This window comes from Rhamphochromis sp. 'chilingali', assembly GCF_963969265.1.
Source record: "Rhamphochromis sp. 'chilingali' genome assembly, chromosome: 1".
Lineage (NCBI taxonomy): Eukaryota > Metazoa > Chordata > Actinopteri > Cichliformes > Cichlidae > Rhamphochromis > Rhamphochromis sp. 'chilingali'.
The window spans coordinates 55,688,853-55,760,707 of record NC_137929.1 but is presented as its reverse complement, the minus strand read 5'-3'; the positions used below and the strand labels follow the sequence as shown (position 1 = coordinate 55,760,707).

At 42.4% G+C, this 71,855-nt stretch overlaps 3 protein-coding genes across 4 annotated transcripts; 2 read left to right on the top strand and 1 right to left on the bottom strand.

Moving 5' to 3' along the window:
- Positions 1-25,054: 25,054 nt before the first annotated feature.
- LOC308400303 (scavenger receptor cysteine-rich domain-containing protein DMBT1-like) lies at positions 25,055-39,615 on the top strand (the record flags this gene model as incomplete). Its single annotated transcript, XM_080887935.1, has 15 exons — positions 25,055-25,117; positions 25,317-25,692; positions 27,885-28,316; positions 29,689-29,945; positions 30,167-30,323; positions 30,448-30,535; positions 30,642-30,704; positions 33,074-33,273; positions 33,383-33,514; positions 33,608-33,795; positions 36,470-36,621; positions 36,707-36,952; positions 37,035-37,197; positions 38,263-38,349; positions 38,794-39,615. 14 exons carry the CDS (start codon positions 25,055-25,057, stop codon positions 38,347-38,349), a joined length of 2,604 nt encoding a protein of 867 aa, XP_080744061.1. The 3' UTR covers positions 38,794-39,615.
- A 2,841-nt stretch (positions 39,616-42,456) lies between these two features.
- On the bottom strand, positions 42,457-56,064 carry LOC308402501 (nephronectin-like). Its single transcript, XM_080891403.1, has 13 exons — positions 55,423-56,064; positions 54,423-54,523; positions 52,763-52,855; positions 50,912-51,031; positions 50,549-50,668; positions 50,332-50,466; positions 49,356-49,430; positions 46,845-47,360; positions 43,910-43,993; positions 43,647-43,745; positions 43,260-43,446; positions 43,103-43,187; positions 42,457-43,022 (listed from the first exon to the last, which is right to left on the bottom strand). Exons 1-13 carry the CDS (start codon positions 55,488-55,490, stop codon positions 42,936-42,938), a joined length of 1,770 nt encoding a protein of 589 aa, XP_080747529.1. The 5' UTR covers positions 55,491-56,064; the 3' UTR covers positions 42,457-42,935.
- LOC308402488 (atrial natriuretic peptide receptor 1) lies at positions 55,085-68,495 on the top strand. Of its 2 annotated transcripts, none has more exons than XR_013972767.1 (25): positions 55,085-55,266; positions 57,183-57,247; positions 57,805-57,991; positions 58,180-58,291; positions 58,472-58,604; positions 58,695-58,827; positions 59,360-59,464; positions 61,037-61,139; positions 61,389-61,534; positions 61,616-61,688; positions 61,976-62,120; positions 63,364-63,450; positions 63,537-63,680; positions 63,860-63,981; positions 64,305-64,443; positions 64,619-64,667; positions 64,760-64,861; positions 65,781-65,900; positions 66,069-66,162; positions 66,346-66,433; positions 66,601-66,718; positions 67,125-67,277; positions 67,359-67,457; positions 67,581-67,672; positions 67,759-67,804. XR_013972767.1 is itself a non-coding variant. In XM_080891389.1 (25 exons), the coding sequence occupies exons 1-25, from the start codon at positions 55,231-55,233 to the stop codon at positions 67,948-67,950; spliced, it is 2,859 nt and encodes a 952-aa protein (XP_080747515.1). In that variant the 5' UTR covers positions 55,096-55,230; the 3' UTR covers positions 67,951-68,495. The 2 variants fall into 2 exon arrangements, 1 of the variants encoding a protein (XP_080747515.1); XM_080891389.1 differs by having other exon boundaries at positions 55,096-55,266; positions 66,601-66,740; positions 67,759-68,495.
- The last annotated feature ends 3,360 nt before the right edge of the window (positions 68,496-71,855 follow it).

Sequence of the window (71,855 nt, the reverse complement as noted above, 5' to 3'; positions counted from 1 at the left end):
TTCAAATCTGCATATTCACTGTGAATCCACTGTTTGTTCATTTTATCTTGTGCTTTTATTTTATTGTTCTTCATTGTGTCATTGTTCTATTATGTGTTTTATCCTATTGTGCAGTGTCCTTTGGTGTCTTGAAAGGCACATTTTGAATAAAATGTATTATTGTTACTATTATTGTTATTATTATTATTATGAATACTTAACCTCTCTTTTTTTTAGGATTTATATTCAGTGCTCTTTATTGGCTCTTTATTGGCATAAAAACAATTACGTTTTCAATTCAGTTTGATTAATGCAGCACCAAATCACAACAAAGGTTGCCTTTAGGTGCTTTATATTGTAAGTACAATGAATGTTCTCTGTACAATAATACAGAGAAAAGAGAGAAAACCACAACAATCAGATAACCTCCTATGAGCAAGCAATTTGGCGACAGTGTTGCTGAGGTTAGTTCATAGACTGCAGACTGTTAGACTTGATGGATAGGATTAACAACCTGTTAGCTGCAAATAATCATGTGCAGTTCTGAAAGCAGTCTATGAACTAACCTCAGCAAACGGCAGCTAACAATGTTAGTGGGGTCGCGAGTAGCCTTCAGTAATACTAATAAATCACGCAGCAGTAGTACATTCATGTCGTTGTAAAAAGCATGACAGTATATTAAGTAATCCAAAGTCTTCAGAATGTGTTACTCTCATTGAGTAACTTAACCGAATACGTTACAAAATACATTTGGGAGCATGAATTCTGTAATCTGCAGTGGAATACATTTTAAAAGTAACCTTCCCAACACTGTACATATATATGTATATGCTATAGTTATGCTTATATTCATCTAATAAATAAAGTTTTGTTTTTTCAATAAAGAGGCACTCACAGTGTTTTTCCACTCATCAGTTAGATGGAAAGTCCGTGTGCTTATTGTGGTCTGGCTGTGGTTGACAGAGCGACACATCATCTTTGAGTTTGTTTTTTTGTTCTTTTGCTTCCTTTTACTGAACACTGCAGACTCAACACACTGAGCCCGTGAAGCCGAAGTCTGGGTTTACGCTTCAGATCTCCTTTACATGATGCCTCTGTCCTCCTAAATGGCAAAACCAAGACTGTGTATGCTCGTTCACAGTTGTGGAGAGTTTCAGGCTTTCAAAGTGCGGACATTGTGACTCCTCCTCAGAACATCTGCTGTGGTTTCTGTGGTTTTTGCTCCTCTGCAGGCTTTTCAGAAAAATGCTTTCTAAACTTGGCTGCAGGTTTAAAACTGCCCCCCTGCTGGGCTGGGAGTCCTGCAGCTACGTTGCTTTAAATAAGCACAATCATCCTCTGTAAAAACTCTTCGAAGTAGAGCCTGTGACTGTCCAGTGTGCTCGACAAAATAAGCCGCTATTTTCCACTGCCATGTTTTTTTAAAATTCCTTGGCTCTGCTGGAGTAACTTTGTATGACTCAGAACTGAAAATAATCCTTCTTTATTTTGTACTGGGCGTCCGTGCAGAACCTCAGTTCTGGAGTTCAACCTTGTGAACTCTCAGCTAGGAAGAAACAGTCACATTATTTACTTATGAGTGCTAAAACACTGCAAAATGCTCCAGTAATATCCACTCATCCCCAACCCATTGAGTCAGATGGCCGCCCCTCCCTGAACCTGGTTCTGCTGGAGGTTTCTTCCTGTTAAAAGGGAGTTTTTCCTTCCCATTGTTGCCAAAGCGCTTGCTCATAGGGGGACATATGGTTGTTGGAATTTTTCAGCTTTTCTTAGGTTTTTGTCTTCACATTTGGCAGATTAGGTTCTATTTATATTTTCAAGTAATCATTTCACCTTATTCTTTAGTCTCCATCTCAGTTTTCTCTTTGTGTGGTTTACTTTTGTGTTTGTGTTTAGCTATTGTTTCTCATTTCCTTATTTGTCGTCTCCTGTGTTTGAGATCTAGTTTCACTTCCTCATTTTCATGTGCACTCAGAAAAATTATGGTTCTTCAGATGTCTTCATGGTTCTTTAAAGAACCATCATACGTCAAAGAACCTTTTTATTTTGTGGATGGTTCTTCAGCTATTACAAATGGTTCTTTAAAGGTCAGCTGTGGTGAGTGTGAGCAACCAGGTACATGAGACAGAATGACTCTGGTGGGAAAAATGAATCGGGAGCCATGATGAGATGTTTGCAATGTACATACACTGCTTTGCCATTTTCATGTTGTTGCAAGTAACCTGGTAGCACACACAAACTTTCTACCCCAAATGCTGTCTTAACACAGGCAACAAAGGTAAATTGCAAACTGTTTTAGTTACTGGACTCTAATCAAATGAAATGTATTTAACTGGTATAATTCAGTTAATACCAGCAACATTGTCCTTAAAGATTAAGAATTTAAACAATTGAGAGTCACGTGGGACCGCCAAAGAAGATGGCCGCACACTAGAGGCGCTCCTAAAGCCTGTTGATTAATGTTCTGAATCTGGAAACATACACTCCAGCTGTAGTCGTAAGTTGGACACCCTTTGTGGACTTTGAAGCTTTTCAAGGATTACCGTCTTTGGAAAATGGCAGGTAACAACAAAGCAAACTTTTTTAAGGGAGCTACCACGAGGAAGAAGCAAGCTAGCATTAGCCTCGCTCCGGAACCACACGAAAGTGCATCTGCATCTGAGGCCGCCTCTCCAGTAGTTGAGGGCGGTATGGGGAGCGAGAGCAAAAAATACATTTTTGAAGAAATTAAGAAGATGAACGCTACTCTTCAGGTCGTAGCAAAAGATGTCACCACTATTAAAGAGGCCACTAAAGAATTGAAAGATTCGGTGGAAGATATAAAAGTGAGGTTAGGGGAGGCGGAACAACGTATATCAGACATGGAAGATGCCAGCATGCTTACCGAGGCAAAAGTGGACAAATTCCAGAAGAGGATGGACGCGTTGTGGTCGCGAGTGGAGGACCTTGAAAACCGTAGCAGGAGGAATAATGTACGGATCATTGGACTCAAAGAAGGTGTGGAGACACCCGGGAACGTGGACAAATATGTGATGGCGATACTGGCCAAAGCATTTGAGCTTTCTGGAAGTGAATTTGAAATTGAACGTGCCCACCGTTCCCCGGTACCAATGCCGGAACCTAACGAGCCTCCCAGGGTGATACATGTCCGCTTTCTACGTTCATCTGCTAGGGAGAAAGTGCTTCGGGTGGCCAGAGAGAGGCGTGGAGTCGATTGGCAAGGCTCCAAGCTTTCCTTTTTTGAAGATATTACAAAGGAGCTGGCGGAGAAGAGGAAGGCATTCAACCCGGTGAAGAGGCGTCTTCGGGAGCTACAAGTGAAGCATAGGCTGATGTATCCTGCAACGCTCGTTTTCACGTGGAACGGACAAAAGAAAGCATTCAAAGACGGAAAAGAGGCCGAGAAATTTCTGCAGGAGTCGACTTAGAGGAATGCGGGACATGATGTAACAGATCGGAGTAGTGTATGTGGATTTTAAAATAAGGTAACAAACAAACAATGGGCACAATGGGGCTGCGGCGGTGGTGCTGCTGTCGGATGATTAGCGTGTCTCACGGACCACAAGCAGTTTGGGGTTTCAAGCTAAAGTTAGTTAGGCTTGGGTAGGAGGGGAGGGAGGGGGCGCTTAGCAACGTTGTTCTGAGTTGCTATGCAAAGAAGGGTGTTGGTTTTGTTCAGGTTTGTTTGTTTTTTTGTTTTTGTTTTTTTAATGACGGCTAGTTTGATAAGACCAGATGGGTTTTGTAATATTGAGTGCCTATGCATATATTTGTGTTGTGTTGTAAAGCGCACAAGGTGTGCCTTACCCCATTTCTGTTAGAAAGCGATGAACAGGTATACTAAAATAATATCGTGGAACATAAACGGATGTGGGGACCCAATCAAGAGGAGGAAGGTTCTAACATACTTAAAATCTAAAAATGCAGATATAGCGTTTATTCAGGAATCCCACATTGCGGGGGAAGAAGAGGCGAAAAAGTTTAAACGAGACTGGGTGGGCTCCGTTTTTCATAGTTCATATTCGAGTAAACGAAATGGTGTATTGATCCTTGTTAATAAGAAATTAAGCTTCGTGTTGCTGAAGAAGTATAATGATGACGAAGGACGCATTATATGCTTGGAGGCCTTAATTAATGGGGTTCGAACAGTTTTGTGCAATATTTATGCACCTAATAAGGAAGAGCCAGTTTTTTTTCACAAAATTAATAAGATAATAGGGGATCATGTGGGGCAGGTGATATTGGCTGGGGATTTCAACCAGGTGATGGATGGGATAATTGATAAGAGTAATCCCAGGGGTACGTCTACACCCAGGGACAGAGAGGCTGTTCATTTACTGACAGAGGATCTTTGCTTAACGGACATTTGGAGGTTAGTTAATCCCAGTTCAAGGGAATACACGTTTTACTCCAACTGTCATAAAACATATTCGAGGATAGATTTCGCCTTAATATCAAAGTCTCTGGTCGATTCAGTCGTAGACTGTGAGATTGGTGCCATTGCTATTAGTGATCATGCCACAGTAGAGTTGTAAATTGACTTGAACACAGATAGAACGAAGAGGGGCCGCTGGAGGCTTTTATCGAAGTTTACCGGAAGCCCACACACACGGACCAGTACCTCCTGTTCGACTCCCATCACCCTCTGGAACACAAACTTGGAGTAATTAGGACCCTACACCACCGGGCAGAATATGTTCCCTCTAAGCCTGAAGGAAAAAAGAAGGAACACACACATGTAAAGGAAGCACTCAAAACGTGCGGCTATCCTAAATGGGCGTTCTTAAAGTCAGCAAAGAGGCACAGAAAAGAAGACCAGACACCAGCGAGGGAGGATAAGAAAGACAGACGCAACAACATTGTCATCCCCTATGTAGCCGGTGTATCAGAAAAACTCAGGAGAGTTTTCTCCAAGCACGACATCCCAGTGTATTTCAGACCCAGCTACACGCTCAGACAAAAACTGGTTCACCCGAAAGACAAAACGCCAAAACACAGACTTAACAATGTGGTGTATGCTGTACAGTGCAGCGAGGAATGCTCAGACCTCTACATTGGAGAGACCAAACAGCCACTTCACAAGCGCATGGCACAACACAGAAGAGCCACCTCCACAGGACAAGACTCAGCAGTCCATCTGCATCTTAAGGATAAAGGACACTCTTTCGAGGATGCCAATGTTCACATTTTGGACAGAGAGGACAGATTGTTTGAAAGAGGAGTGAAAGAAGCCATCTATGTCCACTGTGAGAGACCATCTTTGAACAGAGGCGGGGGTTTACGACACCAACTCTCTGCCATCTATAATCCAGTTTTGAGATCCCTTCCCAGACGCCTTAACGCCCACTCACATCCTGGGCCATCTGACCTCAGGAATTCGCATGATAAGGTGGGGCCAGGTTTCACAATGAACACACCTGAAACTCTGGCTGATTGGGACCCACGCCCAGTTTCACATCTTGGCTCAGGCGATTAGAGGAACATCAGGGGGTCCTTTTGTCCCTCTGTGGGGGGTCACTCCCACTAGGTTTATATCTGGGACTCTCCACCATTTGACCTTAGAACTGAAGAAGCTTCTCGGATGAGAGGTGAAACGTCTTCAAGCAACTTAAAGAAGTCCAGACGCTTTTCTTTGCAAGCTCCTTTGACTCTTTTTTTATTTTATTCCATCATATAAACTAGACCTGACCTGATTTACAGTCTTCAAGATGAAGCTTGAGAATGCCCTTGTTGTGCAGTTGCACCCAGTAGTAAAACTCATCTGACATTGCATGGACTCTACTATTATAGGGTACATTACAGTACTGCTCATGTTTGTTTGCATACTGTGTTCAGGAGGCTTGCCCCATCGTGATCATCACTAGAACATCAGTTTCTGAACAAAAAGTGATGAAACACTGGTTTTTAATCTCATCCTTTATGTATTTATTTCTGTCTGTTGGAAGAAACAATAAAGCAATGAGGGAGACAGAGCAGCTCATCAGCACAACTGTGACCAGCACTACTGTCTTCACAACACTCAAAGACAACTCTATAAAATTTACGAATAAATTCTTTACAAATCCTACCATGTGGATTCATGGATTTTTTTTTCACATTCTGTCTCTCACAGTTGAAGTGTACCTCTGGTGCAAATTACTGACCTCTGTCATCATTTTAGGTGGGGGAACTTGCACAATCGGTGGCTGACTAAATACTTTTTTGCCTCACTGTACGTATTTGAGCAGCTATTCCCCACCAAAAACCGCTCACGCCTCACAGACGACAGCTTACAGTCCTGTGTAAAGATAAAAGTGACTTCGTACAGCCCCGGTCTGCTGACGCTGTGTGTAGAGGTTCATGAGCAGAAGTCCCATTGGAAACATATCACGGCAGACCCGACGATGTTTAATAATGAAGAACATTAAAACATTACTGTTGGCCACATGTCGGCAAAGTTATGTGACATTAGTGATGTTTGTACTTTCAGCGTCAGCTTGGTTTTTAAAGCCTTTGCTTTAAAATATACGCCGTTAGATAGTCGACCTCAATCTTACAGAGAATATGATGATTTTATGGATAGTTAAAGTCAGTCATATATCCACAAACACAACAAGCTGAAAGTCAGTGATGCTGCTCGGTCTGCAGTCCTGAATATCACGGCACAAGCAGGATCCACTGCACTGTTAATGTTAGCTATGTTATATTGCTGCCTCTGTTCGGTGGTGTCGAGCCAAACGGACTTTAACGTGTGTTTGAACGAGCTGACAGTTCAAACTTAATACAGTATGCTCGGATATAAAGCCTGACGGATAGCAGATGGTCAAGATATTAGTGGCACATACGACACGTGAACATGGGTATGCTGATATACTTATTTCATACATATATATCTCATAAATTCTTTTTATGCATCTCCCACATTTATTTTGCTGAAGGTGGCATTTAGACTTTTAACAGTGGCTGCACTTTGTGTTTGTCTGTGTAGGACAAGTCCTTCGAGAAATGTCAAAGGGTATCATCACGTTGTTTCCATACTTGGCTGATCCTAGGAGCAGGTTTGGCTATGTAAGTACAAGCTTGGCTATGGGTTGAGTAATACTGAAGCTGGGTTTTTTTTCGCATGTCTTCCATCTGTGCTGCATTTTATATTAACTCTGATAGTGGAGCTATCAGGTAGCTCAACTGTAGATGCCGCCTCTGTATCCACCCCTCCTGGGTGTGGAGAGTGGAGCGGATGTACATAAAGAGAGACAGAGTGGTGTCCTCACAGAGACACCAACAGACAGATCTGTCCAAGTACTGCAGATCCACCAGATAGCCTCCTGAACATCAGCTTTCATCCTCCATCAGAGCTGCAGAAGGTAAGATGAGCTGCGCACTTGTACTCTTATTCTTCCTCTAACACAGGGGTCTCAAACTGAAGTCCTCGAGGGCTGGTGACTTGAAACATATCCATGTGTCCCTGTTGCAACACACCTGAATGTAATTAGTAGGTCATTGGCAAAAGTATAGAACTTGACTGCATGCTGAAGTGGCAACCCCTAACGCTACTCAATTAAATTTAAATAAATGTAAGTGTTTGAAAAATTGTACTTCTAAAAGTACTTTTATTGCACCATGTTCATTCACTCATGAGCTGCTGTAACATGAATCAAATGGCTGAATTTCCACCTCAGCATGCAGTTAAGTTCTATCGAGTCTGCTAATGACATACTAATTGTATTCAGGTAAGTTGCAACAGGGACACATTGAAAAGATTCAATACACCGACCCTCGAGGACTGGAGTTTGAGACCCCTGCTCCAACAGGACTGCTCAGCTGGCATAGATACCACACATCAATTTTATGCCTGTTAACAAGCTGCATAAGCTGGACAATACACATACAGAAACAGTTTGAGATCAACATGCAGCTCTGAGGCCTTATCAACAGATATAACAGATAAAGTTAAGGAAACACGAACATAAACTTTAGATTTTTTTCATTTCATTTAACTATTTATTTTTATCTTCATTTCAAAAAGAAATTCAGTGTTTTTGGCTCATAGTAATCACTCCTCTTGTGCTTTTGTCCTAATTGGATTGACTGTAAGATACTCAAAACCTGTTATTGTGATGACGTCCTGATCACTTTTAAATCACCTTATACTTATTCTCGTATGGCTTTAAAAGCTAAGACCTTTTTCTTTCTTCTTTACCCAAAAACTAGGTTTGCAAGTCCTTGAATATCAATGGCGTCTCAGATTACCCACATTTTTCTTTACAAAAGACATCAACTTATTCCACGAGTGTCTGGTTACCAAGGTTTTTCAGTACCAGGAATCCCTGTCTCCTTTGTTTTGTTCCATGTTATTAATTAATAAAGACATGCTTCAGAACTCTTAAGCTGCATCTTTCAACACTTACTAGAGCATAGGGCAAACTGTATTAACTTAATGCTTTACTTGTGAATAGAACACCTTAAATCTGTGCTGAATTCATATAGAACATTTATTGTGTGAATATCAACATTGCTATTTTAAATATTATAACATTTACATTTAACTACTGATTTTATCTACTGTTCTGATTTTATCTGTTTTGATTTTATATACTGTTTGTTTGTTTGTTTGTTTGTTTGTTTGTTTGTTTGTTTGTTAATTAGTTAGTTAGTTTATTTGCTTGTTTTAATCAATTTTAAATCATGCTTTTTATTTGTTCTTGTTTCTAATGTCTCTGTAAAGCACTTTGAATCACCTTGTTGTTGAATTGTGCTATACAAATAAACTTGCCTTGCCTTGCCTTGCCTTATATTTTGACCAAGTCTTGATGCATGCTCAATCATCCAGGTAAGTAAATCTCCAAAAGTTGGTTCTGTTCATCTGTAGCGTTTTGTGGGAGAAACGTTTCGTCACTCATCCAAGTGACTTCTTCATTCTCAACTGACTGCAGGTTTCCCCAATCGCATAAACAGTGCATTTGCATAATGACTGAAACCAGCCCACTGAAGGAACAATGGGCTGGGAGGTCAGTTCCTTAATCTTTACTATGCAAATTCTCATGACCATTGATCAACAACCACTGACCAAAACCCACTGATCAATGGCCATGAGTACCATTCACAGAGAGTTGGGGAATGGCCGCAATCACAACATTGATTGTAACATTGTAAGATGGCGAAAGATGTACCCTTAGGCCCCCTCCTCAATTCAGAGATGGTGATCCCGTATGTGTCAGGAGCATCAGAGCAGTTGAGACGCATTTTTCTAAACATGCATTCTGTGGCTTTTAAACCCCAAAACACGCTGCGCCAAAAATTGGTCCACCCCAAGGATCGGGTCCCCCGACACAAACAGAGTAACATAGTGTACACTGTTAAGTGCCAGGAGGATTGCCAGGATTTATACATTGGGGAAACCAAACAACCTCTGGCAAAGCGGATGGCACAACACAGAAGAGCTACCGTGTCAGGCCGAGACTCTGCAGTCTATTTACACCTACAGGCCAGTGGACACTCTTTCAAGGATGAGGGTGTACACATCCTGGACAGGGAGGAACGCTGGTTTGAGCGCAGAGTCAAGGAGGCCATTTACGTGAAAAGGGAAAGACCATCTCTGAATCGAGGAGGGGGCCTAAGGGGACATCTGTCACCATCTTACAATGCTGTGATTGCAGCCATTCCCCAACTCTCTGTGAATGGTACTCATGGCCATTGATCAGTGGCCATTGATCAGTGGGATTTGGTCAGTGGTTGTTGATCCAAACTCTTCCATGGCATGCATTTTTAACTTCTCTTTGATATTTGGGCATATTGGGGCCCGATGAATGTAAAAACAAAGAATTACCAGATTTTTTTTTTTTTTTACCTTATTTTTGTTTTTAAGAGAAATCAGAGCCACATAAGGATATTTGTTTAAAATTTTGATAGAACAGTAGCAGTATAGTGTCCTCGTAAGTGGATATCAGGCCCTTGTAGAGCAAAATTGAGTATTTTGGTCTAAATAACCCAAAATGTGATGTCCACGTATGTGGACGGCAGGTAGGAGGTTAAGGAACTGACCTCCCAGCCCATTGTTCCTTCACTGAGCTGGTTTCAGTCATTATGCAAATGTACTGTTTATAAGATTTGGGGAAACCTGCAGTCAGCTGAGACTGAAGAAGTCACTTGGATGAGTGACAAAATGTTTCTCCCACAAAACGCTACGTCCAGATGAACAGAATTAACTTTTAGAGATATTTTTACTACATTGTTGTCTTAACCAAATTTTGCTTGTTGGGAATCTTCCACATTTCCATTTTTGTTGGTACCAAATTCTTCAAAAATAAACAGGTTCGTTCAAACTTTAGATGTCCATTAAATGACTCAATAAAACTGTAATACTTTTTTAAGCAGAATTAAAAAGTGACTCCTATCACCCACAACCGCACTGTATCACAAAGACACACACAAGTTATTACGCTCGAGGCAAATAGCAAACTGTACACATCAAAAGGAAATAATGTATGGTATTTATCAGTCCATATATCAAGTCACAAATGATTATATTTTCTTCTTTGGATGGTGAGGGTTTCAAACATTTAGATAAACAAATGGAAACTTACAGACATTTCATCCACCTTGTGGGATGATGTACAATATTAGGATGAATACCAAGTTTTGATGATGGGAGAATGGGATTGTGACTTTCTATCCAATCAGAGATATCTAACTACGTGTGTGGTGTGTCTTACAGCTCAGTCGCCTGATTGGCTCTCTGCAACATGCTCCACCCCCTGCTCATCCTGCCTCTTCTCAGCTTGCTGACAGCAGGTAAGCTAAAACAGCTGGCAGTCAATTAAAAGCCATTTGGGGGTGACATTTAGTTTGTGACCGGCATTTTTTTTCCTTAAAAGAATATTTGATCTTTGTGATAAAACAGGTTGATCAGGACCTGACAATAATGTGTGATATTTTGCATGTGTGTCTGTTATGATTATCTGGGTCTCACACAAGCACCAAAATCACTCCTCATCAAAAGTTACCTCAATCATTTACCTTTGATCATTCTCCATCTGAATTTATACTGAAAGTCATGTCCTATTCATGTATTTAGGAGATCTTCATTTACCCTGAAAAAAATCTTAGTGTCTTACTATTCATCACTGATTGAAGTAAATAAGAACAGCCCTAGGTTTGTCTTCAGCACGGTAACCAAGCTGACAAAAAGTCATTTATGTTGAGCAAACCATTCCTTTAACATTAACTAGCAAGGACTTCATGAATTTCTTCACACAGAAAACCAATCAAGGAAAAAGTATTTGTGACAATTATGTACAGCTGCTTTCAGTACCATTTACCATCCACTGACACTGCTCTGTTTTGTGTGGTCAACCACTTCATGGCTGAGTTGCAGTCATTGCCAATCGCAAGTGGCATCTTGTCACGGTACCGGGTGGCTTTAGCTCAGGAAGGTTGGTGGTTCGATCCCTGGCTCCTCCAGTCTGCATGCCAAGTATCTTTGGGCAAGATACTAACCCCAAGTTGGTCTCTGATGCATCCTTTGGAGGGTGAATGTGGTTAAACAGCACTAAGCTTGGAGAAAGTGCTCGTGTGACTGGGTGAATGTGGCATGTTGTATATAGCGCTTTGAGTACTCCAGGAGAGTAGAAAGGCGCTATATAAGAATCTTTACAATATACATTTACCATTTACCATGCTGGAATTCACTAAGCTCCTCAAAGTGACCCATTCTTTTCAAATGTTTGTAGAAGCCATCTGCATGGCTAGGACAAAACAAAATATATTCGGACAAAATTGAATTCTTAAAAAAAACAAAAAACCTTAGATTGAAAACTATTCTCTAATTGACTTTATCAAACAATATAGTGTCATGTCTTCCCTTTTAAATCAGAATACAAAACTCATAGGGGCAGCACGGTGGCACGGTGGTCAGCACTGTTGCCTCACAGCAAGAAGGTCCTGAGTTGTACCATCAGGCTTTCTGTGTGAAGTTTGCATGTTCTCCCTATGTTTGCGTGGGTTTTCTCTGGGCACTCCTCCTACAGTCCAAAGATATGCACTTAGTTGGGATAGGTTAACTGGAAACACAAAATTGCCCATAGGTGTGAATGTGGGAGTGAATGTGAGCGCATTTGTTTTTTTCTGTCTATGTGTTAGCCCTGCAACAGACTGGGTACCTATCCAGGGTGTACCCTGCCTCTCACCCTAAGACAGCTGGGATAGGCTCCAGTAACCCTGAAAAGGATAAGCGGAAGAGGATGGATGGACAAAACTCACATTAACTATAAGAAAACTCAGAACACCAATATGTATTAGACAGGAAATACACACTATTATTAATTACTAGTGCATTGCTTAGGGCCCACTCACAAATGCATGGCTGAAACGGTCCAAACAATTCTCTTTAAATTAGAAAAGACATATCTTTCAATCATAGCACATAGCTCAGGTTATGGAGAAGGTCATCTGCTAATCGAAAGGTTGGTGGTGATTTGATCTCCATGTCCTCAAGTCTGCATGCCAACTACAGGGCAATCTGCAGGGCAAAATCCCAAGTTGCTCACTGATGCGTCCATCAGAGTATGAATGTGTGTGAATGTTAGATAGAAAAATGTGAGTAAGAAAAGTTGTGTCACATGCTTTAAATGCTCAGAGTAGAAAAGTGAAAACTGGGTTTGCAAGTCCTTGAATATCAATGGTGTCTAAGATTACCCACGTTTTTCTTTACAAAAGACATCAACTTATTCCACGAGTGTCTAGTTACAAAAGTTTTTCACTACCAGAAATACCCGTCTCCTTTATTTTGTGCCATGTTATTACCTAATAAAGACATGCTTCAGAACTCTTCAGTTGCATCTTTCCACACTCAGTAGAACTTATTGGTAATGTCACAAGAAAAACAATGGTGTGTTTGGTTTCAACGTAACTTTATTCTTTCATGAGTTATTTACAAGTTTCTGACCACTTATAAAATGTGTTCAATGTGCTGCCCATTGTGTTGGGTTGTCAATGCAACCCTCTTCTCCCACTCTTCACACACTGATAGCAACACCGCAGGAGAAATGCCAGCACAGGCATCCAATATCTGTAGTTTCAGGTGCTGCACATCTCGTATCTTCACACCATAGACAATTGCCTTCAGATGACCCCAAAGATAAAAGTCTAAGGGGGTCAGATTGGGAGACCTTGGGGGCCATTCAACTGGCCCATGACGACCAATCCACTTTCCAGGAAACTGTTCATCTAGGAATGCTCGGCCCTGGCACCCATAATGTGGTGGTGCACCATCTTGCTGGAAAAACTCAGGGAACGTGCCAGCTTCAGTGCATAAAGAGGGAAACAATCATCATGTAGCAAATTCAAATATCCAGTGGCCTTGAGGTTTCCATTGATGAAGAATGGACCCACTATCATTGTACCCCATATACCACACCAAACCATCACTTTTGTTGTTCCAACAGTCTTGGAGGGATCCATCCAATGTGGGTTAGTGTCAGACCAATAGCGGTGGTTTTGTTTGTTAACTTCACCATTCACATAAAAGTTTGCCTCATCACTGAACAAAATCCTTTGCATGAACTGAGGGTCCTGCAAATTCTGTGCGCCGATCTGGGTCATCCTCGTTGAGATGCTGCAGTAGCTGGAGTTTGTAAGGGTGCCATTTGTGAGTAGCTAATATCCGCCAAAGGGATGTTCGACTAATGCCACTCTCCAGTGACATGCGGCGAGTGCTACGCTGTGGGCTCTTGCTGAATTAAGCTAGGACAGCCACTGATGTTTCTTCATTAGTGACAGTTTTCTTGCGTCCACATTTTGGCAAATCCAACACTGAACCAGTTTCACGAAACTTAGCAAGCAGTTTGCTGACTGTAGCATGGGAGATGGTTGGTCTCGTAGGGTGTCTTGCATTGAAATCTGCTGCAATGACCCGGTTACTGCGTTCACCAGATATCAACACAATTTCGATCCGCTCCTCACGTGTTAACCTCTTCGACATGTCAATGGCTGTGAACAAAGAGAAACTTGTAAATAACTCATGAAAGAATAAAGTTACGTTGAAACCAAGCCCACCATTGTTTTTCTTGTGACATTACCAACAAGTTTGATGTGTCACATGGCCCTCTTCCTATTGAAAAAACAAAAGTTGTACCCAAGATGGCCGACTTCTAAATGGCCACCATGGTCACCACCGATCTTGCCGAGTTTGCCCCCTCACATATACTAATGTGCCACAAACAGGACTTTAATATCACCAACCATTCCCATGTTATTACGGTGTATCCATATAAATGTCCCACCCTGTATATTATTGTCTTTACTAAATTTTGCTTGATGAGAATCTGTCATGATCCTGGGTCTTTTGACCCAGTGTTTTAAGTTTGAGTTTATTTTGTTCATTAGGTTATCTAAGTTCATTTGGTTATTAGACTCCTTGTGTTTTCTTCCCCTGTATTTAAGTTTCCCCTCACCCTTCGTGTTTCATGCTGCGTGTCTTATGTTATCAAGTTTGTATTATCATGTCTGTCTCATGTTTCCTGTTTTATTTTGAAGGATTAGTGTGTTCTTTGTTCATTGTATTTAGTTTCACTTCCCTTGTCCTGTCATTAGGCTCATGTCAGTCAGCTGTTCCTCCATGTGTTCCCACTTCCCCTAATCACCTCCTGTACATTTAAGTCCTCTGTTTTCAGTGTATGTTTGTCAGGTCGTCTGTTGTCCACGCCATGTTTCCAAGTTCCTTGTCTAGGTTTTTCTTATCGTTTGTTTAGATTTCCCAGTTTAGGTTTGTGTTAATTTTGCTTCAGTTTGCCTTGCCCTTTGTTTGTACCTTTTTTATCAGCCATATTAAACGGCTCGCCTTTTGTTAACATTCAAGTTTTGTTCCCTGTTCCTTGGAGTCTGCATTTTGGGTCCTTTTTTCAATTCATACAGTCTGCCCTCACCAGACTGTGACAGAATATTCCACCTTTACATTTAATTCTTAATTTTTAACCACAATAACAAAATAAATCGGTGAAGGGTGTAGGCAGGGGTGTCGCTGCCCTAAAAGAAAAAATACATGTCAAATTTTGATGTGAAGTATTGAGAGCAGTTTCCGTGTTGTATTGTTGTTTTGTGTAACAGAAATTTGATCTGTAACAATGTTGAAAACTGATTCTAATCCTTATGTTTCCAAAAAAAAACAACAACTTGAAATTCATATCAGCTATGCCACTGGCAGACATGCTGTATCATGTTTCTAAAACAAACCCAGAAAAAACAGGGAGATGTTATGTTGTTGCATTCACTTGGTACTTATTGCCCCTTTGGGTTTGCCATAATGGCAGTGGGTTGGTGGGATTAAGGAAGTGGGAGGTGTATGTTGGAGATGTATACAGAGTGAGTGGCAATAAAGAAAATGGTGACTAATGAAGCAGTTTAAGAAGACGTTTTATTATAAGAGATAAGAGCAGAGCATTACATAGTGTCCTTACAGTACTTGAGTGGAAAAAAACTAAAGAGGAAACAACCTGAGAACCACAAGGAAAGCTGAAAAGGCTGTAAACTGCAGCACAATCTCATAAATTTCTGATAATATCAAGCAAACAACCAAATAAAAGGTTAAAAGCCATTTGGGGGTAACATTTTTTTTCTTAAAACAATATTTAATCTTTGGGGAAAAAACAGGTTGATCAGGACCTGACAATAATGTGTGAAATTTTGCATGTGTGTCTGTTATAATTATCTGGGTCTCACACAAAGACCAAAATCACTCCTCTTCAGAAGTTACCTCGATCATTTACCTTTGATCATTCTAGAATATGGACCCTGGAGACGCCCAGTTCCATCTGAATTTATACTGAAAGTCATGTCCTATTCATGTATTTAGGAGATCTTCATTTACCCTGAAAAAAATCTTAGTGTCTTACTATTCATCACTGATTGAAGTAAATAAGAACAGCCCTAGGTTTGTCTTCAGCACGGTAACCAAGCTGACAAAAAGTCATTTATGTTTAGCAAACCATTCCTTTAACATTAACTAGCAAGGACTTCATGAATTTCTTCACACAGAAAACCAATCAAGGAAAAAGTATTTGTGACAATTATGTACAGCTGCTTTCAGTACCATTTACCATCCACTGACACTGCTCTGTTTTGTGTGGTCAACCACTTCATGGCTGAGTTGCAGTCACTCCCTATCGCAGGTGGGATCCTGTCAAGGTTACATGAAACAACCAAACAAAGTACATTACAAAGACCATAAATAGCAACCCTTAGACCTGCGAGGTCATTCAGCCTTTAACCCCACCAACCATCCTGCAAATTTTAAACAACAACTTAAGTCCTTGGTAAATACAATGCTGGACACCTGAATGACTTTAAACAGATATATAAATACAATATACTCTAGGTCCTAGGGTATATTGTATTTATATACCTCGGGCCTAGGAGTAGTGATGGCCAATTTAAAGCTGAAGCTCCGGTGTAAGTGTCAAAAAAATCAACTCATTGTTTCAGAAACACTGTCTTGAAGCTTGGTTTGTCTGAACAAAGTGATCAATGATGTCCGAAACTTCATTCGGCACGTCACTGTCAATTCAGCTGTATAGAGTGGGCAGTCCTAATAAAGCAGTGCATTCGAATTTGTAGATTCACGCTGCTCTTCATATTTGTGACCACCAGATGTCACCAAAGACTGTACTGAACAGCTTCTAGTGATGAAATGTTTTTCGATGCAAGCTTAAATGCATCAGAAAACTTAATTTGGCCATCACTACCTAGGAAATATATATTAGCAAATTTCATAATATTTTACCAGGGTAAAAAAGTATTGTGATCAGACAGAATTAACTCTGTCTGATCACATTCGGTCTGAATATGGTCTATCCTTAAAGCATAAGAAAAAGGGTTGTATGACTTGTGTAAATTTCACATATATCAGTGAAATTTGCTTGAGGTAAAGATGACTTCTTTTCATCCTTCAGGATATCCCCAAAGTGTCGATCCTTGTTACAACTACACTGTGCTGAATGATCAATGGCGTTCAACAAACAACACAAACACTCAGGACCTACACTGTGATCAATCTATTAACTGGCAAGGCTGGTACCGCCTGTTTCTGGGGAGCTCCAATGCTCGTATTCCCGAGAGGTGTATAGACTCAAACAGGTGTGGAACCCATGCTCCTCTGTGGATAACACAACCTCATCCCTCACAGCCAGGTGAAACTGTAAATCGCACTGTGTGCAACAACTGGTCTGGAAGCTGCTGCCAGTTTCCATCACACACCATCCAAGTCAAACTATGCTATGGAAACTACTACGTCTACAAACTTGAGAGGCCATCTGTGTGCCACCTTGCGTACTGTGCAGGTATTGTTGCCCTCTAAGCATGATCACACTGTAACAAATTCATCTTTTTCATCCTGCTGCTAAATTCAACTGTTCAGAAGGAAAATGCTCTCAGCTTTACCGCAGTACTCTCACTTATTCATTTATGTATTGACTGTAAACAGAGGTGAACACAACAACATCTGCACTTTCTTCAACCACACCTGCTCCAATACCGCAGACCTCTACAGCCAATCAGGTCAGGCTCACTTCTACAACAGCAGTGAGCAACAGTGCAGCAGTGGAGGGGCGCATCCGCCTGGTTGGAGGAAACAGCTCGTGTTCTGGCAGGGTGGAGATCTTCCACAGTGGGCAGTGGGGGACGGTGTGTGATGATTTATGGGACCTAGTGGATGCTCAGGTGGTGTGTAGACAGCTGGGCTGCGGCAGGGTCGTCTCAGCACCAGCAAATGCTCAGTTTGGTCAGGGCACCGGACCCATCTGGTTGGATGATGTCAGTTGCTCAGGCAGTGAATCAAATCTCACTCAGTGCCAGCACTTAGGATTTGGATCTCACAACTGTGGACACTCTGAGGACGCTGGTGTCATCTGTGAAGGTAAATTTGTGCAGCTGCTTACACTGAAGTCCCACTGCTTGATTATATGTCCAGGATGTTTAGCTGACAGGTTTGCAGTCAACGATTATGATAGCTTTGACTTATGTTACACTGTTTTGCCCACAAGCTCTTTCACATTGAATATTTTATTTACAGACAATATCTTGGAGCCTTACTGTAAACCCAACAAAAAGTCCATCATTTTCCATTTAAAATGCAAATTTGGATGATTTTTTACTCTTTACAGGCTTTGCACTTGAACCAACTCTTCTTTCAGCTCTTTGTGATGGTAAATTGGGAGGCTTTTGAGTTTTCGTTAAAGTGGGACAACACCAAAATAAAACACCAAAATGCAATGCGTTTCCACAGCTCTTGATATTGCTCCACTCAAATATATGTTATCCAACATGTACCTGCTTTTACAGGCTCCATGAGAATCATATTCTGGAGACGTCTAAGTAACAATATTTGGTCACAATCATACTTGCACCTGGTAGAAACAGGACTTCAGGATTAAATGCTTAAACTTTATCCATTCTAGACTACATTTTCACTGTGGGTTCTGCAAATGATACACAGCTGCATGAAACATAGTTAGTGGGTCCTCTATAACCTTACCTTATGTCCACAGGAAGTCCCTCTTTCTGACTGTGAGCAGCAAAATAATATCCAAGACTTAAAACACCCATGTGACTGCATTAAATGCCCTGATTGCTGGACATGTGACATGCACTGAAATGTTATGGCCCTGTGTTGTGTCCACATACTATTGCATTTTGTTCTGTAGATGCATTTACTAGAAGCACTGGAGGGCGCTAATGAATATCCTTGTTGTTGTGGTACTTGGGAAGGAGAAAAATAAAAAAGGAGTTTTCTCCGGTGATCCTCTGTTCCTACATGCTCATGTGTGTTCATGCCTGCTGAAACAACACCGTGTATGCAATACATAAATTGTCTGTCTCAGCAAATCTAACAATTTTATATCCAGCAAAAAGTCTTTTTGATTTTGTTTTGAGACTAACAGGGTAAGCAAGAGCACGATGAACGAGATCATTAATCTTCTTTTGAGAATATATGCCTTTTATTTTGTTTATAAATCCGTAAATTGAGCACTTTACATGCATATTAGACTAATTCATATGGCCACACTGTTGGAATTTACATTGTATTTTACAGCCATTTTTAGCTGTGGACCCTGGTTTCAAGGCCTCTCCTTGTGGGTTTTCTCTGGGTAATTCGGATCCCTCCCACAGTTCGATGACTTGCTGTTCCTGAAGATAGGTGAACTGGTGATTCTAAAATGTCCGTGTGGTTGTAAGCCCTGTGACTGACTTGTGACCAGAAGAATCATCTTTTACATTTGCTGTTGTTTTAAGATTTTTTTTTCTCTTAAATTGAGGAAGAGGCGATGCGGAAAGAAGCACCGACAGGCTTGTTTTGAGTTTATTTGACACAATAAAGTGGGTGGAATGAATGTTTCAACTATTCTTTTAAGATATTTCTCACATGTCTAAGGTCGAGACTGTCACGGCTGGCGGAGGGAGCCGTGTGGTGTGGAGGAAAACGAGGACCCAAGATGCAGCGAACTGATGACAGAGTGATGTTTATTTACAAGGTGGTGGTGGCGGCAAAAACAGGCAACTCAACATGAGCAATTACAAACCTAAACTGGGAGAAACTAAAGACAAACCTGAGACCATACAAAAGGGGTGCGGGGCAGAGAGACGCAGAGACAGGAACGAAACACCATAGAATGCAGAGCTACACGGAGGAACGCAGTGATACATGGATGAACGCAGACGAGCCGACAACAAACACAGACCGACACCCACTAAATATACACACACAAGGTAATCAGGTAATCTCACACAGGAGGGAAGAACAGCTGATCTGAATACACATGATGACTGGAGGACACAAGCTGAACACAATGACAACAGACACAGACTTTCAGAACAAAACAGGAAATCTAGAACCCGAACCAGACACAAGGGGGGAGGACACAGAATAACTAGACAGAGGGAAATAATCACAAAACAAAACGCTGGGTCAACGACCCAGGACCATGACAGTACCCCCCTCCAAGGGCTGGCTCCAGACAGCCCAAAACAAAAACAGACGACCAACCCAGGGCGGGCGGCGGGGGCCCAGGACGGAGGGACCAACACCGAACAAAACAAGCTCCAGCGAACCGAGGGAATTGTCCAAAACAAAAACACATGCTGGAGTACAAGGACAAAAACACAGTTCAGGAGGCCGGCCCGGAGGCTGACAACTCAGAAGTCCCGGACAGTTCATCTTCCGAGGCCGGCCACGTCGGCGACGCAGATCCATAAGCCGACCGAGCGGAAGGCAGCGGTGGCGGAGTGGAGGCAGTTCAGGGGGCCGACCGTGCACACGGCAGCGGCGGCAACAGGGAAACCGCTCAGGGGGCCGACCGCGCGGACGGCAACGGCGGCGATGACACAAGTCTGGGGGCCGACCGCGCGGACGGCAACGGCGGCGTCTAGGAGGTCGTCCATGTTGACGATGACGCTCCACCAGCGGCCTGGCAGATGACCGCCGATGTCGAGGCGGCAGTTTGGGACCCGAAGGTGGCGTGGCCGTCGCAGCGCCAGACGAGACCGAAGCAGCGGCTGGACCAGACGAGACCGAAGCAGCGGCTGGACCAGACGAGACCGAAGCAGCTGATGAGGAGGCTGAAGCAGAGACCGAAGCAGCTGATGAGGAGGCTGAAGCAGAGGCCGAAGCAGCTGATGAGGAGGCTCAAGCAGAGGCCGAAGCAGCTGATGAGGAGGCTGAAGCAGAGGCCGGACCAGGCGAGGCTGAAGCAGTGGCCGGACCAGGCGACGGCGTGGGTGAAGCAGTGGCCGGACCAGGCGATGGCGTGGGTGAAGCAGTGGCCGGACCAGGCGACGGCGTGGGTGAAGCAGTGGCCGGACCAGGCGACGGCGTGGGTGAAGACACAGAGGCCGCAGCTGGCGAGGATGGAGACACAGAGGCTGCAGCTGGTGGCGATGATGGGTCTTGGGGCTGGACGGGCTCCTCGGGCCCCCCAGCAGGCGAAGCAGGAGGCTGGACGGGCTCCTCGGGCCCCCCAGCGAAAACTGTCTCTGGACCAGTGGGCACCGGGGCCCCTGGAACACACAGGTCAGAACCAGTAGGCGCACGGGCCTCTGGCAGGCACAGAACAGAACCAGTAGGCACACGGGCCTCTGGCAGGCACAGAACAGAACCAGCAGGCACACGGGCCTCTGGCAGGTACGGGTCAGAACCAGCAGGCGCACGGGCCTCTGGCAGGAACAGATCAGATCCAGCAGGCGCACGGGCCTCTGGCAAACACAAGGCAGACTGCAGCTGCACAGAGCATTGACCCAGCTCAGGCAGCGACAGCCGGATGCAGTCCTCAGCTGGCTTCTTAATCTCCAGGGGTCCAGAGTCGGCCGGGGGCTGGGACCCAGCCTCTGGGGAGGCCCTGGAGTGCGTCACAGTCTCTGGGCTGGCCAGCTGTTGCGGACTGACAACTGCGTTATGTGGTGTGTCTCTCTGCTTGACATGAACAGGTGTAAAACAGCGCTTTTCCGGTTGGACGGACTGGACTTGTAGTACAGGCGGAGCTGGTGTAGATGGTGGCTGAATAGGTGGCTGAGCTGATAATAAAGCTGATGAGTCTCTTGCCAACTGAGCTATTGACTGAGCTATGGATTGTAACCAAGTGTCTAATAGGTCTGGCTGTGACAGTAATGGAGGTGGCGATTGAGTGGCTAACAGAGCTAGTGGCTGCTGGGCGGCTAACTGAGCTACCTGCTGGGCAGCTGGCTCAACAAACACAGCCCCGGAATAAACAGTCATTCGAGCTGGCGAAACAGACGGAGTGTCTTTTCCACTCACCACAGCCGGCAGTTCCGAAGTCCTAATCTCCGGCTGTGGGGCGACGCGCCAACGGCGCGATCGTCGCTTCCTCCCGGGCAAAACCTCCGGCGGGCCGGGCAAAACCTCCGGCGGGCCGGGCAAAATCTCCACCGCCGGGCTGGGTTGGGAAGCGGTAGCGGCTGGTGGGTGAAGGTGCAGCTCATGAAGGAGGAAGTCCCGTGCCAGCGGGTGAAGCGAGTCTAGCAGCCAGGAGTGTGCAGAGAGTAGCTGCTGTAGCCTGGCTTCTACAGCGCGGTGGAACTCTTCTTCCTCCTGCTCGAGCCACAGGTTTACCAACCTTGCGACCGTGTCGGTTACCTCCTCCCGAAACCCCTGGGTAGGTGCGAATGCTGCTGGGTCCATGTTGGTCGGCTCGTACAGTCACGGCTGGCGGAGGGAGCCGTGTGGTGTGGAGGAAAAGGAGGACCCAAGATGCAGCGAACTGATGACAGAGTGATGTTTATTTACAAGGTGGTGGTGGTGGCAAAAACAGGCAACTCAACATGAGCAATTACAAACCTAAACTGGGAGAAACTAAAGACAAACCTGAGACCATACAAAAGGGGTGCGGGGCAGAGAGACGCAGAGACAGGAACGAAACACCATAGAATGCAGAGCTACACGGAGGAACGCAGTGATACATGGATGAACGCAGACGAGCCGACAACAAACACAGACCGACACCCACTAAATATACACACACAAGGTAATCAGGTAATCTCACACAGGAGGGAAGAACAGCTGATCTGAATACACATGATGACTGGAGGACACAAGCTGAACACAATGACAACAGACACAGACTTTCAGAACAAAACAGGAAATCTAGAACCCGAACCAGACACAAGGGGGGAGGACACAGAATAACTAGACAGAGGGAAATAATCACAAAACAAAACGCTGGGTCAACGACCCAGGACCATGACAGAATCAGAATCAGAATCAGAATGGGTTTATTGCCAGATGTTGAGGTTTACAACATTAGGAAATTGCTGCGGTGCTTCAGTGCAGACAATAAGAATTAAAGTGCTATGTAGAAAGAAAGATATGTGCATGAGATATACATGAGATATATACATGAGAATAAGAATTATGAGTGCTACGTAGAAAGATATATACATGAGTGCAGGTGGTGATCAGTGCCAAACATGAAATGATGCAGTGACACAGCGTAGGGTCATGTGTTAGTGGCGGGGACAATCATGTGGTTATTGTTCATGTGTCCAACAGCAGAGGGGAAGAAACTGTTCTTGTGGCGAGAGGTTCTGGTGCGAATGGACCGGAGCCTCCTGCCTGAGGGGAGCAGGTCAAACAGACTGTGTCCAGGGTGAGAAGGGTCAGCTGAGATCCGAGCTGCATGCCCCAGTGTCCTGGAGGTGTACAGGTCCTGCAGAGATGGGAGTCTGCAGCCAATCACCTTCTCAGCAGAGCGCACAACACGCTGCAGTCTCTGTTTGTCCCTGATAGTGGCTCCAGCGTACCACACGGTGATGGAGGAGGTGAGGATGGACTCGATGATTGCAGTGTAGAATTGCATCATCGTCCGTGTTGGCAGGTTGAATTTCTTCAGCTGCCTCAGGAAGTACATCCTCTGCTGGGCTTTCTTAATGACGGAGGTGATGGTGGGCTCCCACTTCAGGTCCTGGGTGATGGTGGTACCCAGGAAGCGGAATGAGTCCACAGAGGTGATGGGGGTGTCAGTCAGGATGATGGGGGGGAGTGGGGCTGTGTGCTTCCTGAAGTCCACAATAATCTCCACTGTCTTCTGGGCATTCAGCACCAGGTTGTTGTGGCTGCACCAAGACACCAGACGTTCAACCTCCCTCCTGTAGGCAGACTCGTCCCCGTCCGAGATGAGCCCAATGACGGTGGTGTCATCTGCGAACTTGATTAGCTTGACAGACTGGTGGGTGGAGGTGCAGCAGTTGGTGTACAGGGAGAAGAGCAGAGGAGAAAGAACACAGCCCTGAGGGGAGCCGGTGCTGATGGTCCGGGAGTCCGAGACATTCTTTCCCAGCCTCACGTGCTGCTTCCTGTCCGTCAGGAAGTCAGTGATCCACCGGCAGATGGGATCAGGCACATTCATCTGGGAAAGCTTGCCTCGGAGATGGTCTGGAAGGATGGTGTTGAAGGCAGAGCTGAAGTCCACAAACAGGATCCTGGCGTAGGTTCCTGGGGAGTCCAGATGCTGCAGGATGAAGTGTAGGGCCATGTTGATGGCGTCGTCTACAGACCTGTTGGCTCTATATGCAAACTGCAGGGGGTCCAGGAGGGGGGCCGTGAGGGTCTTGAGATGGGAGAGAACTAGGCGCTCAAATGACTTCATGACCACAGATGTCAGAGCCACGGGTCTGTAGTCATTTAGTCCAGTGATCCTAGGTTTCTTGGGGACAGGGATTATGGTGGAGGACTTGAAGCAGGCAGGCACATGACATGCCTGCAGTGAGGAGTTGAAGATGCCAGAAAACACTGGGGCCAGCTCGTTTGCACAGTGTCTGAGGGTGGCAGGAGACACACCGTCTGGGCCGGGAGCTTTCCGAGCATTCAGACTCCTAAACTGCTTCCTCACATCTGCTTCATGAATATGAAGAGTTGTGGTCGGAGGAGGTGGTGTGAAATCAGAAAACAGAGACATTATGTCACTTGATTACAGTCTGGATTTTTTTGAAATTAAATACTTTTTTCATGCCAAATATTTAGATGTCAAATCTTTGCAGTGTTCATACCAAAAACTGATTGTATTGAACAAAAAAAGTTTGGAAACTAAAGAAACAATTTAGTTAAAGATATGCACAACAGAAATCTTTAAGACCGGTACAAACACGCTGTTTCATCCCTGCTCCTTCAGTCTGCATGTCGAAGCTTTCTTGGCCAAGACATTGAACCCAATTTGTCCCCAATGCATCTATCAGTGTGTGTGATTGTTTAAAAAGATGACTTCTTTTCATCCTTCAGGATATTCCCAAAGTGTCGATCCTTGTTACAACTACACTGTGCTGAATGATCAATGGCGTTCAACAAACAACACAAACACTCAGGACCTACACTGTGATCAATCTATTAACTGGCAAGGCTGGTACCGCCTGTTTCTGGGGAGCTCCAATGCTCGTATTCCCGAGAGGTGTATAGACTCAAACAGGTGTGGAACCCATGCTCCTCTGTGGATAACACAACCTCATCCCTCACAGCCAGGTGAAACTGTAAATCGCACTGTGTGCAACAACTGGTCTGGAAGCTGCTGCCAGTTTCCATCACACACCATCCAAGTCAAACTATGCTATGGAAACTACTACGTCTACAAACTTGAGAGGCCATCTGTGTGCCACCTTGCGTACTGTGCAGGTATTGTTGCCCTCTAAGCATGATCACACTGTAACAAATTCATCTTTTTCATCCTGCTGCTAAATTCAACTGTTCAGAAGGAAAATGCTCTCAGCTTTACCGCAGTACTCTCACTTATTCATTTATGTATTGACTGTAAACAGAGGTGAACACAATAACATCTGCACTTTCTTCAACCACACCTGCTCCAATACCGCAGACCTCTACAGCCAATCAGGTCAGGCTCACTTCTACAACAGCAGTGAGCAACAGTGCAGCAGTGGAGGGGCGCATCCGCCTGGTTGGAGGAAACAGCTCGTGTTCTGGCAGGGTGGAGATCTTCCACAGTGGGCAGTGGGGGACGGTGTGTGATGATTTATGGGACCTAGTGGATGCTCAGGTGGTGTGTAGACAGCTGGGCTGCGGCAGGGTCGTCTCAGCACCAGCAAATGCTCAGTTTGGTCAGGGCACCGGACCCATCTGGTTGGATGATGTCAGTTGCTCAGGCAGTGAATCAAATCTCACTCAGTGCCAGCACTTAGGATTTGGATCTCACAACTGTGGACACTCTGAGGACGCTGGTGTCATCTGTGAAGGTAAATTTGTGCAGCTGCTTACACTGAAGTCCCACTGCTTGATTATATGTCCAGAATGTTTAGCTGACAGGTTTGCAGTCAACGATTATGATAGCTTTGACTTATGTTACACTGTTTTGCCCACAAGCTCTTTCACATTGAATATTTTATTTACAGACAATATCTTGGAGCCTTACTGTAAACCCAACAAAAAGTCCATCATTTTCCATTTAAAATGCAAATTTGGATGATTTTTTACTCTTTACAGGCTTTGCACTTGAACCAACTCTTCTTTCAGCTCTTTGTGATGGTAAATTGGGAGGCTTTTGAGTTTTCGTTAAAGTGGGACAACACCAAAATAAAACACCAAAATGCGTTTCCACAGCTCTTGATATTGCTCCACTCAAATATATGTTATCCAACATGTACCTGCTTTTACAGGCTCCATGAGAATCATATTCTGGAGACGTCTAAGTAACAATATTTGGTCACAAACTTGCACCTGGTAGAAACAGGACTTCAGGATTAAATGCTTAAACTTTATCCATTCTAGACTACATTTTCACTGTGGGTTCTGCAAATGATACACAGCTGCATGAAACATAGTTAGTGGGTCCTCTATAACCTTACCTTATGTCCACAGGAAGTCCCTCTTTCTGACTGTGAGCAGCAAAATAATATCCAAGACTTAAAACACCCATGTGACTGCATTAAATGCCCTGATTGCTGGACATGTGACATGCACTGAAATGTTATGGCCCTGTGTTGTGTCCACATACTATTGCATTTTGTTCTGTAGATGCATTTACTAGAAGCACTGGAGGGCGCTAATGAATATCCTTTTTGTTGTGGTACTTGGGAAGGAGAAAAATAAAAAAGGAGTTTTCTCCGGTGATCCTCTGTTCCTACATGCTCATGTGTGTTCATGCCTGCTGAAACAACACCGTGTATGCAATACATAAATTGTCTGTCTCAGCAAATCTAACAATTTTATATCCAGCAAAAAGTCTTTTTGATTTTGTTTTGAGACTAACAGGGTAAGCAAGAGCACGATGAACGAGATCATTAATCTTCTTTTGAGAATATATGCCTTTTATTTTTTATTTTGTTTATAAATCCGTAAATTGAGCACTTTACATGCATATTAGACTAATTCATATGGCCACACTGTTGGAATTTACATTGTATTTTACAGCCATTTTTAGCTGTGGACCCTGGTTTCAAGGCCTCTCCTTGTGGGTTTTCTCTGGGTAATTCGGATCCCTCCCACAGTTCGATGACTTGCTGTTCCTGAAGATAGGTGAACTGGTGATTCTAAAATGTCCGTGTGGTTGTAAGCCCTATGACTGACTTGTGAACAGAAGAATCATCTTTTACATTTGCTGTTGTTTTAAGATTTTTTTTCTCTTAAATTGAGGAAGAGGCGATGCGGAAAGAAGCACCGAAAGGCTTGTTTTGAGTTTATTTGACACAATAAAGTGGGTGGAATGAATGTTTCAACTATTCTTTTAAAGATATGCACAACAGAAATCTTTAAGACCGGTACAAACACGCTGTTTCATCCCTGCTCCTTCAGTCTGCATGTCGAAGCTTTCTTGGCCAAGACATTGAACCCAATTTGTCCCCAATGCATCTATCAGTGTGTGTGATTGTTTAAAAAGATGACTTCTTTTCATCCTTCAGGATATCCCCAAAGTGTCGATCCTTGTTACAACTACACTGTGCTGAATGATCAATGGCGTTCAACAAACAACACAAACACTCAGGACCTACACTGTGATCAATCTATTAACTGGCAAGGCTGGTACCGCCTGTTTCTGGGGAGCTCCAATGCTCGTATTCCCGAGAGGTGTATAGACTCAAACAGGTGTGGAACTCGTGCTCCTCTGTGGATAACACAACCTCATCCCTCACAGCCAGGTGAAACTGTAAATCGCACTGTGTGCAACAACTGGTCTGGAAGCTGCTGCCAGTTTCCATCACACACCATCCAAGTCAAACTATGCTATGGAAACTACTACGTCTACAAACTTGAGAGGCCATCTGTGTGTCACCTTGCATACTGTGCAGGTATTGTTGCCCTCTAAGCATGATCACACTGTAACAAATTCGTCTTTTTCATCCTGCTGCTAAATTCAACTGTTCAGAAGGAAAATGCTCTCAGCTTTACCGCAGTACTCTCACTTATTCATTTATGTATTGACTGTAAACAGAGGTGAACACAACAACATCTGCACTTTCTTCAACCACACCTGCTCCAATACCGCAGACCTCTACAGCCAATCATGTCAGGCTCACTTCTACAACAGCAGTGAGCAACAGTGCAGCAGTGGAGGGGCGCATCCGCCTGGTTGGAGGAAACAGCTCGTGTTCTGGCAGGGTGGAGATCTTCCACAGTGGGCAGTGGGGGACGGTGTGTGATGATTTATGGGACCTAGTGGATGCTCAGGTGGTGTGTAGACAGCTGGGCTGCGGCAGGGTCGTCTCAGCACCAGCAAATGCTCAGTTTGGTCAGGGCACCGGACCCATCTGGTTGGATGATGTCAGTTGCTCAGGCAGTGAATCAAATCTCACTCAGTGCCAGCACTTAGGATTTGGATCTCACAACTGTGGACACTCTGAGGACGCTGGTGTCATCTGTGAAGGTAAATTTGTGCAGCTGCTTACACTGAAGTCCCACTGCTTGATTATATGTCCAGGATGTTTAGCTGACAGGTTTGCAGTCAACGATTATGATAGCTTTGACTTATGTTACACTGTTGTGCCCACAAGCTCTTTCACATTGAATATTTTATTTACAGACAATATCTTGGAGCCTTACTGTAAACCCAACAAAAAGTCCATCATTTTCCATTTAAAATGCAAATTTGGATGATTTTTTACTCTTTACAGGCTTTGCACTTGAACCAACTCTTCTTTCAGCTCTTTGTGATGGTAAATTGGGAGGCTTTTGAGTTTTCGTTAAAGTGGGACAACACAAAAATAAAACACCAAAATGCAATGCGTTTCCACAGCTCTTGATATTAGCTGACAGGTTTGCAGTCAACGATTATGATAGCTTTGACTTATGTTACACTGTTTTGCCCACAAGCTCTTTCACATTGAATATTTTATTTACAGACAATATCTTGGAGCCTTACTGTAAACCCAACAAAAAGTCCATCATTTTCTATTTAAAATGCAAATTTGGATGATTTTTTACTCTTTACAGGCTTTGCACTTGAACCAACTCTTCTTTCAGCTCTTTGTGATGGTAAATTGGGAGGCTTTTGAGTTTTCGTTAAAGTGGGACAACACCAAAATAAAACACCAAACTGCAATGCGTTTCCACAGCTCTTGATATTAACTGACAGGTTTGCAGTCAACAACTATGATTTTTTTGATTTATGCTACACTGTTTTACCCACAAGCTCTTTCTTTTTTGGACATGAATTCAATCATTGTATCTGTTCTGGTTTTTTGATAATTATTTACAAAATAATACAGATGTTTATTTTTAATTAAAATTTTAAGGCCTTTTTGACATTTACAGGCATTATATTTGAACATAAATTGTATCTTAAGAGATAATGATTTAATTTAATATTAGCTGCATGAAGAGAATTAAAATCGATCATACTGAAGTTGTTCAAAATACCCAGTTCCATCCACTGGCTGTAAGGAACAATCTTTCCACCCCAGTAAACAGAAAACGACACAACAAAAAATGCCCAAACAAGTCTGCTTCATACCACCTGTCACTCACTTCTGGTCATTTCTGCAAAAGACAAAGTAGATTGTGTGCTGAGATATTTTGAAATGTTATCTTAAAGATAATCCAAGAGACCAGTCATTTCCAGAGGTTATATCATCCATACTAAAAGTGTGACCATGGTTAGATATTCACATATGCATCTCCTGAACTTATCATGATATCTTGTGAAACTGTTCAAGAAGTTCTAAATAACTTAGAACTTCCAAAATCCAGAAGACTTGTAGAGCTGATACTAAGACACCCTTTCCCCTCTGTTTTTTAAGAATTTCTACCTGAGATGCCCAGTGTGTTGGCCTCAACCTGCACTGTGACCGGCCCCACTATCATTGACGTCCACGGCCAGATTAACTCCATCCAGGATCGCTGTGCGTACTCTCTGTTCTCGACTCCGTTACTCCCAGATTTCCTTGTTCTGGGGAACTTCAGGGACAGACGTCGTAAAGATGTGAGCTTTTTGGACAGTGTGATGCTGCGTGTGGACGGGCATGACATTCACCTGGAACAAGGTGGGAGAGTTCAGGTAAGCGACCTACAGCCACAGTTCATGTGTCAGAGTGGAGTCTGATCCAAAGTCCTCCCTCATCCTCTGCTGTGTCTCCTCTCATCGTTCTTCTCAGGGCTGTTAGAAGCAGTTCTTTCAGAGCTGCTAAACTCAGTGGTTGTTGCTGTGAAATCAGCCTGTTTGTGTGTTTGACATGTTTCACTCAGTGTTTCCTCCACTTTGTCTCTGCTGTGATGCAGCTGGACGACTCCACACTGACCCTCAGCAGCTCATCTCAGCTGGTTCATGGTGTGCAGCTCTCTAAGGACCAAACTGGAGTCACTGCCAAGCTGTCGCTCTCCAACCTCATCATCTCTGTCTTCTTTGACGGCTACACCGCACAGATCCTCTTAGAAGGTGCAGAAGATAAAGTTTAATTCTTGTAACATAAACTGTAAACTGTGCTGTTATTTATTCTTCTGTGTTCCTCCAGTTTGAATATTGATGCTGATCTGACTCATTCTGTCCTGATCCTCTGCAGGACCTGCTGGTTCATCTGTGGAAGGTCTGTGTGGAAAATCCAGCAGGTCTCTGAGTGACCTGAGGCTCTCTGAGTACAGCTCCACCAGGTAAGACCTCATCACAAGCTCAGAGTCCCTCTGACTGCTGCTGCTGATGTTGCAGATATTCTGTTTGTATGAATGAGCCTGAACTTTGTTGTTTGTCGCCCTCTAGCTGTGAGATGCAGTACAGTGAGACTGCTGACAGCACGATCGACTGCACCAGTGTGACTGAACGGTGAGCAGATCCACACAGTAGGGAACATCTGTTATATTGTTGGATATATAATTTTTGTGGCAGTTACCTTGTGTACTTCTTTAGAAGTTTGCCTTTGCAGACCACCACATTAAATGCCACACTTAAGCCTTGAATGTAGTCTAGATTTATAGCATTAAGCAAAGGTGTTCAGCAAAAGTCTTGCATTAACTGTTTAGGAATTACAGATATATACACAGTTTGATGTTTTCACAGGCTCAGAAATAATTGGTTCCACTGAAAGGCATTCATGCCCATGCTATAACACTGTCTCCATTATGTGTGACTCATAATGTGGTGCTTCAGACTATGAACTATTTCTCTCCTCCAAACTTCATCATTCCGCTACTAAAGTCAAAATCAGCCTTCTTGTCTGTAATTGTAACCCTTAGTTTGTTATGAATCCTCTGTATTTACATTCATGAAGGCATCTCTTCATTGCCAATTTTGGCAATGATACTGTGGAATACACTTCACACCGACAACAGTTGTGCTCACAGTTGTCAATTTTATTTGACATTCATACAACAACCCACAGTCAGGGCAGCGCTGGTCTCAGCTTTCCCTCTTTCCATCTCTCGCCTCACCAAAAAGAAAAAAAGGCCGTCCACAGTCTAAGTGCAGTTATGTTCTCACTTTCCTTGCTTTCACGTTTCTGTCCAGTTCATCCCAAAACAGCTCAATGGGGTTTACGTCTGGAGTCTGTCCCGGCCACTCCATGTTTTCAAGCTTACCATCTTGTTCTTTATTCCTGATTCTGGCATAGCTTGGACTTGTTTTTTGGGTCATTATCCTTCTGTAGGATGACCAACCCCTGATCAACTAGGCCAGAGGCTGTTGCATGGCGCAGGATAAGGCTGTGGTAACTGTTGTGGTTCAGGGTTCCCCTCATTCTGTATAAGTCACTGACCCTGGATCCAGCAAAACAGCCCCAGACCATCACACTTCCTCCTTGAAACTTGATGCCATGGAATCTTTCACCTACTCAACAGCATACGAAAATCCAGCATAATGAAACCAGGATTTCAATTTTTGATTCCATTATACTCCCTTCCAGTGTTCAGTAGTCCAATGGTTTTGTTTCATGGCCCAGGTGAGCCTCTTATTCTTACATCTTAGCAGTGGCTTTCTTGCAGCAACTCATCCTGTCAAACCAGTAGCTCGAAGTCTTCTCTTCACAGTTGAAGGTGAGACTTGGTTGCCATGACTACTATTAAGCTTGTGCTTGAAGCTGTTGTCCTTTGAGCCGCAAGCTGTCCTCTGATTCAGTTGTGGTATTGGGTCTGCCCGACATCTTCCTGTCACTTTGCTGCAGTTTCTGAGTAACTTTTGATAGTGAAAGAAACTGTACTCTCTGACACCCTGACTCTCTTTGCAATTTCTCTGTAGGAAAAACCTACATTTTTAAGTGTTACGATGGTTTGTGTCTCTTCCATTGTTAATTGCTTTTTTCTCACCATTTTTGTAGCAACACACTTCTTTCAGCAGTATAATACTGATCAACTGATGCTCAAGAGGGTATGATACTGCAGTGACACAGACAAAGGGGGTTGTAAGTAATCCAAAAAATTGGGATCACCTGTTGGAATTTGCAGCACCAGCTTTCAAGCCTTGATCAACCTCCTACAGAACAGTTTTGAATTGTTAACCCATTTTGAGTTCCCTGAAAAAATGTCATGAAGAGGCTGTGTGCAGGCAGAGAAGCACCTAAAATGCAGACTTCACAGAGCAAAAAAGTGAACTCAAAAAGCAGCTTTATTTCTGACTCAAGGGTAAAACAATAAAATCTACACTGTGGAAGTAATAACTAAACATAGAGTGAGGCACACAGGGAAACACAGCCATGAATGAGGGAGATCGCAACACAGACCAAGGAAAACACAGGGCTAAAATACACAGAGGGATAAGGAGGGAACGAGAGACACAAAGGGAGCACAGCTGGGAGTAATCAAACCTGAGAAGACCAAGAGGAAGCAAAACGGTAAACATTAACATAGGACACGGACTGTCAAAGTAAAACAGGAAACATAACACAGATGCAGACTTGACAAGGGGATACAAACCAAGCAGTCAAGTCCCTTGAAACTGATGAAATGAAAATGAAAAGTGAAAAACTGCAGATCAGTCACATCTTGATTGATTTGCATGATTTTATTTAACAACCATTATGGCAGTGTAGAAGCAAAATTACAAAAACAGAGACTTCATTTAATTTTGATCTACCATAAAAAACCATTAGATTTAGAGAAGCACATACGCAAGATAAGTAGTGTTTGATAAGCTATATTTAGACAAATGATTACAGTTGATCATTTTCTTGTCTTTAATTTTGTTTTCTCTGTGGTGAGCAGCTGTGATCTCCTGAAGGAGGCGCCCTTCTCCTCCTGTAACAGTGACATCGACCCAGAGCCCTACATAACCGCCTGCACCGACACTTTGTGTAAATATCCTGCAGTGGACGGACTCAACTGTCAGTTCCTGAAGGCCTACGCAAGAGCCTGCAGTCAACACAACCACACTCTGGATGGCTGGACATCAAAGACCGGCTGCTGTAAGACCTTAATAAGACCTTAATAAGCTCTCCTTTGTTAAACACCTGAACTCTGGAGTTTTAGAGCTCCCATGTTTTCAGGATAATACATCAGTGTGTTCCTCTGTAGCCTCTGAGGCCTTCTGTCAGGACAGGACCTGCAGCGATCACGAGTTCTGTGGTGAGAAGACGGTCGGTGGTGACACTCGCTGCTTCTGTCGGGACATTTTTGCCTCCAAGTACCAAGAAATCAACTCTTTGGGTACGACAGCTGTGACATCACCATGACAACAGGGCTGAATAATGGAGGAAAACTTCTAACTGTGATTTTTCTGACTGATATTGTGACGTTCAGGTGATCCAACAGTCTGCATGCAGGACTCTGCTTCACTAACTCTGGTCGGTTGTCTCCTGGAGGACAAAGGCATCGACTACTCTGCCTTACACCTCAACGACCCGACCTGCAGGGGTCAGGTGGACGAGCTCACCCACATGGTGACCTTCAGCTTCAACAGCAGCAACAGCTGTGGGACAGTGGTCACGGTGGGTTTCATCTCCTCCTCTTTACCTTCTACAAGCTAGAATTGGATGTCCCGAAAACCGGTCTTGGTCTCGAGACCGGTCTCGACGGACTTTTGTCTTGGTCTTGTCTTGATCTTGACGGACTTTGGTCTCGGTCTTGTCTTGGTCTCGCTGTCTCGGTCTTGCTGTCTCAGATCAACATAGTGGTCGGGAGATTTGGAGTCAACAGTATCCATGACACACAGCATAACATTTGATAATGTATCATGCGCAAAAGCTTTAGCTCTAAGAGCCGTGCTTAGAGAGTGCTTTGTAGTGAATCAGAATAGTCGACTCCCATTGAGTGAGAGCCGGCTCCTCAATTAATTTCCTTTCGCTGCTCAGCTGTCACACAGCGACACACAGTGGCTCAGCCATGCTCAAATCCCTCCACATTGTGGCATTTTATTATTTTGCCTTTCGCGCCCTTCAAACACAACTAAATGCAATCCGTTAGATTGAGCAGTATGCCCAGTCAGTAAGTTACAGAAATGTAAGCGACTTCGTCTGTCATAAAGTTTGCGTTCATAGAACACAAATAGTTTTTGGTAAATGCAAAAAAGAAGCATTCGGCAAAGTGCAGTTTTTGCAAAGTCTCCTTGACCGAGACAGCCGGGACTACCTCAACCTTCACCAGGCACCTGGAGCGCAAACACCCTCAAAGGTAACAAACACCTTCAAACTCTTCTAACTACCTTTCCAACCTCAGATGACCTGGTCATGTTTATGTAATATTGTTATTTATAATGTGTTCTTCAAACATTCTAAATTATGTAGGGACAGTTTTTTTGCAACCGTCCCTGCAGACTTAACTTTAACTTAACGTTACATTACATGCTATGTACAGGTAGCTAGCACTAGCAGTGGCTTTCAGCTACTTAAACAATTTTCATTAACTTTAGGTATTTTGGTGAATTCATTGAGCAGAAATATATCGAAACCATTTCAGTGAGCACTTTAAGGGCTGATATGGTGTGGTTTGTTGTCGACTTTAATGGGCATATTTATGTGGTTGCTGACTAGAGTTGGATGTCTCGAGACCGGTCTCGAGACCACTTTTACGTGGTCTTGGTCTTGTCTTGGTCTCGATACCCTCTGGTCTTGGTCTTGTCTTGGTCTCGATACCCTCTGGTCTTGGTCTTGTCTTGGTCTCGGATTAGGCGGTCTTGACTACAAGTCTACTACAAGCAGCCAAACATCTTCCAGCATCTGCTGAGCTTCTGCTGCTCTGCTCTGTTATATTTAAAAAAAACAAAGCAAAACAGAGGAAGCTGGTTAAAGTGAGTTGAAATGACTAAAAAGATGCAATGTAATATTTTTCTCTTGTGCATACTCATCTGCTTACGAATTATATGCTAGGCTGTTGGTTTGCCAAACCGGTTTCATACGCTTTTCTTATATTTATGGTAGTGTGACATCTTAACAGCAACTCAGTTAAATATTATTTGATTCCAGTTGTCCTTTATCAAAAAGCAACAGTGTAAATAACAGCTGTTTACAGAAGCCTAATGACTGTCACATGAAAAAGATTTATTATCATTAATTAACATTTGGTGCAAGATTAATAACATTTATTATCTTAAGATAGTAATTCTCAGAAGGGAATCACTACCTTACCGTAGTGGAAGGGTTTGTGTGTCCCAGGGATCCCAGGGGCTATGTTGTCGGGGGGCTTTTGCCCCCTGGGAGGGTCACCCGTGGTAAACTAGTCCTTAGTGAGGGACCAGACAAAGAGCGATTCAAAAGATCCCTATAAATAGAGCATCAAGGGAACAGTTCACCTTGCGCGCTTAGGGTTATCAGGGCCCTGCCCTGGAGTCAGGCCCGTGGAGGGTGCCCGAGGTCGAACGTCTGGTGAACGCGCCTTAGTCTATGGGGCCCGGCCGAGCACAGTTCGAAAAAGGTCTGGAGATCAACAGACAAATTGATGCTTCTGCAGTGATGACGCTGTACCAGTCCATCGTGGTGAAAAGAAAGCTGAGTGTAAAAGCGAAGCTCTCAATTGCCCGAGGGCAAACATCTAAACACGCATTGAAGCACACAGAGAAACATACAACCATGAAGCAGAACGTGTCAATGGACAGAGAGAAACAGAGGGCTTAACTACACAACACAATGACGAGTGAACAGGAAATACATTGGAAACACAGCTGAGACAAATTAATGTAATGAGACAGAGGCAGCAAAACTAAACACACTGAAGATGGAACTTAAGACTGTCAAAATAAAATAGGAAACACAATGGCACAAGGAGGGAACAAGCCAATAGGAACATAAACACAGACGCACAGGGAGGGACACAGAGGACAAAGACACAAGGGGACCCTATATGTACAAGAAGCTTGTGCATTTGGAGTTAGATGTTGCATTGAACATGGAGAACAATTCCCAATCTCTTCATCACCTCAGAGTTATGAAAAAAGCTAATTAATTTAACAATGATATCAGGAGATATAAGTATCAGGTCAGAAATAAAAGTTGGATTGATGCATTCCTATTTCTTTGTGTTGACCAAGAAATCATAGTACCTGGTAAGTTGTAGAAACATAACAGATCTCTGTTGATTCCTGATGTCCAGCATTAAAAAATTATACATATACTATAATTTTAAAATGAACCGACTTGTTTAGCGTCATCTGATTGTGTGACTCCACAGACCAACAACAGTGAACTCATCTACAAAAACACCATCATGAACCAGAACAGCTCCTCTGACATCATCACTCGTCACGACCAAGTCTACATCGACTTCTCCTGCGTCCAAACTCAGCCGGACATCAAGACTGCCACCTTCAGGATCAGAGACAGGTGTGTGGTTGAATTACTTTAAGATGTGAAGCTTCTCATGAGGTTTGTGAGTCAGAGAAAGCTGAAGTGTGTTTGTGTTCTGCAGCTCTGTGATCCAGCACATCACATCTGGAGTTTGGGATTACACTCTGACCATGAAGGCTTTCACCAACGTCAGCCACACACAAGCTGTGGAGTCCTGCATTGAAGTGCAACTGAACCAGAAGATCTGGGTGGAGCTGAAGACTGACGGGCTGGACGGAGACGTGGTCGTCGTGGTGACCGACTCCTGCTGGGCAACTGACCAGCCATCACCCGACAGCACTCCGAGATACGACCTGATCATAAACGGGTGAGACAGACTCAGAGAGTCATGTGGTTTTGATCTCTCTCATGGACTCCTGAACAAAGTGTGTTTTCCTGTCTGTGAGCAGCTGTGCCAACCCTGCTGACCAGACTGTGCAGGTGGAGGACAACGGACTGGGAACCTCCAACTACTTCTCCTTTAACATGTTTGAGTTCACCGGGGGTTCTGGTGAAGTCTTCCTGCACTGCAAACTCCACGTGTGTCCCAAACAGGAGTACAGCTGCCTCCAGGTACAGCATTCTGCTAACACACTAGCAGCATGTGTTAAGCTCTATCAAAACATACCAAATTTGCATCTCAGAGTTTTATTATCGGTATTTGCATGTAACTACTCCTACATTACTGAATTTTAAAGATGTATTGATCTGGCATACCTGTACCCACAGGCAAATTAAATCTCTAAAATTCTTCCACGGCTTTGATGTTTGCATCACATAGTGACGAATGATGACCCAAATGCAGTTCAGTAGGCAGACAACATACATAACATAAAGCGCTTCATTAACGGCTGTTCAAGTGATCAACCAGGAAAACATAAACAGAATCCACAGTAACAATGAAATAAGGAAAGGTTAACACACAATTTAAAACTGGAACTACTAGACATGCATAGACACAATGATTGCAATCTGAGCACTCACCACTCTTCCCACATTTTCGATCAAAGCAGCCAGCCTTGTGGGCTTCTGAACAGCATTCACCGTTTTCTTCAATTTCCAATAAACCAGGGCCAAGCCAGCTCAGATCAGGAAGAGCCCCTTTATCATGGTGCTGAATAGGTAGATGTCTTCAATGTCTTCAATAGACAGTCCCGCTAGGCACATGATGCACCACTTCTGCCACCCATAAATCGTGTATCTGGAAGGAAAGTCCCTCCAGAGCACGCAGGCTCTCCCAATCCTAGGCTTCTCGTTGAGAAAAGGGTGTCAAGTGCATTAAGGGACCAGTTAATCAAAGCCATAGTTCTTCTTTACTTTTTAGAGGACAAGAGCAAGAATGAGAGGCTCTCTCAGGGTTAGAGTGAGACAAGACCAGACAAGGACATAGAAGCAGCAGCAGGGAAGATAAGGGTAAGGAGAGGGTGAAAGATGCATCCGCCTCCTCCAAAAGCCAGAGCAAAAAGACTGCAAGGGAAGTAAAACTTATACAAAACACTGGACACTGGGAATTAAACTGGTCCAATTAAGGGATTCTGACACAAAAGCTATAATGTTTGCTCTCAGCAGATTCAGTCCTGAATGAAAGGATCAGCGTTGATGTTCTTAAGTCTGGACTTTGTCTCTCTTTGTCTTTAGACTTGTCCTGGAGCTGCTCGCAGACGCAGATATGCCAGGCCCAAATATGAAGGTGAAGCCTTCATCAGCATGGCTTGGACTCATTAGGTAAGACACAGTCTGCTGTTTTAGATGATATCATTCTGAGACCTGTGCTGATAGTTAGTGCTATTCATTAGCACAATGAAAAGCCTCAATATAATAGAAACATCTCAAACCTCACTGATGGAGGGTGAAAGAAAAACTACAGAAATAATACTGATTCCAGCTGAACTATGATTTCAGGTTCTTGAATTGAGTTAAAGCAAATATAATGTCTTTATTATTCCCACTAAAAGTCTATAAACTTGACATCTGATGAGTTCGATCTTCTAAGTCAGTGAAATGTTGGTTGTCTGTAGCCTGACAGTCCAGGATCAGGGTGAAGGTCCATCTCAAATACTGATGATGAGCAGATAAGAGGAAGAAGTGGGAGGAGAACGATAGATACAATTTGGTATGACACCAGAAACAGGAAGATTTTCCAGCATTCAGGGTCGTTCATCTTCTCAGGTGGTTTCCATGGTGACTCGGACTGATTGACAGGCTGCCCACCTCCATGATGATCCCTGTCTTTTGATGATGATCCGGATGCTGGTTGTATGAAAGATTGAGCTGTCTTCTGGCTGCTATGGTGTTGTGATCACTACACAGCTGGAAAAGGCAGCAGTTTTATTGGAAGTATTGTAAGGACAGGACCAAACAGAGAGATAATGATTCTGTTCCTTATGGGTGGAAGTAGCTCAGGAGGTAGAGGAGGTCATCTACTAACCAGAAGGTTGTTTGTTTGAACCCTGGCTGCTCCAGTCAAAACACTAACCTGAAGTTGCTCTCTGATGCAGCCATCGGAGTATTTACTACATTTTATTATTAACATGGTGAAGGGAAGTGTGTCAGTTTTTTTTTATTTATTTGAACAAATTGATATATTCCTCAAATGTCTCCAAGCAAAGCTGGTTGCACTCTAGAACTTCTGGGGACCAGTAGGGTGTCAAATGTTGGATTAGAATTGAGACTAACGACTTGTTGTGCCCTTCTGAATATAAACACATCTTTGGTAACAGGTCTCACAAGCAATAAAGAAGCATTCCTTCTTCTCAAGTTGTTTTAGGTGAAGATGTTTTACCGTACTCATAAAGATGTGAAAGTATCCATTTGAGAGGAAAATGAAATGAAATGACAAGAGGAGAGTTTGAGAAACATATATTTTGGGGCCATAAAGTCCCATATAGATAAATGGAAATTGATTCTTTACCAGGGTGAGTCATTAAAAGGAGAGCAGTATCATTTATTCCCTTACTCCTTGTTTTCTAGCTGCTTTTGTTTTAATTTGATTATGTACAGTGGGGCAAAAAAGTATTTAGTCAGCCACCGATTGTGCAAGTTCCCCCACCTAAAATGATGACAGAGGTCAGTAATTTGCACCAGAGGTACACTTCAACTGTAAGAGACAGAATGTGAAAAAAAAATCCATGAATCCACATGGTAGGATTTGTAAAGAATTTATTGGTAAATCAGGGTGGAAAATAAGTATTTGGTCATTAACAAAAATACAACTCAATACTTTGTAACATAACCTTTGTTGGCAATAACAGAGGTCAAACGTTTACTATAGGTCTTTACCAGGTTTGCACACACAGTAGCTGGTATTTTGGCCCATTCCTCCATGCAGATCTTCTCGAGAGCAGTGATGTTTTGGGGCTGTCGCCGAGCAACACGGACTTTCAACTCCCGCCACAGATTTTCTATGGGGTTGAGGTCTGGAGACTGGCTAGGCCACTCCAGGACTTTCAAATGCTTCTTACGGAGCCACTCCTTTGTTGCCCGGGCGGTGTGTTTTGGATCATTGTCATGTTGGAAGACCCAGCCTCGTTTCATCTTCAAAGTTCTCACTGATGGAAGGAGGTTTTGGCTCAAAATCTCACGATACATGGCCCCATTCATTCTGTCCTTAACACGGATCAGTCGTCCTGTCCCCTTGGCAGAAAAACAGCCCCATAGCATGATGTTTCCACCCCCATGCTTCACAGTAGGTATGGTGTTCTTGGGATGCAACTCAGTATTCGTCTTCCTCCAAACACGACGAGTTGAGTTTATACCAAAAAGTTCTACTTTGGTTTCATCTGACCACATGACATTCTCCCAATCCTCTGCTGTATCATCCATGTGCTCTCTGGCAAACTTCAGACGGGCCTGGACATGCACTGGCTTCAGCAGCGGAACACGTCTGGCACTGCGGGATTTGATTCCCTGCCGTTGTAGTGTGTTACTGATGGTGACCTTTGTTACTTTGGTCCCAGCTCTCTGCAGGTCATTCACCAGGTCCCCCCGTGTGGTTCTGGGATCTTTGCTCACCGTTCTCATGATCATTTTGACCCCACGGGATGAGATCTTGCGTGGAGCCCCAGATCGAGGGAGATTATCAGTGGTCTTGTATGTCTTCCATTTTCTGATGATTGCTCCCACAGTTGATTTTTTCACACCAAGCTGCTTGCCTATTGTAGATTCACTCTTCCCAGTCTGGTGCAGGTCTACAATACTTTTCCTGGTGTCCTTCGAAAGCTCTTTGGTCTTGGCCATGGCGGAGTTTGGAGTCTGACTGTTTGAGGCTGTGGACAGGTGTCTTTTATACAGATGATGAGTTCAAACAGGTGCCATTCATACAGGTAACGAGTGGGGGACAGAAAAGCTTCTTACAGAAGACGTTACAGGTCTGTGAGAGCCAGAGATTTTCCTTGTTTGAGGTGACCAAATACTTATTTTCCACCCTGATTTACGAATAAATTCTTTACAAATCCTACCATGTGGCTTCATGGATTTTTTTTTCACATTCTGTCTCTCACAGTTGAAGTGTACCTCTGGTGCAAATTACTGACCTCTGTCATCATTTTAGGTGGGGGAACTTGCACAATCGGTGGCTGACTAAATACTTTTTTGCCCCACTGTATGGGTTGACTTTTGAATTTTGCCTTCAAGTGATCATTCAAGAGTTATTGCTGTGTTCTTTTTTCTTATTCTGTCTTACTGTTTGCATGAAAGACCAAAAATAAAACAAAAGGTCAGGGTAAAAATGAAGCTTCAAGCATTTTTTTGTTATTTCCACTGTCTCACTAAGAAACTGTTTAGCCCGAACTCCATTAACTACAGTGGTTTTCTGAATGACACGGGGCTCTATATACACTGAGAACAGTGCATGTTTATGCAGGCTTCATCTATTTAACACCTGTTAAATCAGAAAGAAGAAGGCAATGACCTGTTTTTTCTTCTGTTGAGTAACATTTTGTGGGCTACCAATAAGTACTTTGTACCCAGCATAACTCTAAACCAGAGTTGAAGTATTAAACCACAATAAGTCTCTTTCATATATGAAGAGAGATTACAAGACAATAAGCAACAATCCATATTAGAAATAGAGAAAGAGATGAGATAAAACATGTAGCTTCAACTCAGTGATGTTCTGTGAGGGCAAGCACTCAAACAGTGCTTGTCCAATGAAATCTAAATATAGATTGTACCAAAGTGAGAACAATCTCTCTTCTTGTATTTCAGTATTTTGACACATAAAACTTTCTCCACTGCCTAATTGCATCCATCCTACACATGACTCCACTGCAGTTAATGATTGTATCGGGCATCAGATTTAACTCTAAGCCTTCTTGATTTACTATTTTAAACAATACTTTTTTTTATTAACAACATAAAACAACAATGTTAGATAATGGTGAAGAAGATGTACTGATAAACTGGATTACAGGACATTTTGCAGTGAAAAATGCCGAGTTAAATGCATGGATCTGTGAAAAGAGACTAACTTAATGCATATATAGATTCAGTGTAATGACTTTTGTGTTGTTGTTCTGACAGACAATATGACGTAGCTTGGCTGTAGAGTGGAGTTGGTTTACTTTGGTGATTGCGGTGTTACCGTCTTTAAACATACAGGCTTAAAGATTAACGACAGGTTTCACTCTCCACAGTCACGTGTCTATAAACCAATAAATCTGCTGATCTAACAGGAAAGTAGCAATCAGCTTTCTGGCTGCTCCACCCATCTCTTTGTGTGCGCCCTCTGAAGCAGATGCTCACCAGGCAAATCTCTGCCCTCCTCATCCTCTCTTCCTGCATGTGAAGTTGCATCTGTCTCCCAACACAGAAGATTTAGAATGATTTCTTACTCATGATTTATATGATCGATAAAGTTTATTACAACGTTACAGTGAAACAAAAAAATATGGACCTAAATATTTATTACACTCTCACTGCAGTATTTCTATGAATCGAAATCCTTGTACAAATCAGTGAAATCAGTGTGAAATTGTAAATCTTTGTAACGATATGTTACTTTTACTACATTGATTATAAATGATAATTAATGATAATAAATCTTTGCACTCATTAACATATAAAGTAAACAGTTAAAGTAAATCTGAAACCTTTCCAAAATGAATTCTGAGTGTTTCCAAATCTTCAGTCCGGCTCATAAACAAGAACTTCTACTGTCACGCAGCACAAAATTTAAACTGAAGCACTGCTGCTGTGGCTTCACCACAAACCCACATAACTTCCTCTTCCTCTGAGGGGGCAGAAATCCTGATGCTGGGATTGCAGCAACATTGGTCCTTTAAATCATGTGACCTGAAGGTCTATATTTGGTGTCATCGACACGGCCCCCGTCTCAAAGTGACATCGTCAACAGCGATCTGTCCACTTCGTCCAATCCTCCGCTCGGCCTTGAGCAGCACCTGCACGCACACACATCCGTCATCATCAGCTTCACAAACTCAGCTCAGCAACAAATTTGGGTCATGTACGTCTGCCTCACCCTGTCCAGAGAGTGTGTTGTCAAGGTAACATGCGTGTGTCTCCAACCGTGCCCACCTGTCCTACTCCAGAGGGCGGGGCCATACCTGCAGCAGCAAAAAGTGTTACAGAGGCGACTCCAGCAGGAGTTAACAGTCGTGGCACTTTGACTCGAGTACCTTTGGTCTCGTCCCTTTTTCCTGACGAACAGCTGCAGCACGCCCACGTGATGCCCCGTCAACCAATGGGAGAAGGAGAGACACAGGTCGCCATGGCTCCAGGAAGGGACTACCTGGATGGCCAGTCGAGCACCACGGATGCTTGTCTGTCCCGCCTTCAGCTCGGGGACAGATAGGTACCACCCACCTGAGACACATACGATCATCAGAGCAGAAACTGAATTGAAACTAATTCTACTTTTCACTGGGAACACATCATGTCAATCAGACATCCTTACTATGACATGAAAATGTGTGTGTGTGTGTGTGTGTGTGTGTGTGTGTGTGTGTGTGTGTGTGTGTGTGTGTGTGTGTGTGTGTGTGTGTGTGTGTGTGTGTGTGTGTTACCTGCAGGACTTTGAACCGTCTCCCAGTGTAGATCTCCCTCACTGTCAGACATCCAGTCACAGATTCTGTGACTGAAGCTGCAACGGAGCTCCCCGACCTCTACGATCAAAGAAGGGAAACAGGAATGCTACTAAAGTCACCAGCTGGGGGAAGTTTGATATGACCCTGTAATCTCCTCTTTTAAACAGGGGAATGAGATGTGTCTGCTTTTTTAAAAATATGAATATTAACCTCCTTTATCACGCAGTGTAACCAGTGCTTACCAGGATCGTCTCTGGCATCTTCAGCGATGTTTCCCAGCTCGATGTCAAACTCCCACACGTGGTTGTGACCGGGATGTCGAGGGACTGCAGAGCACACACACAAATAAGTAAACGATCAGTTTATCCTAAATGTATTATTTGGTTCATGCTGATATTCAGTATTTAAAATGCTTCTAACCGCCCATCAAAGACATTCAGTCTATAAACCAACAAAAGCAAACACACCAGCACATATATAAACTAATTACTGAAAATTTTAAAAGAGAAAAATCAATGTTAATCCTCTTCAACCAACACGCAGGCTTTGTATACACACATGTGAAAACCAGACTGAAGTCCAAAGTTTGCAGTTTTTACTTTCTTACATATCCTAAAAAAATTTAAAGTCTAGATTAGCATGCAAAAACTGGTTTCATTTTTCTACCTTTGTTTATTTTCATGAATCTTTAACTGGAAGACATCAATCTAAGTCACTTCTTTGAATTATTTTGGCTTAGTAACAACGCAATCAGACAAAAACTTACTTCAAGACCTCCCAGTAACGATTTACAAAAGGTAAGAATACTGGAGCAGTGATTAGCACTACTGCTTCACAGCAACACCATCCTGGGTTCGACTTCACTGTGTGCCTTAGAAGAATCATCTTTTTTCAAGATATTTTCTCTCAAAATGAGAAAGAAGCATTGACAGGCTTGTTTTGAACTTTTTTGGAAGGAGTGTTTCAGCACTTCCTTTAAGATATTTCTCACATGTTTAAAAAAAAATCTTATTTTAAGAAATCTTACCAAGTGAAATCATCTTACTGCCAGATTATTTCGCTTGATTATAGTCTCGATCTTCTTAATTTTTTGTTTCTCATATTAAGTAGCTAATTTTTGCGTTTTGAGAGGAGGCTTCACATCCACCATGATCTTGGTGGAGCTGCTGAAGCTCTAACTGGCAGTGTGAAGCTTTATAAAACTTTAAGTAGACCAAACATACTGAAACATGAAGGTTAGCTTTAACGCTATTGTATCTTCTGCTTGACCTTCTTTCATTTTTGACTGTTTTTGATATTTTTTACTTTGTTGCATCTTCTTAATCGAGCATTGAAGTCCAACGAAAATAGAAATTTCTTTATTTTTGTAATCAAGTATTTCATGTTAAAAAAGTACTCTAAGTGTTTCATTTGACATTACTGTGAAATTCAACAACACACCAACTAATTTAATTAGTTTTCTTTTTCTTTCTGCTTTAACCTCCTAAGACCTGAACTCTTCCACGACATGTATTTTTAATTTTTCTTTGATATTTGGGCATATTGGGGCCCGATGAATGTAGAAAACAAAGAATTACCAGATTTATTTTTCAACCTTATTTTTGTTTTTAAGAAAATTGAGAACCACATATGAGGATATTCGTTTAAAATTTTGATAGAACAGTAGCAGTATAATGTCCTCGTAAGTGGATATCAGGCCCCTGTACACCAAAATTGAGTATTTTAGTCTAAATAACTAAATCAATAATAATGTGATGTCCACATATGTGGAAGCCAGGTCCTAGGAGGTTAATATTAAATGGCCTGCATTTGTATAGCGCTTTTTTAGTCCTTAAGGACCCCAAAGCGCTTTACACTACATTCACACACTGGCAATAGCAAGCTACATTGTAGCCACAGCTGCCCTGGGGTGCACTGACAGAGGCAAGGCACAGGACACAGGCGCCACCGGGCCCTCTGACCACCACCAGTAGGCAAACACGGGGTTAGTATCTTGCCCAAGGATATTTGGCATGCAGCCAGGATGCAGCCTGGGATCAAACCACCGACCTTCTGATTAGTGGCTGACCTGCTCTGCCACCTCAGCTATAGCCACCCCAAGTAGAATTTACACAAGTGTTGGACTTTCTTTTCCATCCATCCATCTTCTTCCGCTTTATCCGGGGCCGGGTTGCGGGGGCAGCAGCCTAAGCAAAGAGGCCCAGACCTCCCTCTCCCCGGCCACCTCCTCCAGCTTATCCGGGGGAATACCAAGGCGTTCCCAGGCCAGCCGAGAGATATAATCTCTCCAGCGTGTCCTGGGTCTGCCCCGGGGCCTCCTCCCGGTGGGACATGCCCAGAACACCTCACCCAGGAGGCGCCCAGGGGGCATCCTTGTCAGATGCCCGAATCACCTACTCTGGCTCCTTTCGATGTGGAGCAGCAGCTGCTCTACTCTGAGCCCCTCCCGGATGGCCGAACTTCTCACCCTGTCTCTAAGGGAGAGGCCAGCCACCCTTCGGAGGAAGCTCATTTCTGCCGCTTGTATCCGCGATCTCGTTCTTTCGGTCACTACCCACAGCTCGTGGCCATAGGTGAGGGTAGGGACGTAGATCGACCGGTAAATTGAGAGCTTCGCTTTCACACTCAGCTCCCTCTTCACCACGACGGACCGGTGCAGCGTCCGCATTACTGCAGCTGCAGGCCAAATCCGTCTGTCGATCTCCGGCTCCCTTCTCCCATCACTCGCGAACAAGACCCCGAGATACTTGAACTCCTCCACTTGGGGCAGGAACTCATCCCCGACCCGGAGTGGGCTTTCTTTTTTCTTTTTCTATTTTTACTGGTCAACATTCAGATCTGCATCTGCATCTGTCCCATATTACAGACACTGAGTCACTTTTACGTTGGGGTCCGTGAAAAGTTCAGACTTTAGTCCTTAATAGTTTTTGAGAAACTGATGATTTTAGTGTTTGAAAAAATGTCCTGAAAGTTGATGAACTGGCTTTAAAAATAAAAGTATTTGATACATGAAGCTAACATTTCACAGCAAACATTTTATAACATTAACTTTGTACCTGGCCATAATGAAACACAGCAACAAGAGCGACTTCTTCCCAATTAATTAATAAACAGTGTGATTGGGTGAGCTCATACTCGGCAGGTCCGTGGATGTGTGCTGTGTTTGTGTGTCCTTACTGTGCACGTCTCCTCGCTGCTTTTGTGTCACGTCTTTGTTGATCTTGTTGTTCACCGTGGTGGTTTGCAGCGAGGTACTCGGCAGCACTGTAGTGATTGCTGGTGTTGTTGTTGTTGGAGGAGGAGGAGAAGAAGGTGTCGTCTGGGTTGTAGTTAGCAGAGTGGTGGGTGTAGTTGAACTTGCAGTGATGGTAGTAACATTTGTTGTTGTACTAGGAGTAGTAATAGCAGAAGTGGTGGACGGAGGAGGCGTTGTGGGAGTTGTCGTATCCATTTCAGTTGTAGTAGTAGCAGCAAGTGTTGTTGTTGTCACAGTAGTGGCAGTAACTGGTGTAGCAGTGGTATCAGTTATAGGTGTTGGAGTGGTGGTCATAACATCAGTGGATGTAGACAGGGAGGTTGTTGGGATGGGGGCAGTTGTGGTGGTTGGAGGAGATGTAGCGGTAGTGATGATGGTGGAGGTCATGGGAGTTGTAGTTCTTGGTCTCTGCGGTTCTACCGTCACTTTGGGGATGGCTATGAGTAAAACAAAGAAAGTAAACTTTACTGCTGCCTCAGAGTTTGAGGCCAAAAACAAAACTTGCAGTCGGGGGAACTGCTGACGTGCTTAAAAACAGTGTAAACCTCAGGGAGGACAGGCAGGTGAAAAATGAGTGGTTGTTAGGCGATATTTGTACAGTCTGGATAAATTGTGTGCCATTAACTGATACACAAGAGGCATAAGACCAATAAAACAACTGGAACAAGAACTAGTGTGCTGGGACGTAAAGAAGTGAACTTAATCTTCCCATCAGCTGTAAAGAAAAGAAAGAGATTCAGGTTTCCTTCATGTTTCCATGCTGTTGATCTACACAGGCTGTTCTCAGACCCAACTTTATATTATATAATCTGTTTGTCTGTCTATTGTTTGTCTGCTAAGACATCATATTTAGACTTTGTGTGATGTTAGTCCAATGACAGCATTTCAGAGAGAATTTAAATAGTTTTAACTTATATCTTTTAACACAGGTTCTCTCCTGTGAAATACAACTTTTTTTAAAAACCTATATATTAATAGGTAAGTGTACACTAATATATAATATATATTACTGTTGGCAAACAATTAAAATATTGAATCAGATTCATCACTGGGTTACTGTGGATTAATATTGATTAGTCACGATTAAATATCCTTCATTTTCATTCTATATTAATCACATTTCATTTTGCATGAGCAAACAGACTCAAGAAAAAGGGAAAATATACGCACTTAACATGTTTATTGAACAGCTTGAACATTCACGTTAACAAAAAACTCTGTAAACATTTATCCCCTCTCTCTCTGTCACTCTTGGCGAGGCACTTCAAGTCCTTGAAATGAGGAACCAAAGCTATGTAAAGAGCGTGTTCTCATTGATATTAATAGGTCTGCAGTTTGTTGCAATCCACATGGCATTGTTTCAGTCAATATGTCCGAGGTAGACTTACTGAGTCCCCTGCTCCGTGAGTGGTTTGTCGCAAGCTGGGTGACGCATTAGCCAAAGTCCTAGCACCATCCCAGACTAATGTATGCTTTGGGTCAATGTGAAATTTTAAGCTCAAAGTGCTTCGGTGAAAAGAAAATTCCTTCTGGCACAATGTGCATAATGCTTTATGTCGGTCGACTGCTCCGTCTTGTTATTTTTTAATACTCAAATTTCCCATTGAGAAATCATTATCATCTTCCATATAGAGTTGATTGGTTCAGCTGCCCGTCACTACCAGATCAACTGCCTATTTGCGAATGTGCATAGGTAACTCTACTTGGACAAACTGCCCGAAATGTGTTAGCTGAAATATTTCAGGGATTTTGAGTCATTCTGTGCTCCAGATGCGTTAATTACATTAAAAATTTTAATCGCGTTGACCGTGATGGCGGATTAATTTGCTTTAACGCGTTAGTTTTGACAGCACTAATTAAAACATAATACTATAAAAGATTATGAAATCCAACCTCAAAGGAAAAAATTCACATGGCATATTGCACTGTGTCATTATTTATTTAAATCTAAACCAGAAGCAGTGTGTGAAGATATGACAAAGCCAGTGTTCATTATGTTGTTTCAGCCCAAAGTGGAGCTAATTATAAGCTCAACACCTTTTTTAAAGTTTTGTGTTTTTGGTGGGGAAATTTACAGAAGCAAAGCTGAAGTTCAGCTCAGACTTTGAAGCAGATTTTATCATTGAAATGTGTCTGACTGGTGCCTGCAGTTCACCAACACCTGCCTCTCATCTGTCCTGAGTAGCAATAAAAGAGTCAGAAGACAGAGACTGAAGGAAGGTCTGGGACACTACCGAATCAACAGATCTAAACTTTTTTCCATCATTTTACTTTACCGTGCTGATTATATGATTGTGTGAAATGCAGCATACAACTTCAGAACTCGACAGATTTCTCTTTTTATTTGAAACGACAAGAAAAGTCTAAAGAATAAACCCTAACCTAACCTTTTAAGAGATGGACAGGTGTTTGTGATAAAGAGCTGTTTTTACCTTTGCAGCTGCCGTCTTTACACTTGCACTTTGGAGACGATGGATTCAGAGAGCAGAACGGACGAGTGTCCTTATCTGGTAACAAAGAGAGAAACGAGGAAGAAGCGCCTTCTTTTCTTTTTTCTTTTAACTTCTAACAAATTAAACTTCATTCTGATTAAGTCTGAAGAATAAGTTATTTACAACACCAGAAATCCGTCTAAAAAAAATGAATTCGACTAACAAAGCATATTTTTATGGCTAAAACAGCAGATAAAACATTCCATTAAAACAAGCAGCAACCTCCAGAACTAAAAATAAAGCCAGCATGGATTTGATAGACTGCAGTCCCTCTAATGTCCACTTGAGGGCCCCCCAAACTCAGTCAGTCCCCACAGACTCAGATGTCAAACTGGCCAACTTCACAGCAAACTAAACATGTTTACAGCCTGCTACAAAAAAACGAAAACCATTTTGGTTTTTATAGATCATTCGAAACAGGCAGATGTCGCTGCTAGCTGTCTGCTAGGCTCCACCTCAGGTAACTAGAGTCCCTGAACTGGACCTGTGGCATGTTTGTCATATTATGCTGTTATCGGAACATTTTACATGTAATTGTCTGACCGCTAATATGGCTGCTGTGAAGTTAATTGCAGTAAACCTATCTAACTATGGGTTAGATATTTAGATAGGTGTGATGCACCCATACAGTCTTGTGATGCTGCTTGCAAACCAAATACGCTAGCATTAACTGATAAGTTAAAACTTCACCTTCTTGTCCAAATATGGTCACTTCCCCCCCAAAAATTAATTAATTAATTAATTAATTGAAACAGCAGGGCAGTGGCTAAAATGCTAAAGAGTCTATGTACAGCCACAGTGACTTAGCAGGGAGTTTTGTGAATAGTTAAGACATTTTATGTATAAGAAGAAATGAAAGCTCTGTAAAATCACATTTTATTTTATTTTACTTTAATCTCCAGGGTTTTAGCCTCACCGATGCAGGTGTACCGCCCGTTGATGTACACGAGTCTGAAGCCCAGGTGACATTTACAGATGAAGCTCCCGAAAGTGTTCACGCACTTTCTGCGACGAGGACACACGCCTCCACCCAAGAAACACTCGTCGATGTCTGAACAGAAAGAAAAAGGTGGAGGACGAAAGATGATCCTGCACTTCTTCATCCAGGAATTTAAAAAAGCAAGCTAACTTACCGACGCAGGTGTGTCTGTCTGGACCCAGGCGTAACCCTGGCGATGGACAGGTGCATCGCACTGCCCCTTTGATCACCTCACAGCCATACTGACAGTTGGCATGGTAACAGGTTTGGGCATCTGCGAGCGTACAGACACCGAAAAAAATCAAAGTATGACTCACAGAGAAAAATAAACAGGACAAAAAGGATTATAATGTTTGTCTTTACTAAGACAGAGACAACTCATAAAACACTCTGCACAAGAAAAACAAGTAGGCCTCATAAAGCTGGTGACTGCACTGTGTTTTAGCTTATAGCTCACACTGAACACGTGCATAAATACTTCTGCGAAAGGGAATCGAACGCTCGATGAGTAACTCACTCCTGCAGCTGCCGTCCGGCTGCAGCACGTACCCGTCCACGCAGTAACACTTGTAGCTGCCTGGCGTGTTCATGCAGCGGTGTTTGCAGGGCCGAGGCTTCACGCCACACTCGTTCAGATCTGAAACTCACACACACAGAGGGGGTATTAAACATAAAACTCCTCCCTGTTTTCACTCATCTTGTCAGCCTGCGGGATTAACCTTTGACCTTAAGCCCTGAGCATTTTAAATAAGTGTGTGTTTGTAAAAACACCTCTTGCTCTGAGACAAAAAGTGCATTCCAGGTGGAACAAATCACCCACTCCTCAGGTAAACACCTGGTTTAACCCTTTATTACCACAGGCTCAGTAGCAGGGCCATTTTACAAGCGCTCTTTAAATTTCCATTTGTGCTACAGACAAACTTGAATCATCTTTGGAAAGGAGAGAAGACGGGCTTTATGCTGACAGTTGATTTATCGTGGCAGCACAGAAGAAAATCAGCTCCAAATAGATTTTGCCATGTGCGCTTCACATTTTGGGCTCGAGAGAAAACTGAAATGGTTCCTGAAAGAAGAGAATTATTTTATAATTTTGCAATTTTGTGTGTTAAAGGGTTAAGTTATCTAAATGAAAGGAAGACAGAGCAGTGTGCTCTGAAGTGTTGGAGAAACATCTGAGTTTAGATAAACTCAGGACTGAAACCATCATAAGCAGGACGGTCGTCATGGCTTCAAAGGGCTTTTTGAGGTCTCTCAGTGAGTGTCCTCTCAAAGACAGAAGTCCAAACACACACGCTGTGTGACAGTGTCTCTGGGGGGGTCTCCAGATGCTGTTTTATGGTCAGGATATGAGTCATAATGAAGCCTCTAATCAGGACATTAACACTGTGTGTGTGGGTGGAGTAGGCCTAAGATTAGAAACAGTAGTTAGAGTGTGTTTGTGTGTTTTGGGGGTCTTCAGGTAAAACACGCCCTTGCAGGTCAAACAAACATGACAGGAATGCATCTGTTTTGTTGAGGCAAAACAGATGCATGATGGGCAATCTGATCTCTGTGAAACCAGGAGTCCACATCTGGACCAGCTCCCTGCAGATGTGCTGAAGAGTTCTCACTTTGTGAGCTAACTTTATGAGCAATCTCCTATTCTGTCAGGTTATTAAAAGGCAGTTTTATATCTATCTTAATTTAGAAACACACCTGTGAGGTTCACTGCTGCACTGCTCATGCACTGAGGTTAATTTAGAAGCAGATCCACAGTCAAGTTTTAACATGCATATATATATATAATATACATATAATTAGGTCCAATTTGTTGGACAAAGACACAGCTTTCGTACTTTCTTCTCTGTACCCACACACACTAGCAAAAATCACACTAGCAAGATGTGACTGAAGTACAGACTTCCGGCTTTAATTCAAATGGGTTTAACAAAAGTGCTCAGGAATCACAGCCATTTTAACCCAGTTGACTGACATCAACTGCTTGGAAGGCAGCTATGCTAACCACTATACCTCCAACATTCACAACCACCAAACAAACATGAATGAATGCCTAAAGGCAAAGGCTTCACAACAAGGTGCAAAACACTGGTTAAATTCAAAAACATGAAGGTGAGATGAGACATTTTTATCAGAATGATGGAGGATAGAAACGGGCCATGATCGAAAGCACCACAGTATCTATCGCTGCCATGGTATGGCATGGCCAGTTTACAAAAATGTGATATTCCTTATTAACAGCAACACAGCATCTGTGCATCACTCATATCTAAATGTAACACCTCCATTTAATTACAAATGCATAAAAATAGAGAAGTTTGAATAGGTACGTCTGAACCTGGTGTACTCTGTGCTGAGTAAAAAGACATACCTTGGTTACATGCCTTTCCCGTGTATCCTGGGTGACATTTGCACTGGTCTGGTCTCACACACTCTCCATGTTTACAGCCCTGCTGGCAGTGAGCTGCACACACACACACACACACAGAGGGTGTTAACATACACTGAATCATGTACAAACATATGTCAGGCTGACTGGCTGCAGATCAGTTTTCAGTCGTAAATGAAATAACACACTCTGGTCTCTGCAGCTGCTCCTTCAGTGTTTAAACCCTGAACAGATTCACAAAAACACAGTTAAGGCTGATTTCCTTCCTTCCAAGCAACTGCTGGTTTAACCCTTTAAGACCTACCATAGAACCAAGTCCGCCAGAGCTTATATTATATTTTTACCTGCTGTGGAGCCATTTTTGGGAGAATTTCAAGTTGCTATACATCAATACAACCATTATAGCCCAAATTTTAATAATATGTCTGCATTAAGTGCATAGTAATTACATAAATTGCAAAAAAGTGCAATAAACTACAAAAAAATTTAAAATCGTATTTGTTTTTTTAACATATATTTCTAGTTAGAGAAATTTAAGAGGCTTATCCCTCAAAACTGTAAATACAAAAAAGTTGCACAAACTAGTTTCCCACCACAGGAAATTTATTTTGAGTGTTTTCATAGTTTTATTTTTGAGATACACCAATTTTCATATACTACAGGAAAAACGAAAAAATATATTATAGTGCAAATTTGCAAAATAACAGCATATGCATCAAAATAAACTATTTCCAGCAGTGCAATATGAGTCCTAAGCATCCCAGAAACGACACAGAAAGTCATGAAGTCAAACATAACTTTTTAAAACACAAGTATAAGCTCATGAGGCCACGATGGTAAAAAAAACTACATTTCCGCAAAATGACGTCACTTCCGGTTTCGGGCAGGTCATGCGGTCATGTGATAGTTCGCGCTGATGGACGTAGGAAGTGTTACAAACAGCTGATCGGATCGGCAAAGCGTGTTTCTGGAATATTATGTTTTTGTTGCTACAAGCGCTTTTTATGCAGTTTTTGCAAAGCTATATGTGGAAGGAAACTGTGACCGAGGACAAGCTGATGGCATAAGATGTAAGTACAATTCCTCCGGTTTCATATGCAAAAAAAATTATTGCGCTAGCTCACGTGGTTGCAGTGCTACCGGGATTTAAAAATAGTTACGCAAAATGGAGCGTGTCCGCTCCTACCGGTTCTAAAGGGTTAACAAAGAACCATCAGTCAACACAGTCCAGTTTATTTGTCGACTGGTTTCCATCACCAGTCTGACTGTGGTCCCCTATTGAAACAAATGTAAACTTTCTCTAACCAACATGCTGGTTTTGCTGGGGATGCTAGCTTGCTAGCATTAGCTGATAGCTGATCACTGAACCCTAGGGTTGAAATACCATCATGTCTGACCTCACAAACCAACAAATGCCTGATCACAAAAGCTAAAACTGAAGCTTAAAAATATGCAGGTTAAAAAAAAAAACTACAAGTGACATCACTGTATCTACTGCCTTCTTCTATATACAGTCTGTGTCTTTAACAGCTATCAGCAGTCGCATTAAGTAGGTTAAAAGGAAAGTCCACTGGCCGATCAGTTGGTTAGGGAGGATTTTAGCCTGACTTCACTGGAAGGAAGTATAAATGTGTGTCCTTACGTTCACATCGCCCCCAGTCCAACTGTTTCCAGCCCCAGCAGCACTCCACGCTGTTTCCATAGCGACAGAGTCCACGGGACAACGTGGCCTGGTCCGCCCAGCTGCAAACACACATGAACACACAGCATGTTTGAGGATCATATCATGTTGTTAGGATTGGGGCGTTGTGGGGGGGTGTTGCTGCCTGCACGGGGTCATGTGACCCTGTGGATGAACAGAAATCCAATGAACTGTTAGGAAAAAGAAAAGACACAGAAACAATCTGAGGGAGAAACATGACTTGAGGCTTTAAAAAACTACTCTGTGGCTCCATGACTTTTTTATGTCGCCTGTACTAGTTGAGACCGGCTGGAGAGAGAGAGAGAGAGAGAGAGAGAGAGAGAGAGAGAGAGTGTGTGTGTGTGTGTGTGTGTGTGTGTGTGTGTGTGTGTGTGTGTGTGTGTGTGTGTGTGTGTGTGTGTGTTATTGACATCTCCTGTTTCCAGGTGCCTGTCTGAACATGAAATATATCAGCCATAGAGGAGGGGAGGGTGCTGTGCGTGCCTTTTTTCCACTCCCTCCACATACTTTCCCCTCTTCATCATGTCCTCCTCAGTGTTCCCATCATCATTCATTGCTAGTTATTTTTTAACTCTGGATTTTCTTCTTCCTTTCTTCTCAGGTCTCTCCCCTTAGAAACGAATTCACGGTTTTGGTTGCTGTCTTTTAGTTAAAATGTTCTTTAATTGCACAGACTTTAAAGTGTTTGACTTGTTTGCCTTTTTTCAGCACTGCTTCTGAGCCAAACCCTTTAATTAGAAACAAGACCATGCAGAGAGGAAGAAGACGCTCGTGTTTTGCACAGGTGTGCGTTACTGTGACTGTCACTGAAAAGCACCAGACAGTTGAAATGTATCATTGTGAGCAAGAATTATCTATTTACATTTATTTTTAAAACATGTTTTCAATGAAACTACCTTAAAAAAGCTTAACCAGCTAAAACGAAAAAGAAATTCCTGACCTGTCGTGGTCCAAGCGCTGGCCCCGTGTCCACAAACAGAAGCAAGACAGGAGAACTATGGTCAACATCCTGCGGTTTTAACCCGGGACACTAACACTAGCACGGCCCGGGTTAGTCAAGCAGTTCGCTCCAAATATCTCGGATTTCGGCAGGGAACCGGTACCCGTGCAAACTTACACAGTGCGTAAAATAAAAAAAACCCGAGACATTCAAAACATGCAGTTGGTTAAAAAAAAAGGCTCATCAAAAGTGCAAAAAGCCGCTGAATCCAGTGAGTAAAACATAAAAATAGATCAAAAACGACATGTAGAATAACACAGCTGCGATGCTAAATGTGAGAAAAATGAATTAAAAGCCGCTAAATCATTGCGCTTCTCACTGCCCTGCGCGCGAGCAGGCGCGAGAGAAAGAGAGCCAGGAGAGTGTCCTCGCGCGCTTGAATTGGACTGTGTGGAGTCGCGTGCCGGGGAATAACCCGACAGACATTCAGACAGCGCGCGAGCAGGAAGTTTAGAATCGTTAACACGAAGACGGATTTGTTTCTTTAACCCCCCACGCGCTCTCTGTTGATGCATAAACACAGATGGACCGTAGGCGCGTGGGGTTATTCATTCACGTCCGTTTTCATGAACATCTTGCACCAATCAGAGCCTTTCACTTCATGAAGCTGTTCCCCTGTGACGTCATGTTCTTAGGCAGTCAGGCGCGACCAAAGTTACAATGTTAATAAATAATTACTGATACTTTTTTCTCACTGCTGTCGCTACTACTATTATTATTGACGGTAGTACTAGTAATAACAACAAGAACAATAATAACAGTTTTATTTTGTCATCAACATTTTAACTGCTGTAAAAATAATTTAGGCAATATGGAATAAATAAAATACGGCTGACACTGTGTTACTCTATAGAAATATTTAAGATATTAACATAGATGTTTAAATTCTGATAAGAATATATAGTTTGCAGTTTATGACCCTCGTATATGTGTTCATGGATAAATAAAAACAAAGGGATAACTCAGTGAAAGTATGGCAATTTTATAATAGTTATATTTGAAGTTAAATGACCTCATTAGTGATAATTAAGGATGTGGTTCATGTTTACAATTAGCTGGCACAGCTGTCAGGAGCTGGCTGGTTTGTTGTTTTCCTTTGGAGATTGCAGTCTTTGTAAAATCTGTGAGTTATATAAGAACCTAAAATACCAGAGATACAGCCAGCTTTATATGTGTGTGTGTGTGTGTGTGTGTGTGTTAACATTGGTAATTACATTAGCTACAAATATGCCGTTATGTATGTTACAAAGTTTCCTCAGTTGTCTGTATGATGAGCAGATAGAAAGAAAAAAAGCTATTTAGTGCTACAATCAGCAGATTTCAGCTTGTGTACAGGTAGGACACAGAGGTCTGTAACCTCTTTGGAGTAGACATAAGGACACTTTAATTTGTATTGCTCAAATGGACAAGAGTGGGAAAACTATTGAGTAATTACATAAGGAAAGGAATGTAGCATTAATTTTTTAGAGTAACATCCTGAACACTAACAATAAGTCATAAACCTTCAACCAAGGGGGTGGACCATCAGCTGCATACAGACCAGTCTTGGTCTGCTTTCGGCTAGACCAGTAAAAAAAAAAAAACTGAGATAACCTTTATGCAAACATCTTGGTTGGTTTGTGAAAAGCATCTTTAAATATTTCCTACAATCTAAAATCAAATGCAAAGTCATCAATATGTCTGACTTTTTCCACATTCAGTACTGGGAACAACCCAAGGAGAGCCATCAGCACAGATCCCTGCAGTGTGGTGCAGCAGATCATGGGTAAAGTCTGTCACAATATCTTAACAGTTCAAAAGATCCATCCAGCGGGCTGGTTTACTTCCTGTGGGCTAAATGTTTGACACCGCTGCCTTACAGGGTTAAACTGTAACTGACAAGTTTTTTGTTTTGTTTTGTTTTGTTTTGTTTTTTTTTGGTTTTTTTGCTTTAATCCATCATTACAAAGTAAATAAAGCAAGTGAAGTCAGCTCATATTGACTCTTTAAAAAAAACCTGCAAGAAGTTTGAAAAAGAATTTGCCTTTTAAATATAAAAAAAAATATCTAAAAAACTCCAAAAGACCACACATAGAAAACTGGGTTTGCATAGTGAATAACAATACAATATTTCTTAATTCTTTAAAGCCTTTATCGGTAGAGAATTAAAAATGTAGAGAGGGAAAAACTCAACTGAGCTAATAGTAAATGTTTAAAGATCAGTGCAGTAACAGCAGCCACCACCAGAGGGCAGTGAAGTGTAGCCATCTCTAGGTAAAACATTGAATTCAGCTTTGACAGCGCACGGGAGAAATACGGAATCCAATCTCTCTCTCTCTCTAGTGTCTCCTGCCTCGCTCTACCTACCACCGCTCCATCAGCTCTGACTCCACAGCGAGCGAGCAGCTCAGAAGCTGCAGATGTCCGAGACTCTCAGTCAGTCTTCCTACCTGTCTCCATCCTGTCCACCTGTCTGTCTTTCAACAGCAACAGTATGAAGAAACAACAAAGACTTTGGTTTCTGTTCTGGGTAAGACATCATATATGAAACACCTTTTTTTTTACAGGCCTAAAGTTTAATATATTTAAATTCAAAGGAACGAGCTCAGGTCCATAGTTTTTAATCATGTGAGCACCTCGGATGATTCTCTGGATGCTTTTTCCTTTTTTATTTGTGGTGTAATTTTGGTCATTGAACACGTGTCATGTGGTTTCCAGGTGTCTGTTTGTGGTGTTGGTCTGGTGTTTTGCTGGCACGATTTGGACAACAGCGAGTACGACTGTTGGCCTCTGGACAGGCCCAACGAGTACAACATGATCGACTGTGGAGGTGAGAAAACAGACGGCAGTTACAATACAATCATTAACCGTAGGTCTTGAAGAGAGATTTTGGTTGGTCTCGAGATTAAATAACAAGTATTACAGCTCCCCAGTGAAGGCTGAAATTATTTATTTTAAAGATTGCAGTCTAAAATCTCTGTCTGTCTATTATCCTGTGGCTCTTGTCCAGGTCTGGAGATGGCTTGGGTTCTTCGTCCTCCAGAGTTGATAAAGAGTGGTGAGGTATTCAGTGTCATATACTCGGTGACCGCCCAGGACTCTTTCTACCACTGGGCCGTCCAAAACCGCGTCTTCACTCAAAGGTAAACTGGTTAAACTGGGTATAAAGCAGAATAATTTTAGACTGAACAAAATAAACTAGATAAACTGGTCTGCTTTGTCTGTGTGTTCAGTGACATAGAAGACGCTGAATCAGCTCGGAGGTTCTGTGAACATCACGAATGTCCGGCCAACTGGAAAGATGCAAATGGCGAGAACTGCTGCATTCACCACGCTAACATCCACTCCTGCCCGCTGGGATACATGGTGCACTGCTTCTTCTTGTCTTCATCACTCCTCTCTGTAACACAATCCACAGAGAACTCCAAAATCCAGTTGCAAAACGTAGTTTGGCAAATTTTGTCACCAATCCTCACACAATAGAGTATTATGGAGATACAGGTTAATCCCAAGGTTGGTCAGCTCCAAAACTTAAACTGTTTACACAGTTTAACTCAAAATTGGGACCATAATTTACTAAATTATGCTGATTTCAGTTAAACTTTAAACTCGCAACAGAGGCCATAAATAAACCAGACTAGTGTTTTATGAGGTCACAGATTACATAAGCAGTGGGATCATTTTCTATTAGACTTCTTGACATATTCACTTATTTTCTACCCAAAGTAGTCACCCCTTAGTGGTGAGAAACTGCAGGTCTAAGACACCTTAGGATCCGTTTACTTTTCCCAGATCTACTTTCTAGATGTAGTCCATCTATGTAATGTCTGACAGATAAGTAAACAGATAAAAAGCTCTCTCATAAAAATAAAGTTTTCTGTTTTTTCCTCACTAACAGACAACAGAGAGCATTTGTGGCCCCTGGATTCCTGATGATGGAAAAATCTTCACACATACCGTCTCGACCTCTGGGAAGATGACCCAGACCAACTGGACCGCGAAGGTAACACACATGCCAGTTTATCTTAATAAGTCCATATCTCACATAGTTCCTCTTCAAAAATAAATATAACTCCACCACTGATTAAATGGATTTAGGTCAATTAATTCAGAGAATAAGAGTAGAGCCACATTGGAAGGAGCCAGTTCACCCAGTTGATGCCCCCTGGATGCCTCGTAGGTGAGGTATTCCAGTTATGTCCTATCAGGAGGAGGCACCAGGGCAGATCCTGGATTTGCTCAAGAGATTATATCTCACAAATGGCTTGGGAACAACTCGGTGTCCCCTCTGGATAAACTAGAGGAGGTGGTGAAGGAAACCTGGGCTTTTCTGCTCAGACTGCTGCCCCCACAACCCTAACCTGGATAATCGGTAGAAAATGGCTGGATGGAAGTGTAATAGTGAACATTAAGCCTAAATAATTGTTTAAAATAGTTTACATTAATCCATACACAACACACGATTGGGCATATCCAGCAATGAGGTCACTGAGGTCTTCAAAAGTACAGCAGTTTCTCAATGAAACAAAAACTTAAAATAGGAAAACTAACATTTTAGGAACATACTAATACACTTACTGGACCTACAGGTCATCTCATTGGTTGCATTTAGCAATTTAGGTTGATGCATAACTTAGCAGGAATGATAACTGTCTGGTTTAAGCACAAAGAGTGAATCACTGGATCACTAGAGCCAGAGCCATTGAAAAATTAACCTTTTCCCTCGTGCTGTCATTTCAAGTGAATGAATAATTCTGTATTTTGCTATTCTTTTTTATTCCATTGTTTTATACAGACAGTGTTCTTCTTCCTTAATTCTAGTATTTACACCCTACATTGTTTCTGCAAAAGAGGAAGCTGTCCAAAAAGCATCTTTTACAGTTTTCAAAATCTCTGGTTTGACTGTTATTTCAAGTCTAGGACCTAGTCTCTTCAGAAATGAAGCCTTTTGTACTGGTGACTGGAGCCCAAGTGGAGCCCAAGTTTCTTTAAATACAGAACATTAAGCAGAAAAAAGATGTAACATATGCTTCTGTACAGACAAACCTATTTCATTCAAAGTAGGGCAATACTACAATATTATAATCAATCAATCATCAATCAATCTTTATTTATAAAGCACTTTTCATACAGAAAAAATGTAGCACAAAGTGCTTTACATAGTTAAAAGCAGCCCACCCCACCCTCCAACTCACTCCCCACACTCTCAATACACATATATCCCCCCACCCCCACCCACACACACATACACACACGCGCACACTTAAAGAGTAAAAATTGGGCTGGGCTCGCATGAGCCAAGTGAGGAAACATTATAACAGAGAGCCGTCTGCACCGGGAGCCGGTCACAGACCGCAGCCTCCGGGCTGGGCACACAGCCGGAGGGAGGCAAAGGAGCCCCCCAACCAGGCTGAGAGGACCCCAGAGACCCAGCAGCCACGGTCAATAACTGTCCCAATGACAAAATAATATAATTGCATGCAGATGCTACACTCAGTTACTATTAAATACTCACATTCTGATTCTTTGCTGATGTTTTGTCTACAGCCAGTTAATCTAACATGTTGATTTGTAGGTGGTTCTGTTTCATCCTGGCTTAAACTCACTCATCGCTCACATTCGGGTCGGTACCATGCAGGTTGCCCTGGAGGCCAAAACCACCGTGTTGCCTGCTGTGGGTATGTTTTTCCCCTCTCAAAATCCTGACTTGACTATAAGAAGTGCAACAAGGAGTGCACAAAAGCTTCTGTATTAGATCATATTGTCATTGTTATGTGAACATTTTCTGGCCACTGATGACAGAGATTATACTGATAACCCAGCAGCAAAGATGTCATAAGGTTCCAGCAGTCAGTCAACCCCAAACATAGTGTTGCCATAAAAAAGTAAATAAGTCACAATTTCATCTTTAAATTTCACCCTTGAAGTCTGTGGTGATGGTGTCTGTGAGGAGGCGGAGTTTTGTTCCACCTGTCCAGCTGACTGTGGTGAATGCCCTATGTCCCCTTCCACGAAGATTGCCATCGGTCTGCCACTCAGTCTGCTCTGCCTCTCCTTCATAATGACTGCTGTGGTAAGGACTCACACAACAACACACATATGCTCAAAAAAAGTCTGCCAGTTAAAAATAAATAAATAAATCTGTCTCTTGTAGTGGCTAAGGTACCAGAAACAGAAAATGTTGTGGGACGAAAGCTGGATCATCGACTTCTCTACAATAAAACAAGGTCCTTTTAACAGTCTACATAAAACTCTGAGAGTAGCTTAGTAAGTACTGAAAGGCTCTGAGTGTATGCTGGAATTGCCTAAAAGCTGCACAAGAGAGATATTACTGCAAAAAGAGTATGAACCAGATCTAAAACATTACAGTTCAGAGCAGGACACAAAGCACCACAAAAAAACTTAATTAACAGCACTGATTTAGAATGATTTGAAATGGACCCACATCTGTAAATTTGTATACATTTTATGTACATGAAGGAAATCTAAAACTTAACTCTGTTTTTCTCTGCAGATCAAGAGGGGCACATGACCATGGGCAGCATAATGAGTGTACCAGTGGGGAACAATGACAGTCATACTAGCTGTGTATCAGCGCTAAGCACCTGTACAGGACAACTGGGAACCCGAAAAACAATGTTCACCTGCACTGGCATATAGTACGCCTACCTATGTAACCACTAGGGGTGCAACGATACACAAAATTCACGGTTCGGTTTGATACTTTGGTGTCACGGTTCGATATTTTTTCGATACAAAAAAATGTTCATGCCTTTTTAATTTGTCATTTAATAAAATTATAAATATATATTTTACCTCAAAAGTACCGTTTTTAAATTTAATGTTGCTGAAACAACAAAATAATAAAAATAAATAAATCTGTCTGATCAAGAAATCACTCATCTTTGGAAAAGAGAGTTTATTACAGAGAAATGGCTCTTTCCAAAATAAAAGCTATACTATACGCTTCTTCTGGGCTATATTCTCAGCAGCATATTAAACATATCAGGTCCCCATAAGGAGAATCATGTGCTAACGGCTGTCTAAATGACTCGGGTAAAGTTTGTAGCATGCGTGCTTGTTGTTTTTTTTGTCTGCTTCCACTTGTCTTTGCAATAGGATGATGTCGGCGTAAATGTGCAGTCATATTCGTTGTGTTCCCACCAGTGCTGTCAGCTTTAAACTCGTTAAAATGACATTAACGCCACAACACGGCAAATCTCCGTTAACAAGTTACCACGGATCGCCCCGTGTGTGGGGCTGGACGGCGTCAACACGTTAACAAGCTAAGTGCGCTAACACACTAGCTCCCACCAATTGAGCATTGTGTGGCACATCCGACATACTGTTTTACTTTTGTCCATCAGGGTCATGCTTCACATGAAAACCAAAATAGTTCCAAACGCCAGATCCGAATGAAGGTGGGGGAGGCTCAATTTCGGGTAGCGTTGAGGCAGTTGCTATGTTGCAACGAGGTTAGCTTCTGTCTCACTAGCTTGCGCTCCGCTCAGTGGATCTGCGCTCGATTAAATTTGATAAAACAAATTAAAACTTTTGTATTGTTCGATACATATGCGTACCGAACCGAAAGCACTGTATCGAACGGTTCAATACCGATACAAGTATTGTTGCACCCCTGATAACCGCCTGTCTGTCTGTCTTTATATAAAACTGTACTGTGCTATTTCGGATACTTTGATAGGCCACCAGGGCCAGTTTCAAGTATCTTTTCCTGATTCCCAGAGGTCAAGATTTTTGTTTGTCAAAGCCACAAGTTGTCCTTTGCCACTTCTGTGTCACACACTGGTTATAGCACCATCCATACCTATCGCCAATAGAAATGTCTCCAGCTTCCTGGTATATTATTTGGAAATGTATGTTAAAAGCCACTTTGTTTTCCAGTGATGGGCGCACCGTGGCTATCAAAAGGATTCACACAAAGACGTTCTCTCTGTCCAAAACCATCAGACAGGAAGTCAAGCAAGTCAGGTAAGATGCAAATACAAACCTATCCCCTTCATACTGCAAATACACAGCATGTTAGTCTGACTTTCTGTCTTTATGTTTGTCTCCAGGGAGCTTGATCACCCCAACCTGTGTAAGTTTATCGGTGGCTGTGTTGAGGTGCCAAATGTTGCCATAGTGACAGAGTACTGCCCAAAAGGAAGCCTTAACGATGTCCTTCTTAACGAGGAGATCCCACTTAACTGGGGATTCAGGTACTCAGATAATCACACAGACTCTTGCTTATGGTACAATGACATCTTGAGGTAATTAAGGCATAATGCGACTACACATAAAGTGTTTGTCTTTGTAAGTTAATTGGTCACACACATTTCCAATTCATTTGGGGTTCTCATAAGGTCTGTTTAGATGCATGACTGTTTGTGCCTGCCAGGTTTTCCTTCGCCACAGACATCGCCAGAGGGATGTCGTACCTGCACCAACATAAGATCTGTCACGGCCGACTGAATTCTCTAAACTGTGTCTTAGACGACCGCTGGGTCTGCAAAATAACAGGTGATCTGAGCGTGCAGAAAGAATGTTCCTAAAAGTATTAAAACTATACGTGTAAATAAAAAAAACCCAGTAAATACTTGTTAAACTTACCAGATATAAACTAGCTTTGAAAGTGAACGTTTGCTTTATTCCTAATTTAGTGAAGATCATTTTCTATAACTGAAATCTCTTTCTGAATTGTTCTAATCTCCGTTTTTTATTGTCATTTTAATTAAACCTAATTTTTGTCATCCTAAAATAGATCTGAAAAATAATCTAGAATGCAGCAAAATTTTTGATTATATATCTACAATTGTTTTTATTTACATATAATCTCCAATTAGATTACGGTCTGGGAACCTACCGCACGGGCGATGGGGCGGAGCCTCTTTCCACCTATCAGCAGAGGCTCTTGGAAGTGTACTTGCCGCCTGAGTTTCAGGACTCTAACACGGAGCCAACGCTGGCAGGAGATGTGTTCAGGTCACAGAGTTAACTTTAAATTTCCTTCACTTACTCACCTCAGTTCCCCGAAGACTTCCATCTGCCTCCCTCACCTTTACCCTAAACCAAAGCAAAACTGTAGTTTTAGCTCAGTCTCCACAATGTGATAAATAAATATAGATCAGTTGATACTCTCTGTATGTAAATTTCCCAGTTATTCCATCATCCTGCTGGAGATTGCAACTCGCAGTGATCCGGTCCCTGTAAGTCAGTCTGAGTGTCCTTTCCCTTCACTGTAACTGTGCTGCTTTCATGGTCTCCCTCAGTAAAATTCGTAAAATGCTTTGGTTTACAGGCAGAGGAGTCAAACCTCGAGTGTTCCTGGTGTCCTCCTCTTCCTGAATTGATCTCCAGTAAAGCTGACAACACCTGCCCCTGTCCCGCTGACTATGTAGAGGTATGTCATTCCCTTTAAACTGACTGTTATGAAATGGTTGAAAGCAGGCTGTATGAAATGTGCTATCATTAATAAAATAAATAAAAATTTATAGTGTTCGTATGCTAGGTTGTTATAAGCATACTTTTGTAGGAAAAAATGTGTTCATTTATATACTCAGAACTTAGTTATAGTTCTTTTAACACAAATTACTGCATCAATAATTACAGTATTCGTACCATGAAGGTGATCAGCTTGTGGCACCTCAGCTTCAACTTCCTCATCTTCCTTCTCTCAGCGAGCTGTAGAATCTGTCAGGTTGAGGTTAGGTGAGTTAGCTCCCCAAATAAGCATAGTCATAAAATGGTTAGCAAACTGTTTGGTAGTAGTTCTGGCACCACCAAACAATTTATTAACTACTTAGTAGTGGAAGTGTTAAGTCCTCTCGGAAGAGGGAATCTGCATGTACATAAATATCGTCACCAAACTGAAGCATGAAGAGTTCTAAAATCTCCTGGTAGAGGGCTGTGCTGACTTTGATAAAACACGTGGATGAACCACCACCAAGACCAGGAGATGATAAAGTACCCCAAATTATCACAGAATGCAGAAACGTCACATCAGACTTAAAACATCATGGATTCTGTGCCTCTACACTACTCCTTTATACTCTAAAACCTTGCTTTCCAAGTTAAACACTAAATTTACTTTCACCTGAAACGAGTGATTTGGACTTCTGAAGAACAGTCAAATTAATGTTTTGACTGGGTGAAGGATGTCTGTAGCTGACAGCTGTCAGGTGTTCCTTGCATTTGTGGTCGTGTATACTTGAACTAGTTGATGTTTTGTTTAAATTATGTTTTCTTCTTTGAATGATCCTCGATGACTGAATATTCCATCTCAGCTGTTCTGCTCTTTTGACCCACCTGTGTTTCCGTAGCTGATTCGGCGATGTCGCTCTCATAACCCTACCCACAGACCTACCTTTGAACAGATCAAGAAGTTTGTGCATCGAATTAACCCCATCAAAACCAGCCCAGTGGACATGATGATGAACCTGGTAAAAACAAACTCTGTCAATACAGTGGACAGTCCAATAATCATTATATGTTATTACTATAGTAACAAACTGTGCACTGTACCATGTTCTCATGTAATATCATATGTTAAATTACATCAATGCTATATACTGTATATGTAAAGCTTTTTTCTTTTGTCTCTGTTTCAGATGGAGAAATACAGCAAACATCTGGAGGTGTTGGTGGCTGAGCGGACTCAGGATCTGATGCATGAGAAACAGAAAACTGATAGGCTGCTATACAGTATGACCCACAAACACACACACATACTAATGTGTTACTAGGTTAGTAGGATGATTCTGTTTCACATTTATTACACACATTTTCATCCAGAAAACATTTATTTGTATGCAGATTATACAATTCTCTATATCTCTGACCAGTTAAAACTCGCCTTTTACTGACATTTGTATGTTTGTGGTTCAGGTATGCTTCCCAAACAGGTTGCTGATGACCTCCGTCAGGGAAAACCTTCCCAAGCTCAGAGCTATGTCAGTGCTACCGTCTTCTTCAGGTAAAGATAGACTAGAGTTGAAAACCTTGGGGTCTTTAGTCAGATGAGGCTAATAATGCTGGTTTGTAGCAACCACATGAGCTAAATAAATTTCTATGGATTCTATTCTACTTTTCTATATTTTTACAGCCACCATAATAAAGGATGGTATGTGTGTGTTTGTGTAGTGATATAGTGGGCTTCACCCAGCTGTCCAGCAGCAGCACTCCTTACCAGGTCGTGGACTTCCTTAACAAGCTCTACACAACTTTCGATGACATCATTGACAATTACGATGTCTACAAGGTAGAAACCATCGGAGACGCATGTGAGTGACACACATGGTAATATATAGCTATATAAATATATAGCTCATCTCCGGGCAGCCTTTCCAAACAAGCCACACTTGTTTGGTCTTTTTTCTAATTGTACTGCCATGAACTAAAAGATTAAAAATGCTAACTGAAGCCGGTAGAGTCAAAGATGTAACTCTTTCGGTTTTGTTAATTTCTCTCAAAACTGACCTTGGTCCGACCTCGTGGTTAATTTTCTGGGATGTTGCTCTCTTATGTTAGCAGCATCTGGCTCCGTCTTACCCACTTGCTCATAAATGGAAGCAATAAAGGTGTACTTGGTTTTTCACAAGACTCTATAGTGTCCTGTGAAATCTTTTTACTTGATTGTTGTTTTTTGTTTGTTTGTTTTTGTGTAGATATGGTGGTCTCTGGTGTTCCACAGGAGAACGGGATACTCCACGCCTCAGAGATCGCCAGCATGGCTCTGGATCTGGTGGGCGTCTGTCGCACCTTCAGGATCCCCCATAAACCCAACACTCAGCTGCAGATACGAGCTGGGATACACTCCGGTATACAAGCTACTAAGCCACTGTAATAAAAAATTTTTGTTAAATCATTTTTCCACCCGTGACTCTTCTGAGTCCTTTTAGGTCCAGTGGTGGCAGGGGTGGTTGGGACAAAGATGCCTCGTTACTGCCTGTTTGGAGATACAGTGAACACAGCATCGAGGATGGAGTCAACAAGCGTTGGTAAGACTGCAGGACCTAATAAGAGTATGACTAATTATTACTGGAACAAATGCTGGTTACTGGACACAGACTTAACTTTCTTCTTCTTGGGGTGAAACAAGCTGGTATGTTCCATTTTTGCAGCCCTGAAGATCCAGTGCAGCTCCAGTGTCTTTTACCTACTGGAAGAGATTGGTGGCTACGTGTTGGAGTGCAGAGGAACACTTCAGGTCAAGGTGAGCTGTACACTCCCATTGGAGTCCAGTTAAGGTAAAACTGGGAGCTGCCCAGTTAACACTCTGGACCTGATTAATTTCTTCAGGGTAAAGGTGACATGGTTACTTACTGGTTGGAAGGGAAGAAGACTTCTCTGGTCTCCAAGGACATCATTGCAGACCCAAAGACAGCCAAACTCATCACCACGGAGACAGAAGAGGAAGCAGAGAAGAAGCAAGAGCTGTATTCATCAATACCGGGGTATCTGAATGACGATCTTCTCCTGGACCCAGCCTGAACCGCAAACTGTGGATCTATCTTTTGTTGTGATGTCCTCACTGTTAGCCTAAGAAGAATACATTACTGTGTTGTGTGCTACATTTCACATGTATGGTCACCCGGTGGATCTCATTAATCCACCGAGGAATGTTCAACGAAACTGAAAAACAGAATAATCTTAGTCTAAATTTTGCCATTTGCTATGTTTTTCACTCCAGTCAAATCTTCGCCTGATAGTTTATGTTTTACTATATTCTATGCTGTTATTATGTTTTTGTGAAGAAGCACTTTCCCATTAGTCGACTATGAGGATGAAAAGTTTATGTATAGAATTTTAATGTGACACCAGGGATGCTTTTAGATGAAGACAGCACCTGGTCTGAACCAATGAGTTACTTTGTTTCTTCTTCGATGTTTTGTCTTAAATTTGTTTACAAGTGAAAGGCAGAATACTGCAGTTCAGAATACTGCAGGTATATTTTACTGCTATTAGTTTGTGTTGTTTGTTGGACTGTGCACAAAAACTCAAACTGACATTAATGCTGAATAAATACATCCTGTGTTCACGGGAAGTTTTGCTGAAGTTTCTGCATATTCTTTTAATACATTCAGTCCCTCTTGTGAGACTAGAGCAACCCTGTCATAATTTAAAGAACTGCTGGAGGAAGTTCTTGAACTTTTTTGTGTCTAGACTGCAGTTACTCGTTTTATGGACCTTTCTAGGTCACTGTTTAGCTTCAAATCACAGTCACACAGATTCAAACACAATCAAAGACAATCTGCAATCGACTCGCTGGGGCTTTCGCAATCATGGCACAAGGTTTTGCAAAACCAGCCCTTTTTGTAAAGTTCCATTCATGATCTCAAACACTGCATATGCTTCATGAAAAACAGGGACTCTGTGATTTCAAACCTGAAAAGCAGACATTTTGACTTCAAAGACTTTTGGTGGTACTTGCCAGTGTTTTCTTTAGCGCCTGTGGTTCATGAACATTTAACATGTGGCCATGTTGGTTTTATGTTTTGTCCCGTTTGCCTGTTTCAGTTTTATTTTTATGTTTTTAATCAAATCTTAGATTTTTTTTCTCCTATTTTTTTCTGTAAAACACTTGGAATAATAGAAATATTATTAGAAACGAGACACAAAAGTCAGCCTACAAACATACTGGAGTGAACATAATTATAGTTTAGTTTTTAGTTTTTATAGCATTTGTGTAATATTTCAAAATAAAATAGGTCAACAGTTAAAATGGTGATATCCATGAAATACTCAACAATAAACCAACACAGAGGTTTTTCTCTAAAGGCATTAATAAAATCAAACCAATTATATTATTCCATCCATTTCTTTCTCCTCCCAGTTAGTTTCATACTCAGACACTTCACACCGGCTGGTTAATCAGCACCTTTTGTCACGAATGTTCTGTGTGAATATTCATGTCACGTTGTTGAGCAGATGGAAGACTTAAAGAGATGGAGGCGATGTGGTCTGTTTACTTTTTTGTGTCAAAGATGGCTGACATGACAACTGGCGGACATGAAGAAGAAGAGGCTCTGAGGGAGAATAGATGAGTTCCCAGTTCCAGACTCTCCTGTCTACAGACATAAAGTGACAAACTGCATTTTACTCACAGCTGTTGGGTTTTGTGGCTTTGTTCAGAAATAATTTTTATTTTGGCCAAAAATATAGGTGGAGAGTTAAGAAAAGTAGATTTTTAATATTTAGTAAGCAGAGATGGGCAGTAACGCGTTACTGTAATCCGATTACTTTTTTCAAGTAATGAGTAAAGTAAGGGATTACTATTGCAAAAACGGTAATTAGATTACCGTTACTTTCCCGTAGGAACGCTGCGTTACTGCGTTACTAAAACCGTGATTTTTTTGCGAGAATGTGTCATGACAGTGATGTAAGCGAGTGCGACGTTTGTGGCAACAGCTGTGTACAGAGCAACAATGGATAATATATCGAGTGCGGAGAGAGTATGAGCATGCAGCGTTTAAAGTGTGGAAGTACTGAAATTACTTTAAGTTTGATTCCATAAAAAGTGACAAAAACTTTAGTGTCCGTTGTGCGTGGGAAGAAAAACTTCTTTTTACAGTGAAAAAAACGCCTAAACTTCCAAGCAAGCACCGAGTGCGCTACCATGTAATGGGAAACTCACAGAGAAACTCGCGGATTCTTCCACTGACCGCTGCGGCTCACCTGCACCAGGGTAAACCTCCGCCTACCCTACTCCTGCTTTACAGGTGAAAATAGAGCAACAGGACCGCTGAGTCTTTGACTTTATTTATTGTCTGCTGTGTTTTACTTGCATCTATTTGAAAGACTGAGTGTAAACACAAAAAATATTTTATTTTATGTGCTGGAATGTGCAGAAAATAGGTTTAAATGTTAAACAAATTTCTTCCAGTCAGAGAACATTGCATATAATTAAATTTTTGCTTGATGCATAAAGTTAAAAGATTAAAACTAATAAAACAAGTTTTAAAAAGAGACTTTTCCATTTGATTACATTTTGTATGATGGATTATGCAGAAACAGTAGAATTGGGCTGAAAGATCTATCGCTTTATCACCTCTTCAGGTTGTAAATCGTGTTTTTAAAAAGTAACTAAGTAATTAATTACTTTTGAAAATAAGTAATCAGTAAAGTAACGGGATTACTTTTTTGGGGAGGTAATCAGAAATTAGTTACTGATTACTTTTTTCAAGTAACTTGACCAACACTGTTAGTAAGTGCATTTGACCCTCCCAAGATTACCAAATTAATTACTTCATTAAACCTGGTCAATGATTGTACTTAATTACACTCTGTTTCATTATATAGCACCAAATCACAACAAGAGTCATCTCAAACCATCCTGTATTCTAAGATAAGGACCCTACAATATGAGAGAAAACTCCAGCAATAAAAAAATCTCCAATGATCAAGCACTTGGGAAGGAAAAACTCTCTTTTTGACAGGAAGAAACCTCCAGCAGAACCAGGCTCAGGGAGGCCATCTGCCTTAACTTGTTAGGGTTGAGGGGAGGAAGACAGGACAATAATTACACTGTGTAAGAGAGCCAGATTAATAATTACTGATGATTTAATGCAGAGAGGTGCATAAACAGAGTGAAAGCAGCCTAAGCCTATGCAGCATAAAAAAGGGAGGATTCAGGGTCACCTGATCCAACCTTAACTATACTGTTCCAAAAAAATATATGAACACTTTGAAAACATGTCACATCTCAATGGGGAAAAAATCTTTCTGCATCTCCATACTGATAAGGGTAACATGTTAGGAACACAAGGATGCCACATTGTTTGCTGGGAATTAAAATTCGTCACCTAGCCTGTAGAGCAGGGGTGCCCAATCCCAGTCCTCGAGAGCTACCGTCCTGCAGCTTTTAGACGCACCCTTCTTCTGACACACCTGAATCAACTGAATGGCTTGTTATCAGGCCTTTGCCAAACTTGATGGCATGCTGAAGAGGTAATCACACCATTTGATTCAGCTGTGTTGGAGTAGGGATGCATCTAAAAGCTGCAGGATAGTAGATCTCGAGGACTGGGATTGGGCAGCCCTGCTGTAGAGGACAGTGCGTTCCTCCATGGATATGCCTCACCAGACCATCACTGACCCACCACCAAAACAGTCATGGTGATCAATTTCACGCACACCATAACATTCTCCATGGCCTCTCCAGACACTTTCACATCTGTCACATGTGTTCAGGATGAACCTGCTCTCTGTGAAAATCACAGTGCACCAGTGGTGGACGTGCCGATTCTGGTATTCTGTGGAAAATGCCAATCGGGTTCCAGGGTGTCAGGCAGGGAGTCCAGGAACCACTAGAGGATGTTGTGCTCTCAGGCAACACTCATGAAGTCTGTTTGTGATTGTTTGATCAGAGACATTCACACTAGCAGCCTGCTGGCAGT

Bases quoted from the DNA above. Each gene is read 5' to 3' on its own strand.
- LOC308402488 (XM_080891389.1), top strand. From the start codon at position 55,231: ATGCAGAGAGGAAGAAGACGCTCGTGTTTTGCACAG. The intron at 55,267-57,182 runs GTGTGCGTTACT...TTCCACATTCAG, and splicing joins GACGCTCGTGTTTTGCACAG to TACTGGGAACAACCCAAGGA. The intron at 61,535-61,615 runs GTAAGGACTCAC...TGTCTCTTGTAG, and splicing joins CCTTCATAATGACTGCTGTG to TGGCTAAGGTACCAGAAACA.
- LOC308402501 (XM_080891403.1), bottom strand. From the start codon at position 55,490: ATGTTGACCATAGTTCTCCTGTCTTGCTTCTGTTTGTGGACACGGGGC. The intron at 51,032-52,762 runs GTATGTCTTTTT...TGTGAGTTTCAG, and splicing joins GGGAAAGGCATGTAACCAAG to ATCTGAACGAGTGTGGCGTG. The intron at 43,447-43,646 runs GTAACACACACA...TATGTGTCTCAG, and splicing joins GACGGTTCAAAGTCCTGCAG to GTGGGTGGTACCTATCTGTC.